The following is a 71,829-nucleotide window of genomic DNA, read 5'->3' on the forward strand; positions in this document are numbered from 1 at the left end:
TATTAAAAACACAGCAACAAAAGCCTAAGTGTCTTGTGTAGATTTTGTTTTTCAGGGAAAATATAAGATAAGGATAAAATTTAAGTAAGTCCTACTGAATTCAACAGCCAAAGACCATTATTCTCTAGTGGAACAAAAGATTTCACAGAAAAGGTTTTGTACATGAAGATATGACTGATCAAATTTCAAGGGTATAGTGTATTCATGAAAGTTTTTACAAACCATTCTTCATATTGTGTACACAAGTGATAATTAAATAGAGTTCTCTAGATACAGGGTCATAGAAAAATACTATCTGATCACATAGTACCGTAGCAGCAAAGAAAAAGGAGATGTAGCCTTTGGACTGGTGTTAGCTTTGGATTTGGGTGATCTGCCTGAAAAGTTCTTCTTTTTATCCAGTCACGTGGAGCTAAATCCACAAAAGGCTGAGGATTCAAGAATGTGATGCCATGCTCAGCATCCACGGCTCTTGGGCAATAGCTGCTTATTGTAAAATACATCACTGCTTGCTGCCAAACAGGACAGGCTGCCTTGCTGCCACCTAACGCACAGATAGATACCATCCTTGTTCTGCTCAAGCAGCTGTTTCATGTTGTGTTTAAGATGAGTGTAAGGTCTATTTTACATTTCTATGAGACACAGGTGCAAGTCAGTGCAGCTGCCAGTGGAAGGCAGCACCTTATCCCTGGGATAATTCCAACACTGCAGTCAAAGAGAGTCAAAGAGTTTTGACTGCACGGTGAGAAGATCCAGCCACCACAACACTCAATGCAAAGCCTGTTAGGCTGCTGGTAAAGGTCTGCATTGACTTAATGGCCATTGGCCTTTCACTGAGTAGAGGTGTAATACAGGGAATGAAACTGGGGTGTCAGTTACACCCTTTCTCGTTCCCTCTGGGAAATACCTAAAGAAAAATGTTGCAGGACCTTTGGTATCCAAATGGATACTGCACTGTGTGTCCCAGCACTTTACAAGAAACCAGATTTGTTTCTGTTCTAGTCTTCTCCTACAACAAAGAGGATGGACATGGCAGAGCATAGAACAAAATTTAAAAACCTAGTGTGATTTCACATCTGGCACCCACTTATGCAACCCACAAGTAATATCCCGTTCCGCCCATGAGAACAGGTTTAAACTTCACTTGTGCCATTCGCTTCCTTCTTTAGTCCTTCTTGTTCCTCTCTCAAAGGTTCCAGCTCAGGCCCATCCTGTGTGGTTTCTTTGATCCAGTTATTTCTACCTTCATTTTCTGTCCTTACAGATTTAGGATCCTCTTCTTTTGCCTTTCTTTCCTTTTCCTCTTTGGCAAGCATACGATAATTATAATAATTCATGATGAACAGGAAGGTTCCTGCCAGGACCATCACAACTCCACATTTAATGAACATATATTTATAGTCCCCAAAGGTATCGATAAGAGTTCCTGTAAAAGATATATTAAAAAAAAAAAAAAAGAAGCTTAGAGATGAAGGTAAGAATATTGTGTTTTCAGATCCTAAATAAAAAAGGACACCCTTGTGGCTTTAGGATAAATGAAGACATTCTCTGGACTTGTGATCTCTTCCACAAATAGTCTGATCCTGTGAATACTTCACACATGTTCCAGTGTATATCCTGTGGGTAGTCAACACTGAGATAGGTAATACCACCAATAATTTGTGCAGTTAAGTAGAAGGGGACAGAGAACCTACACTGCAAAGTGTGGACTTTTCAGGCACACCTATTTTTCTCATGCAGAAACTAAGTCCCCTGATCAAAGTCTGCAGGCAGTCACTCTGGTGATCACCTACAAGGACGTCCATTTGAGTTGATTGCCATCAGCCTCACAGCAAAAGCAGCAGCTTTTGGGATGACCTTTGTGAGATGGCACCTGGCCACTCAGTCTTGTCTCAGACTCCTGAAAAGGACCCTCCAATTTATTCCACCATGGGTCATTCACCAGCATTAGAGAGGACCCAGCTTTTGGTCACAGCTGCCCTTTCTGCATTTATACTTGTGATGTAAAGATGAAAGGGCGCTGTGTGGAACTGGAAAACATTAGTTCCAGGGAATGCAAAGATGATGCTGTCAATGTCAGATAATTTCAATGCCAAGACAAATGTGACAGGTTCCTCTCAAAGGTTAATGCCTCTACCATGGAGTTATAGAGTAATTGAAGGGAGACGGCTTAATTGAAATGTCAGTGTTCTCCATTATGTCAAAATGTAATGCAAATCTTACTGGGATTATGATCCTGAGCATTAATTCCATTTACTGGTGCTACACAGACCATTCTTAACATCCCAAATCCTAATTAAGGTAAGACCCACTCCTAACCTGGCCTTCACAATACAGCTAGCCCTCCTTGAAACTGGCCCATCATTCATTAGCACTCCGATTTCTTGGAATATTTTCTCCTCCTTAAAAAGAAGGACCTTTAATTGCTTCCTGACTGACTCCTACTGTTGAAAAGCTGATGATTAATTATCCCACTGCATTACACTAACAAAGGATTTCATGGCCACCAAATAGATTTCTTGATCACAAAACTAATAATTTTTAACTGGTTTTGGCCACGATTCTTCCTGAATCATTCCTAGATGTCTTGGAACACCATTGTCAATGCACTGTGGTTTTCATGTTGCTGGTGAAACATCAACCAAATGCTAATTGCAACAATCTTTCCTCTTCTGCTAATCAGGATGACCTAGAGGTCTCCTAAATGGGTTTCAATGAGAGTTTTAATGAGCAGAGTATTGGAAAATTCAACAGTAGGATCGTCTTGCCTCTTTTCCTTTGAGAATAAGATAAAGTCATAAAACACACTGGGAACAATTTACTTAGTTCATTAAAGCAGAACCCTGCAGTAGGTTATTAAAATGCCAAAGAGCCAATAAATTTGCTGCTTATTAAAATGGTGGGGAAAAACCTACGAAACTAATATTACTGATTATTGCGGAGAACAGTTTTAGCCTCATTAGCAGTCTCTGGTCATTAACCTAATCTTTCACACAGAAAATGGTATAATTCAGAAAACAGTAATTTTTAAATTGTGTTTTCTTTTGTTTGTCATTAATTAAATGAATCAGTAATACAGTGAGAGGATACAGCTGCTTCTGTCACACTGGATGAGCTACATGGCAATATGAAGAATTAAATGGCTCTGCAAAGTGTGTCATACAGAGTATCAGCCACATCTCAGTTTTGAATCTAGGAAATAGATCTAAAGTGACTTCTTTCTGTTCATTCTTTAACTGTATTATGATACTGTCACATCAAAAGAATTAGCAGAGTTTAAATTTTACACATCCAAATATAGAGAACACACACAAACTAATTCAACCTTTTTGCATACTTAAAGGTGACCAGTTTCCAAACCAGTTATTCAAACTTGCACAAAGATGAAATGTTAATTGCAGGACAGGGCATCGTATATATATGACGGTATCTATACACTGAGTGGATGTCACCTATAATGTCATTTATTTCATAGCCAACTCAGATTTGATAAGGGCTTTACTTAGGCCAAATGCCAGATTCAAATACCATTCAAATTCAAAACCCATGTGTTCCAGCCATAGTGTGTTCCTTTTAGAAAAAGGAACATGCTATAGAGGGAAAGAAGCAGAGGCTGTTAAAATCACAGGAGATCACTGCTCCCACTTCAGATGACTGTAAGTCCTGCTGGAGGTTCAATATTGTCAGCATGGACCTTTGAGGGTCTCTGCCTTTTGATATTTTAAGCCATGCCATCCAAAGTAAACCTTTTTAATTATTATTTTTTGAACAGCCTTATCGATTAATCTGATAGATTTAAGGCTGTGACGATGTGACTAAACTGTGATTATATGATGGCTAAAATCCATAAGAGGAAGCACTCAAAGCCTTACAAGACAAATAGCAAGGTTTAGGTTTGATTCAACATAGAATTGTTGTGTTTTACTGTGCTTAAATGTGGACTTCAGCCTTTTGCAACAGGAGAAGTCTCCAGGAGGAGATATCTGAAGTGCAAGGTTCTTGGTGTTGCAGGAAGTCTCTTTGTGCAAGTTCAGTTTAAGTGGTTGAAGGGATCAGGAACTAAAAGATCACTTCCAAATTGTTGACTTCAACTGGAGGACTACAGAGGAAGGAGTAAGGAGGAGGTGTTAGAGGAGATACCTAGGACTTGCCTTCCCTGTCCAATTACTAGTGGAAAAACAAGGGGTGGGAAGCAGAGAAATAACTTCTTATAAACTGTGCTTGCAAGAGCCTAAATATAAGCGACAACCCAGTGGAAGCAGAAGAAGAAAATGCACTCACCTCCAATAGGTGGCCCCAGCAATATCGTGCAGCACTCCGCGATGGTGACTAGGCCAACAGCGCTTGTGAACCGGGCAGCTCCCACGAGGTCCATGAGTGTTTCAAAGAGCATGGCACAAACCATGCCGAAAGCCAAGCCGAAAAAGATGGAGTAGACCACGAGCCCCGTGTAGCTGGAAGCCAGTGGGCACAGAAGGTGGCAGGTGCCATTGAAAGCAATGGAGAAGCTGAAAAAGTATTGAATCCGTGGCCTTACCCATTTGCTGTTTGCAATGATGCCAGTGGTAGGTCGTGCAACTATATCCACGATAGCAAGGATTGAAAGGAGGAAAGCAGCTGAATATTCATCAATGCCGATGTGTTTTGCATAGGGTGCCAGAAAAATAATGGGGGCAAAAAACCCCAGGAACATGAGCACATTTCCGATCAGGTAAATCAAAAACCCTCTGTGCTTAAAGAGGGAAAAATCAAGGTACTGATTGATTTTTTCACAACAGTCCCTTTCTCCTTCCTCTTCTGTTTTGTTCTTCATGGGCAGGTTTACGGGACTACTCATTTCCATGGCATCTTCAGTGACCTTTTGTTTCAGAGCATCCTTCCCTTCCTCAGGCACCTGAGTTTTGATTGATGCTGTGCCTGGCCCGATGGGTCTGAAGAGAGCTCCTGCCACACAGCAGTTCAATAAAATTGCCCCAAGGATTAAAAAGCTGCCCCTCCAGCCATAATTGTCAAAAAGGAGCTGGTTGAGAGGAGCCAAGGTGCAAAGCATCACAGGGCTCCCTGCCATAGCGAGGCCATTCGCAATGGGTCTTCTCTTCAAAAAGTATTTCCCTATCATTATCACTGATGGCTGGAGGTTGAGAGCAAGGCCCAATCCTGGAACAGAGAACAATAGTTGAGACACAAAGGAAAGATACAAGACCCATTTATCCTCAGCTCATTGTTTAAGGCAAATTCATGAACAATTGGTCCACTGGTGGCTCTTCAACATGATAGTCTAGGTACAAATTTTGTTCAAGATATCCCTAAGCTAGCATGTGGGTAACCAGATCCCAGGAAGACACTTGCAGTCAGAGAACACTCCTTCCCCTTGCACGGCAAATCTCTTGGGTGGCAAACCTAGAGAGTTTGCTTCAGAATAAATTGAAAATATAACTCTCAATGAGTTGGTTTTGTCCAAACACAGCAGAGTTGCTGGAGGACAGGATGGATCTATTAAAAAACAAAGGACAGCTCCCAGTTTGAGGAAGGTCGTTGGGGCTTGGTCAGTGCTAACCACCAAAGCACATCCTTCTCAGGTGCATCTGGAGCTGGCACCCCCTTCCATAGGTGGTGGGCACCCAATGGTGCTGCTGGGCACAGAAAATAACATCACCCTTCTCAGCCGCTACTAATTTGGTGCTGTGAGCAATTTGAGTCTGATGCAAAAGAGGAAGAGGTCTGCAAGTACACAGCAGAACAGTGACTGAGGATGCTAATTAACCAGGGCCCTAGAGTGTTTTTTTTAATTAAAATTTATTTTTATTGCACTTAGATATATAAATGGCATTACAAATTTGCATTGCTAATTCAGTTAGCCAGCTTCTCTTACACAGATGAAATCTGAAGGCAAATGCTATCATGGTCTCAACTTGCTGTGGTTCTGTTTGAGAGCACCAGTATGTAACAATCTCTTCAAACTTTTCTATGATGTACAGTATTTCCTTCAAAAGTTAAATTTTCAGAACTCCACCAAAATGACATTTAAAAATCATGCCGCATATTTTCCACCCTATCATCCAGGAAAGAATGAGCCACATTAGAACAAAGCAGAAATGTAATCCTTGAAGTGATTATATCAGAGAACATGAATCCTGAAAATAGGGTCATGCAGATTTTTCTTGTTCATTAGTCTATATAATTAGTTTGTTTAACTGTGCAGTACATAATTAGGCATATTGCTTTACAGAAGAGAATTTAGAAAGGTCAAGGTCCTCAAAATTAATTAAGGAACACTATCATTAGTCGCTGATAGAGCAGAATCCAAGTGATGCAGCAGAATTCAGCTGATGTTGGATAGCTTCGGTTTGAATGGTTTTATAAAATGATGATTTTCGCCAACTCTAAGATTCTTTAAAAATAAATACTTGGAAGTTTGCAGCATTAAAAATAAATCGAAATGGCAACAGATTAAAATTAACCTTGATATAAAACAGTCTCAGCATATGTTTTCTAAATAGTCCATATATTTGGTAGGGCACGTCTTTGGGAAGTACAGCCTGCTCATAGTGCATAAGGGGGCAAATTCGCCCCCATGAAAGGGCTGACCTGAGGACTATAGAAGCAAAACACAGCCTTGGTTAGAGAACACCCTTGATGGTGCTCAGATATAGGAATGCAGCTTCTTTCACTTGGGAAGACGCAACACAGTGGATTAGTTTACTTCATCTCCCTACTTCCTAGGCTTCAAATAGGTAAGGGCAGAAATTGAACCATCATTTCCACAGAATCATTTTTGGTATGTACTTAGCACATATCGTGCAGAGAAGGGAAATCAGACGCCAGCTACTCGCTTAAACAATGATCTACTCCATTTTTTTATTATGTGAACATTAATTTGCCAGTCAGACAAATCTAATTTAATATTACCTCATGCTCTTCTCATTAATTAAATTTGGAGAGTTTCGAACTGACTGACTGGAATTTCAATTTACTTTAAGCTTTAGGCTGACTTTATTTGGAAATATTTATATCCATTTTATTCGAGTTTTCAGAAACTGCAGCAGCTTTTCCATAGCTCAAATCATTACTCAAATAACCACATTTTCTCCCCAGGGATATGACAGAGAGGCCTATTGGTGGTGGTGCATGAACAGAAGCAAGCCCATGCCAGAAGGAGCATCCTTCCCCAAATTAAATATGTCTCACTCATATTAGAAGGAAATAAGTGGTGCTACAGGAGTAAGCTGTGTAGCTATTGATCTTGTTCTTAACTTATTAGCAAGGGAAGATTCTACCAGGTATTTCAATGCTCAATATTTACAGCTAAGGCAAAACCTCTAGTCACATTAGTCAACATTCTTCACCCTAGATCTCATTTTATTTCATGGCAGTCTAACTAGTACAGATCGAACTAAACTCTGACCAGTTGTTATTGCCTTGTATTTAGCTTTGAATTTTGCTGCTTCTATCTCAGACTTGAAGAAGGGATCACATGCCTAAACACCTATTTAATGCATCCAGGCTGGCATCTATCCAGGTCGACAGCTTGCAAACCCCATTTCTTTTTCTAAGCGCTATAGGGAAACACATGAGGAAGAGAACATGGGTTTTACAGTGCATGCAAAGTGCCTCGTGCAGCCCACGGCTCTGTGCCATCAAGGACAGAGCTGCTTCAAAGCAGCACAGCCTGGTCCCTGCTCTGCATGCAAATGGAAGAAGACATAATCAAGGAAGCAATTGAGATTGCTGTGTCTAATCCCTCCGCTGTAAACAGATACTTCCTGCTCTGCCCCTCTGAAGAGATTGCTATTAATATGCCAAAGGCATAGGACTGTGGCAGAGACCTTCTAGTACCTACTATCTTGTTTATATCTCCATCCCTGTGAATTACACAAACAATGTCTTTTACATAAGCCTATTTTCTTTTCAGGCTAGTAGGAAGGAAGCTAGAAAGAGTGTGATGTTTACAGGTTGCTTTCCAGTCATTGCAAATCACCTTTACAGAAGTGTCTCTCCATTGATGCTGTCTCAGCTGCATGATGAGCAGGCAGCTTCATAATTGCCCTTGAACGCTTCCATGTTAGGCCTGACCAGCAAAAGCACTTCAAGCGCAATTAGAGGCATCAAGCATGTTAGCACGATTACAAGCATCTTCCCTTCTCTGTCGAATTAATATGCCTTCCCCAGCACACACACTGTGCCTGGAAATGATGGGTTATTAGCTAAGACCTCATCCATACAGCTGCCCTCATTCAGCAAGCAGGAGGAAAAGATGTACGCAAGAATATATGTGCTTTGCTCTAAGGAAATATCACAGCATTAAAGACAATGAGAATTTGGGGCTGGTTGCCCCTGTATCCTTTTGCTGGCACAAGGGTTACATGTGTGCATCAAGCATAGCTCATGCTATCAGTTCTCTGGGGTGAGCAATGGACCAGATTTGTAAAGATATTAGGGAAACAAAAAAGAGCAGGGTCTTCATAAATCCTAGGCCCATTGGGATTAGGCACAAAATTCCCTCCTAGCACATTTTAGACAAGTATCTTTGAAGATAGGAGTTGGTGCTTTCCTACAGCACTGTTTCTTGCCTGAGCCCTTTCACTCACCAAAATGCATATATTTTTAGCAAAGGATTTATGGTTTCCATGTGCTAATCCAGCATTAGTCAACTTGCTTGAGGACATTTGTTTAGCACAGAATGAGGCAAGCTCATGCATCGATAAATATTGAATTTATTCGTGGGAGACATTGGTTGTTTTTATTTCTCATCGCTTTGTTTCTGGAATCTCTTTCAAGGAATCTGCAAGATCTATTCATTCAGTAATAACAGAGTTTCATCTAACTACAGTGACTCTCCTTAGAAAGAGTAAGCTTTAAGAGAGGGAATCCTACATAGGGATTTATTCTCTACTGCATGGATTTAATAAAGCAATATTGGTGTAGGAGAACAGGGTGACAAACTTTCTGTCCCAATGTACTTTGTTAGTGGCTGGTTTTATTGATTTTAAATATTGAGCTCATGCTTTTCATGTTCAGAAAGCAGCAGCACTTCATGCAGCTGGAGAGAGATAGGGAACACTCATTAAGACATATGCCTTGCAACCTCAAAAGCCAATTTTGAACTCATTTTCAGGCAGATGTCCTCACTGCACTGGAAGAAACACTGGCTGTACCTTAGCCAAAATAATCAAATAAAAATGCTCACAATTAAGAATCTATACTCAGGTGGGGAACTCCAATCCATCTACCTTTAAAAAGCAATAACCCAGCACCTGCAGGCCTTCAAGATGCTGGACTGAGCCTATGCCTTCTCCTGTTTAAGTTTCCAATATGGAAATTCATATTTTCATACAGACAATTCAAATTGTAACTTCAATAAGGAAATACAGCCTTATTTTTTTCTTAATAGGGAGAATATTGCATCTTTTCAATCAACTCCAGTAGTTATTATTTTCAGATAACCCCACAAGTAGGCAAAGGACAAGCAAACTAAAGCAAACATTTGAACTCTCACTTCATATATCTCACAGAGGGAAGACAGAACACAGTAACATGGGAACACAGGTGCTTTCCTCATAGTCACACTTAGATCTCGAAGGGCTTGCCATGCCCAAGGCAGAGCACAGTCAACCTGCATTCACTTCAGCAGGAGCTGAGGGCACTGATGGCCATGCTCACCATTGCCTCCAGCCAAGAGCACCCATCTGCAAAGAGCAGATCCGCTGCTAAGATCCCGCATGCGATGTTCAGCCAGGACCACAGCGCTTAGGAGGGGATGTGCTCTTTGCTTAAGTCCGTCTGCTGCACTTAGCAAGCGAGGGTCCTTGTCCCACCAGCTTTTTAATCTCATTTAGCATTGTGTTTGGCTGCAGTGCCCAAGTGTGAACACCCCAAGCCATCAGATGTGAACCTCAAGTGCAGGCGGAAAGGAGATGCTTTCTTCTTACCTGTAATGAAGCCCACACAGATGTAGAGCTGCATGATACTGGTGCAAAAGGCGGCTGAGACCATCCCAGTGCCACACAGCAGGCCTCCAAACATAACCACAGGTCGGCTGCCATAGCGGTTTACTAGAATACTGCTAATGGGACCTGGGGAAAGAGCACAGAATGGTCCTTGAGGTAAGTTCTTCTGACAGAAGGGCATGTTTTACACAAAGCAGGTAAAAATCTGCAATATCAGTGCCCCTGAGATGCTGCTGACAGATTCTAGTGTGACTTCAGGAAGAAAATGGAAAAAGAGAGAGATGATCTGCACTGTGTGGAGATGGCAGCATGTCCATGCCACACTGTGTCACTGTTGGTGACAGCTCCTGCCCCCAGGACTTTCAAGTGTCATCAGAGAAGGCAAACAGCAATAACAAATCAGGTGAACACATGAACCCAACATAGGAGCTTCTTGATTTATTATGATGCTAAACCATACACACAAAGCAGTGGTTCATATTACGAGGCTGATATCATGAGTACTGTTGCATTTTTAATGCCTCTATTTAATGCATTTCCAATAGTGCTGACCAGGACTGAAGCTTCAGCAGAACAGTTGTTAATTAAATCTTAATAGCAGTCTATGTAGGTAGAAACAGTTTGGGGTGATGGATTACCTGGACCTCAAAAGAACCACTTTGGTCTTGCATTTATGTAAAGAGGTGGTTCTTGCTCAAAGGAAAGCCAACTCTGAGGGTAGATGAGGCTGAGATGTCAGAACTAGAGAATGCAAACAGAGCAGGAAAGAGTGGTCCAGAAATCGAGCAATGAGAAGTAAGGAAAAGCTTCTGTATTACTCAGAAACCCTGAAGGAAAATGCTGCAACAAAATGCTGGAAATGAGGCAGGGGGATACAGGCAGCATTTAGTATCTTATCTTACATGACTATTTGTGGTGCTACTCAGCACACAGCAATGGTGTTTCGGAGCCCAGTGTGCCTGCTTGCCTTCATTCCTGCCCTTATAAACAGCCCACACTGTTCACATACATATTACTGGAAACAGGCATTTTAAGCTTACAGGCATCTCTGAAGAGTTTGACTGTGGGATCTACCTCACTGCAGAGCCAGTTAGTAGGATATTTACTTTTGCTTAATCTTAGCCAGAAATAGTGCCAGAGCTCTGCCCAGACCCTGCAAACCACAGCGCACAGGAGCAAGACCCCAAAACCCCAATGTTCCCTCAGCATTTGAACAAGTCCTCAGCTGTTCTAACATGCAAGAATAAAAACCAGTAGGTGTGGCTAGCTTAATCTAGCAAATTGACATGTAAAATACTCTCCACTAGATATCTGAGGTCAAAACACTCCTAAATGAAATCCACACAAGCACGGTCTTAACAGCATCCCTGTAACTGCATGATCTGAGCTGGTCCCATTGAATACACCATTCAGTTAACATTTCTGTGAGTGTATAATTCCATGGAGAGCTTTTTCTCCTCACCCAGTGACTGGATTCACATGCATGCATCCTTTTGCCGCACAGAGCGCTACAGAACTCAGTAAGTTCTGGGGAAAGAGATACATACATCAGATCAGCACAGCAAGAAAGAGACCCCTTTTCTCATTGAGCTTTCCCTGGTCGGAGCTTGGACTTGCACGATGCTTGAGCTGGTCTCAGAGTGTCCTGTAATTCAATAGACCAAGGCAGCGTTCCTCAGAAAGGCGCCAACATATTCATCTGCAGCCTAAGGGCACACAACTCTTCCATTTTTCAATTTTCCGCGTGTCCACATTTCTCCAGAATCAAGCTAATTACTCAACTCAGAAAATGTGGTTTCAATTACCTTTTTCCACTGGAAGAGAGCTTTCACATTAGCCCTAAAAACACAGGATGTCCCACCATGGAGCAGAGCAAGATTCTTGCTAAGGCCCCTCTTCTACTCTGATGCAGGACAGCTCCCAGGGAGAGACGCCCCTGCTAGAAGTCAAACAAAATATTCACATATGTCCCACTCTTGCAGCATTCACCTTGGGAGAAGGAAAATATGGATCCACAGTGCTCTTCCTCCAGTCCATACGTTCTTGTATAGGTTTCACCCATCAGTAAGGATGGGTTTGTACCATGACAGCAGATGATGAACTGGAAGGGGCTGAGGGTGGGACACACTCTGCTCTGCTTCCCAGCTATGGGGACAACCTGGGATAGAGGCTGGAGTAGATGAAAGCAAAAGTTTGTATCCAACCACTGGCTATACAAATGAGGGTGCCACTGTGGCACCCTCCATGAACATGCAGTGTGCTCAAATACATCCCAACTTCCCAGCAATGACTTCTTAAGCCAGAAGACTGCAATAGCTCCCTGTTCTTCCCTTGTGTGATCTCTCAGCAATACCTACAGCAGGTCTGCCTGACCTTTAGCAAACAGCCTTCATCTGCTGTAACCAGCATTACCAGTTTTACAGGGGGATAATCAACCTCACTTGTTGGCCAGTCTGGGTGGAAGAGCTGTGGCCTCAAAGGAGTTATCTGCCTGGGCTGGGCTGAGCTCAGGGGAAACTGATGAACTTCAGAAGCAGCATGAACCTTTCTCCTTCACAGCCTGAAACCTTACATCCAGACCCTGTGGGACTGCTTTGCATAGAACACAGGATCACAGCACACTCTTGTGAGTGACAGCATTTGATCTTCCTTATCAGCCTCACCCACTTAGGACTGAGGGCTGGAGACCTCCAAGATGCTGAGTGCAGCCAGTTAGAGGGGAAAACAGTAGCAGAGCATTGGGACTAAGCCTTTCTAGCCACTGGAGAGTCCACAGCAAAGGCCATGATGAGCACTCAACCTGCAATGAAAGCATCATTTAGACTATGCTTTAGGAGACACCAGAGAATCCAACCCAAGGTCTCAAACAGTTGGGAAACCAAACTTCCCTGTGCTGCTGCTCATAGACCAAAGGTTTTGTAACAGTCCTGAGCAGACCTTTCGAACGCACTGAAGCAAATGCAAATCCACATCCCCAAAATCACTTCCACTTAAGTCATTTGGTCCTACAGAAAACCATAGGCTTTAATGGAACAGCCTTTCAAAAGCTGTCCCATCTCTCAGCAGAAACCAAGTGTGTGCAGTATGTCATATAGCTGCTTGTGCACACTTCAGCACGCAAACCCTGCCAGTTTGGGCAGGCACACGAAGCACAGGTGCACCTTCACCCTGCCCAGATGTCTTCAGTGATCAGCATCGCACCCAACAGATCTAAATGCACCTCTCCTGCCCTGCTCTGCCACATGCCACCCACAGCACATCTCTTACAGGGGGCTGATTAACCATCAAACATTAGATAACTTCAACAGCAGCATTGTGGGGAGCTTTGTAAAACATCAAATAGCTCGTCAGGGCAGAGGAATTAAGGAGAGAGAACAACAAAGCCAGCATCGCAGTTGTGGGAAATAGGAAACACAATTACTGCTTTGCTTGCAGCTATTGCACAAATTAAAAGCATGACAGCCCCTGGAAACACGGTGGAATTGAAAAGCAGGACCTGTCATTTAGCAGTTATTCAGACAGCATGAAAAGAATAAAGATGCTGTGTATTACCACACAGAAACCATTTATGGTAACAGGGTGTGCAGCTTAGATCCCAAAGCACCTTTACATGGTAATACCTGCCTGGTCAAATGTGCAGAAACCACAGGCTCCCTGTCCTGGCGCCCAAACTAAATCATTCTTCCTTCCTGCGAGCCAAAAGCAGGAGAAGCCAACAGGAGCTGGGGTGACTTTTGCCTCTTAATTTACAGAGTCAGGTGAGGACAGGGCAAGCTCTCGGAAAGCCGCTATTTACCTGGCTTGATTTTGCAGAAGCAGCCACGTGAGTACCTGAAAAGTCACAGCAAGGAGCAAAAGCCTTCTCATCCCCAGTGTATGGCTTCCATGGGACCAGGGCTAGAGTCACCCAGCCAGCGCTGTCCCCACAACCCCACCACCATAGCAGCACTGCACCCCAACATGTTTCAAGAACAAGGCTGCCCACACGGTGCTTTGCTGCAGGAAGGGATGGCATTTCCAACCTCTCAGCCTTGGCAAACAAGGCAGCCCCTTCCACAACCCAGGAAGTGGCTTCTTCCCTCCTGACCAACTTCCAGCCATCATTTATCATCTATCACAAGCAGAGATGCTGAGCCTCATCTTGCTCCTGGCTTCACTCAGAGCTGCGCCCATGGCTCTGCACCTCCTCTGGCTCACAGGGCACTGCTGGAGGGGGACACAGTCTCCAGTGGGGCTATCACCATCCCCACTGGCAAGGAAAGCCTTGCTTTACACCCCAAGCCCTTGCAGAGCAGGGTGCACACGAAAGGGGCTCTGCCTACAGTAAAACTCTGCAGTCAAGAGAGCAACAGTTTACAGCAAATATCCCCGAAAGATGCAGCTGAGATCATGACACTCCTGGAAGACTGATGCAATGTAAAGCACTATCCTCAGCCCATATAAATCATGCTGGTTTAGTGCCTGTCCTGTGTAAAGCCTCTCTTTTCTCATACCTGTGGCAGATTTCCATTTGTTGTTAGCTGATACATGAAAGGCTGTGTCAAAGAAGCTGATCTTGGTGGCAAGCAAAACACAGCAGCTCGCCGGTGGGAAACACAGCAAGCCCTACCTCATTTATTAGCTTGTCCAATTACTTCTCACCTTGAGTTTTGTGTTTGTAGAAGTGAAAAGGACCCTGAAGAGGAGTTTGTAAAACCATAAAGAAAATGCAAAATTCTCTGGTCTCTCCTCTCGTCTCCTCCACAAAGCCAGGCCATTTGTTATTTATTCTTTTCAAGCTGCTGATCCTCCAAAGAGGATCATAATGCAGAGTTGGCATTTAACAAGAAATATCAATCCAGACTGGCTTAAACTCTTGCAAGTACAACAGTGCTCAAAAAATAGAGACCTGAATTGCTTTTCTGTTTTCCTCAACGAGCCTTATGAATCTTTTATGAGCTGCAAAACTTCCAGTGTCGGTGCAAAACACCAATGTATTTTTAACAAGGACTAGAGCATTCTTCTCTCCCATATCTCTGACAACATACATATACCTATCATCTCCTTTATTTGTAAAGTTTGGTTTGTCACTTTTTTTTTAACTTAACCTAATACTAACAGAGTTTTCTCCCTTTTCGGTGGAACTTGAATGAATTTCTGCTGAAATATCTCTGTGCAGGGCTCTCAGAGCAGCAGCCAAGAGCTGAGACCATGAAGGACTCATCTTGTAACCCAGGGGCCTCCATGCAACATGGGGTTTTTACCAGGTTTCACACAGACTGACCTCCTGACAGCGTAAAGTGGCACAGAGCTACTGCAAATGTCATATCTGCTGGTAAGATGATGGCCATGCAGATGACCATGCAGATGACAAAAGAGCAACACTGCATTGACCCCAGTGCTGGCACTGGGATGTTGCCCCATTGCTGGGGCTGCAACACAGCTTTTCCCACTTTTCCACAGTGACAAGCGGCTCTGAAGAGTTGTTCCTGCACAGGGACACTGGTCAACACCAAAAGAACTGCGCAGATATAGTTGATATTTTTCAACTGGTATTGATATACTAAGGAATAGCACAATATACTAAGGAACACCGCACGGCATGACTGGCATTGGCTATGTGGAGTCACTGGGGACGTAAGAAGGAGCAGAGACTACTCAGCTGGGAGGAAAGGGGGTAAATCATTTATACTAATAAAACAAAGTCTATTATTACACTAGTAGTAAAACAATGACAGGAGCAGGCCTGCAATTTCCTCAGTAATAATCTCATTCCCTTGGTGGAATAACAACGCTGCCTTTGGCCTCGTAATTTATCCACCAGGGTACCAGCCCATTGTAACAAAGCAACCTCCTCATTACCCCACAAATGAAAGCAAGTGCCTCCATGTTATTAACACACTGCCAGAATCCACCAAGCTCCCGAGGCAGAAGGGATCAGCATCAGCAACCAGCACTGGTAACGGTGCACAGCCTGAGAAAACAGTTGTAAAGGCATAGAGAAGGGATGAGAGGGTTAAAACCTGCAGCTTTTTAGTCTTCTTCCTCGCTAGAAGACCAAGGGTCCAGGACCTGGATGGTTCATGCACTTAAGTGTTTGTCACCAGGGCTTGGAGAATGGCTGCTCACCATAGTTCCACAGTAACAGCTTACTGCATGTGCCTACTCCAGATCACTGGAGAAGAATTGGTGGTACCTAGTAATAATACAGTGTATTATTAGTCCCAGCTGCTTGGTTCAGGTGGTTTTCTTTGCACCTGCAATGGCTGATGAGCCACACAATGGGTGCTTCCTGAGGCAGGGCGCCATGAACAAGCTGGAAGACAAGCAGCAGCAAGCAAACACCCCAGGACACTGCCATGGTATCAAATACCCCTCTGCCAGACCCCAAAGGGCAGCTTCCAAAGACCTGTCCACCCTAAAACCACCCTGATGCCTTCTGTTCGTATTACTTTGCACTGCAAATAATCATTTTTAAATAGGGAGGCTGAAGTCCAGCACATGCAATAGCAGCTCCACCAGCTAACCAGTTGCCAGAAGATGCCTCTTTCTTCCTTGTAGGTGAGGAAAATTGTCTGTACGTTAAAGGGACAATGGGGGCAGTTTCCGCACAACCCCTGTGAGATTCATAAGCCAAGCATGGGAGACACTCCTGGACACATTGGTCATCAAACCGGTCAGTCCAGGCACTGCGGTGCTGGGTCTCAGCACCATATCCAGCTCAGAAGGCAGTGGGTGTAATGATCTGCTGCAGAAACCAAGCTGCAAGAGCCTTCCCTTACCTGCACCCTCCAGAAAGGGCCCTGATCTCCCATCAGAAACATGCATTTGCCACAGCAGCATCCTCATGTTAAAAAGAAGGAAAAGGCAGAGGAGGCCCAAGCTTCCTCCCTGATCCAGCAACCCCATCTGATCAGTGCCTCGGCATTTCAATTTCCACATCACACAGCTGGCTCGCACTGCTCCTGCAGCACACGGAGGAGACACAGGCCAACAGCTCCAAACCTGGGGCTTGAGCCAAGGTCCTTTGTGTCACTTCATATTTAGGCAATTAAATAACGGCTCCCATAAGAGGATGGCATTGCAGGCACTGATCACACAGCAGCCTGTGCTCAGTGGTTTCCCGAGGCTGCTGGTTTGGATCTCCCCACACAGCAGATTAGAGCCACTGACCTGCAAAAGATCAGGGCTTCGTGGTTCTTGAATTGCTTTCCATGGTTTCTTTAGCTAACCTTTTGCTTTGGCAGGACCACAGGGTTCTATCCCTGCTGGCGTTTGAAGCTCGGCTGCAGAACACGAGTTTCCTATGTGGCTGAAATACCTATTCCCCAAGATCAGCAGACCTTTGTTACCGGTCTTAACACAATTGCTCTACAAGCAAATTGGCCACACCACACTCTCCAAAGGGTTTTGTCTGCCTCCTGGAAGCCCTGCATATTTGTCCAACAGACCAATTACACTGGAGAGCCAGCCAGGAGCAGAAAAACTGCAATCATAGAATGGTTTGGATTGGAAAGGACCTTAAGATCATCTAGTTCCAAGCCCCCTGCCATGGGACATTTCCCACTAGACCAGGTTGTTGGCATCAAAGCTCTCACACACTCCTTCACGCCACAGCACACAAAACACATGCTACACTGACCAGGGCAAGAAGCTTTCACATGTCTGAACTTCACTGGGGCGAGTGGATTATAACTTACACCGGGGCTTAACACCTGCCTGCCAGGTTTTAACAGCCCCCCAACCAAAACTCTGCACTTCCTTTTTGCTAGTTCTTATTAATCTTGGGCTTTATTAAGTCTACCACATCTCCATTACTGCTGCCTGGTGACCTTGCTAGCTCCAGTGAAGGGCGAAATGATAAAGCTTTGTGACCAAGTCCACGAACAGAGAAATATTTCACCTGAAGCTATAGTGCTATTATAGCTCTTAAGTAGAACAGGGCTATTTAAAAAAATAAAAAATATAAGCACATATGTGATGACCTTGCAGGGCTTGAGCGTTCTCCAAGAGTCAGGAAAAGTATATGAATTCACAGCATCATCCATTACAGAAACCAAATCATTCCTCATCCAGCTTTCTTAACAAAATCCATGATCGTAATGGTGCTGCTACCCCAGGGATTGCCCCAATATGGGAAGATGCCTTGTTTCAATGACACGGGGAAGCTGATTGACTCTTGGTGGGACTCCAAGAGGTGGTGATGCTAAGCAAAAGGATGAATTCCCACACTAAGCAGCTGAGCCATGGGAATGCAGAGAGCACCTATCAGCTTGGGCCACAGTGGCAGGATGCTGGATATCCACTGCAGATAACCAGAGGTATTCCTTTTGTTTCAGCCCACACATAATATTCAGGTGGAAAAGCACATGCCTAGGGAAATACTGAAGAAAGCCCTACTTGAGAAATGTTGTTGAACCAATCCTGTAAGCACAAAACTAGAGCAAGCCAACACAATACATCACTGCAAATACCATCCGTCCTCCCCTTCCTCCTCTCTCCTCTCTCATACCCCTTACTCAGCACTAAGGGCTCATGTCATTTCAGACACCCACAGTATCTGAGGCATCCCATGGGATGGTCAGACACAACACAGGAACTGGATTTCCTGGAAAGATCAGTGAGCAGCTGGATGCGCACCACAGATCCACACTGCATGTGCGCCAACTGAGCATCTCCAAATGCAAACCGTGTCCAGGTACCAACCCTTTTGTTTCTCTGCTGAGCCTATACTATAGAAAAGGATGGGAAGCCCATAGTGCAACCACCCAGACATAATGCACAGGGATAACCCCTTTGCTTTTTAGGAGTGAAGCCACTCGTGGGAGCTCACAGTCCTGAGGTTCTTCACTCGAAAAAGCCCCAGCACATGCTTTAGCAGCTCATTTCTCAGCAACAGGGGATGAGAACAGCAGCAACAGCATGTGAACACGTGTCAAGGTTTAACCCCACCTGATAAACTGAGCCCCAGCTGAATCCCACAGAGCTGTTTACTCACTGCTCTGCAGTGGGATGCAAGAGGGAACCAGAAGAGCGAAAGTGGGAAAACTCGTACAGAAAGGCAGTTGAATGGGTAAAGCAAAAGCTGTGCACACAAACACAGCAAAGCAAGGAACTTATTTACCACTTCCCATCAGCAGGCAGATGTTCAGGCATCCCCAGGACAGCAGGGCTCCATCACATGTAACAGTGACTTGGGAAGACAAATGCCATCACTCTGAAAGTTCCAACCCCTTCCTTCTCCCCCCAGCTCTATATACTGAGCATGATGCCCTATGGTATGGGATATCCCTTGGATTAGTTGGGTCAGCTGCTCCAGCTGTGTCCCCTTCCCAGCTCCTTGCACATCCCCAGCCTCCTCACTGATGGTGTGAGGAGCAGAAAAGTCCTTGACTGTATGAGTGTTATTCAGCAATCACAAAAACATTCTGAATTACCAACACTGTTTCCAGCACAAATCCAAACCATCGCCCCATACCAGATACAATGAAGAAAATTAACCCTACCCCAGCCAAAGCCAGCACAGTATCTGCAAACTGACTTGTGCCTTGCAGAGATTATTTCTTAAATCAGACAACGGCTCCATAGGCTGCTCCACACAGGTAACCTGTTCTCACACCAGCAGCTCTCTTCCCCGCAGTGAGGGGGATACCCTCTCTGTTTGGAAAGCCACACACAGAAAATCCACTGCAAAATGCTGGGCAATGCACAACAACATGATTTTGCCCTAATCTGTCACCAAGCTTCTAGCAGGTAAAGCCTCCACCTATCAGAGCACATCCTGTCCTGGTGCTTGTGGCCCATCAGGCAATGTCTGGGCCAAAACCGGCTTGCAGAGAGCTCACAGTCCTTGAGGTCTGGGCTGGACTCTGCTATCCACTTGCTGCTTGCTCTTTAAAACACCCCACATCTCCCTTCCCGTGCCTCAGTTTCCCCTTTTAGCACTGATATTTCACAACCATTTGCAAGCACTTGGGATGGGTGAGGTCTTCTGGAGGCAGAGAAGGTTGTGATGGAGTTTGGACCAGACCATAGGAGAACATCGGCAGTTTTGATTAAGTGAAAAACCTCAGAATCAAACTCATTATTAATATAGCTTTATGCCGCTGTATGTTGTAAGGTGCTTTCTAAACCTGTCACTGCAATTTATCATGCAGCAGTGTAATAAAACACAGCTATAAAATTTTGGATTAAATGCTCAAGGTCAATGGTCGACTTTCAACTTCCCAGCCTCTTCCTTGCTGCTTTAGCAGATGCCCTATTAAGCAGTTACAAGCTCTGGGAGTAAGTTTCTTTGGAGGAAAGATGCTCAGTTGTGGAGCATCTCCAGAATTAGATCTTCAGCCATTTCATCCAATTACAAACCAATAAATAATAAATAACAAAAGTAATAAACACTGACTGGCTTCAGGATAAGGCTTTTGCTTCAGAAACACTCATTTTTCTTTGTGCTTGCAAAAGGTAACTCTCTGCTCCTGTCTTTGAAAAACAGACAGAAGGTGATTGCCTAATTTTAATACAAATTTGGATGGATAAAAACAGCTCCTTGGAGATATTGGGGGGAGTATTTCAGCAGCGTAGAGTGAGACTGAGACAAGGACTCCACCGCACTACATGCTGAATAAAAACAAAGAATGGTCCTGATGAAACTTAGCTTTTTATGTAAAGGGGCAACAGAAGCAGCACGTATTTACATCTAAAGTGTACACAAACATGCACAAGGCTCAGCTGCATAGCAATTGCAACAGAAAAAGTGAGATTCTTCGAAATAGGGGGGACAAAAAGGTTACATGTCTCCTGTTCCAGCCCCAGCTATTCAAGCTCAGCAGCTGAAATGGTTGTGTCAGGAGCTAATCTCTGTGTTCCACTCAGGTGACTCCTGTTGTTTCGTTACAGTGATGAAAGGAGCATCCTGGGCACACACTCACTATTAAAAACCCCTGAAAAGGAAGATACTGTTCTAGATATTAAATTATTTTCTCTATTCCGACACACGTGCCAGGAAGCTCATTGCTCAAGCTCTAACAGTTGGCCACAATAAAAGACATTACTTCTTCCCACGATCCTTACCTCTCTTAAAGCCTTAGAAGAGGCCATAACAGTTACGAGAACATTGCTGCTATTAAATTAGTGGCATCAATATTCCTTCTTTTTAGAAGGTTTGGCTGTTTCCTCCAATACTGAATAGGGCAATTGCATTACTAGCAAATTAATATTGTTTATCATTTCTTTCCTGGGATCTCAGCTGCCTCCTGCTTTTCCCTGGTAACGATTATCTCCAGGGACTCATCTGTGGCCTAGCTTGAAATGTGTCACCCTTAACAATGGGAGAAGGGCAGCTCAGTTTGGCCCAAGTCAGGAGGTGTGAAGGCCAAAGGTTTTTGTTTTTGCAATTATATTAGTTGAGGCTGTCTTCCTCAACAAAACTCATCCCTGCACATGAGACGAGACCTTGGGAACATTGGTGTTGGCATAGCAAAGTCCAAGGAGGCAGTTTGCAAAAGAAAACCCCACCAAGGGCATGCAGCAGCCCCGTGATGCCCATATGTTGGTGCGCCCTTGTCACCCCCAAAGCCTGATACCTGGGAGCTGAGGTGCAGCTGAAAGCACCTTTAGGGAGGGATGATGCCATCTTCCCTTGTTTCTTACAGACAGATCCTGGTTCCTTTTCTTTCCATCCAGTGAAGACTCTGCTCTGTAATACTTTTTTCATTTAGTGTAAGGAACAAGCTCTTAGCTCTTAGTTCACACCAAAAAGAAGTAGAAACATTGCAAAACAGAAACCCTTCTTTATCAGATTGAAAGGGTTTCACCCTGCAGGATTTGGTCACAGAAAAGCAATGTTCCCTTGTGCTCCTCACTCACACACCTTCCAGCTTGCTCTCTGCAATGGGAAGCAGGGAATTGCTGAACGTGAACACTGGCGAGAACTACAAGCACCCGATCATAAAGTCCAAGCTATCCATTTTACTGCACACTAATCTGTTTTACTACTTGTGTTATAGTGACAGAATTGTTTTCTGCAACCTAGTTCAGATTAAGAAACTGGGGGATAAGACACATTAAAACTTCTGCAATATATATTGCCAGAGCCTCAGCTGGTATAAAACAGCTTCCTGGGGGAATTAAGCAAAAAGTGAAGGGCAGAAACAGTCTCGGCTGCTGGTTTTCAGTTTGAGTCTGAAAAACTGGAGCTGCTCTGGTGCTACAAGCCAAAGCCTCAGGTGGTCACTGTAAATCTGCATCCCTGCTGTCAAAGTCAAAAGAGCTGCTCCAGGGGAGACTTGGGATGGTTCATGCGAGTGTTTTCAGAACACACGCATTTGCATTATTTATGAAACACAAACATAAGCTCTGTTACACTGCAGCAGCACAGCCTAACAGCAAGTCCCCACACCAACAGCATGTCAAGGAAACCAGGGACTGTTTTCCTAAGGGTGTTTGCAAACAAAAACTGAGAGCATCAGGCCCTGCGCACCCTGCAGGCACAGCTGCCCTGAGCTCTCGGGGATGGAGGGGACCGGCTGGCTGGGTCAGTCCTCGTAGGGGACATCCTGTGCTCTGATACCAGCCTCCCTGTCCCGAGTCCTGGCTCCAAGAGCCACAGCACAGCCCAGAGACATGGCTGAACGCTGGTGAGGAGTCAGGAACACTACAGCCTTTCCCTGAAGCCAACCGAGCAAACAGCAGAACCTGTGCATGCTTCAGGAAAGCTTTTGGTCTACATGGTCACCTTCCAAATCACTGCCATTCACTGCTGATGGAGCAGGGGGATGGAGTAGAGGTGAGGCAAGGTTGGGGCTTTCCTTTCGAGACTATGATGCCCATACCTGACACCAGCAAGTGCACCATTCATCCCCTCCAGCCCTTCAGCACGCTAGCCTGATGCCTCATGTAGAAGATGCTCAACACCCCCAACATGGTTCTTACATGACTGTAGACTGCACACCCCTGCATCTCCATACAGTGGCAGTTCTGCCTCATTGCTGATATGGGAAAGGAATGGGCAAGCCATGGCAATAATTACCTGGTTTAACAACTCCACTAGTTACACAGGACTATGTCAAACTCTTGCTTTGGCATATTTAAAACTACTTTCTTTTTTTTTTTTCTTTGGAAAGATCAGCAAAAATCCAGTGTTAAACCATTCTCTAGATTTTCAGCAAAGTAAATCAAGCTTTGCATGGGCATCTGAACAGCTCTAACAGGCACCGCAGTGGAGCGAGACTTGGGCAGCTCACAGGAACCAACGCTCTGTTCATTTAATGAGAATTTCCAAATCACTGAAGTCATTCATAACTCAAACCCGCTCCGGTGCTAAATGCTCAGTCAATCAAATGAGATGTGCTAAATACACTCCTGGGCACGTGTGTTCCATTTGCTCCATGTTCTGCAAACTCCCAACGTGGGCCTGTCTGCAGCCACTGAGTGACGGCGTCTCAGCCCGGATCGCTGCAGAGAGGGATGATCAAACAAGCATAAATCTTATCGGAGAGCAGAGCAGAGGACAGGAGAACTATTAAATGGACATAACTCTGAGCAACTGCAGGGCAAGTGGGAAGGTACAAAGGTACAATCGCCTGAATTAAGTCTAACAATGCTCAGTTGTGTAATCCCCCATATTACCATGTAATAGCATAAGGGATAGTAAGGTTAAAGGTCCTTGCAAAAAGGCAGAAAATGCTCAGCTGACTGGGATAGAAGTCTATTACAATGTCCCAGGTACAGAGCCATGGCACTGGTTTGAAAACTGGGAGAGAAAGAGAAGAAAGTGGGTTGGAAAGTCTACAGATCGGAGAAGGCAGAGGTGACCAGAGCAGCATTTCACCTGCTCCAGTGATGTCCTAACTTTAGTACCAGACCACAAAATCTACAGCAGCGTCCACTCATTTGCATACTTTTGGCACCAAATATTAGTCATCTTTTTGACTTTCAAACCATGCAGCTTCCTAGACATTCATGTAGACATCTGGACACGCCAAAGGCATGGGCTGCCTGCTTTTCCTTTTTTCCTACCTGGCTGCTTCAGAGACATTCCACATAATTTACTCCAGCCCTTTAAAACAGCATTTAAGCATAACCTAAATGACAAGTATTCCTTTTGCCTGCCTCCCCACAGCAGTGTTTCACTCCCCCACCACAACCCACTTGCTCCTGTTCAGCCTATTCAGAGCCCAACTCTTTCCTTTTCACTGCAGACTATATATCAATCGATATTGCTGGAGCTGAGGTAAAAGTGCTTTTCTCTGCATTTAATAACAAGCCCCTGTGGAAATCTATCTCAAAGACACAGCACTCCCCAGGGCTCGGGCTCAGCATCCCATCAGGGAGGCCAAAGGGGTGGCTTGGGACAATGGCACTGGCTTAAGCTGCTTGGGTTTTGCCCTCAAAGTGCTCCATTTGTGGGTTCTCAAGTAGGAACTCAGCCCTTGCGGAGTACTCTCTGTGGGATCAAGCCTTTGCAGTGGGTTATAATAGAGTGGATTACTATAGGCTCTGATTCAAGCATCTCTTTACAAACCTTTACAAAGCATCTTTACTTTCATTACCAGCTGGGCTCTCCAGAAATGACTACAATGCATTATTAAGGAAACAAAACAAAACAAAAAAAAAAAAATCCTTTTTTTTTAAGAAACAGCCTATTTTCAGAATTTCTTGAATAGGCAGGATAAATATTGACAAAGTTTCCTGCAATTACAGAGCATGGTTCCCATCTACCTCCTATCGCAGACTCAATCAAAGGCAGCCCAAGTTTTTCACTGAGCCATGAAAGCGATATCAGAATCATTTTAAGAAGAGCAGAGCTCTATGCATTGGTTTGCAACTGATAAGAATGATGGACGCGGGCGACTTCATTGCTGTAATTATAAGCTGCCACAATAAGCGAGCAGCTACTTCATTTATTGCTCCACTCCACACTCGCCTTTGGCTGAAACCCAGACCCAGCTATTTCACACCAGCCTGTTCTCAGGGTGCTTTCACTGATGCCCATGGAAAGCTTTTGTAGGTAATCCTTTAATTTCTGGGCAGAGGACCTCAGCTGCTACCGTCAGCAACACACCAGGGCCAGGCCTCTGGTGCGCAGAGGCTTTATAAAAGCTTCCATGCCTGTATTAGTGAAATAAGCAGTATTTTGAAAAGCAGCAAAGGTGCTGCAACCCCAGCTGGAAATAAAGGGGATGTCAGCACCAAACTGGTCACAGACCACATTTTCCAAGGCATTTAGAATCCTCCAATGGCCCAAAAGGCACCCAGAGAGATCAACAGATGCCTGAACCCAGTGACAAATACGGAGGGCACTGGACATGTTTGAAAACCCCAACCAACACCTATTTACCTCTGAAAAACTTCCCTCAGCCACTTTAGGCTCCACATATGACTTGTTTCCCTAAATGACATTGGAAACACGATCAGAAAATGAACCTGCTGATAGTGCCCATGCAGAGGGACTCTGCTGCTGTCCCTCTGTGCTGTCCCAGAGTTTCTGGCTTATTTCTACTCTTCCAACACACTGCGCCACAGCGGCTGGTGCAGGTTTACTCACCGGCACCGTATGTCGTGGCCAACATGATGGAGGAGACCCACGCAACCTCGCTATAGGATGTGCCAAAGAAATCCTGGATTTCTTTGAAGAAGATGGCTATGCCTTTGGGGAAGGCGTATGCGAAGCCGATAGAAACGAAAGCGCCGAAGACCACCACCCAGCCCCAGCCACCGTCCGGCGGGCCAGGGGCTCGCCTCACGTTAGCAGGGGATGGCATAGCTCCTTGGGAAGCCTGAAACACAAGGTGCAAAGGTGGAGAGTCAGTCCTAGGGGTGCTGCTCCTCCAGGGCCCTAGTCTATTCTATGTAACTGGTATCTTCACGTTAAATGGGAAAACAGAATGGCAGGAATGGGGTGTGATGTTAGAAATAAGTAACCAGTTTGAAGATGCTATGCTGCCGCTTCACATCTTTAATGTGACTCACAGAATCACAGAATCAGCTAGGTTGGAAAGGACCTTTAAGATCATTAAGTCCAACCTTTACCGCAGGACTGCCAAGGCCACCACTAAACCATGTCACTAAGGACCTCATCTACATGGTTTTTGAACACTCCCAGGGATCGTGATTGCCTGTTCCAAAACCTGACCACTCTTTTGGTGAAGAAGTTTTTCCTAATATCCAGTTTAAACCTACCCTGGCACAGCTTGAGGCCATTATCTCTTGTCCTATCACTTGGGAGACAAAGCGAATATACCAGTTATATGGAATAGAGCCTCCTGCATCTGTACCGGGGATGGTGGGAGAGTGGGATGGTCCCAAACGTGCCTGGTGGAAGTGAATTAGAACCGGTGCACCACCCCACCCATGTGTGTGTGTCCCCCCAACCAAGACAGGCTGGGCTGCGGCCCCGGACACGCATGGACCCCTAACCCCAACGCGGGAGCACCCACCTGCGGAGCACAGCACGGACACGGAGCTCCCGCGGCCGCCGGGACAGGTTGGAATGGGACGGGGCGGGCAGGACGGGGCGGGGGAGCCGCCCGCACCGCCCCACACGGGACCAGCCCGCCCCGGCTCGCAAGGACGCATCCCGGCCCTCCGCCGGGTTCTACACGCCTTCCTGCTTGTCCCTTTCCCCCTTGTTTCTCCTCGCACCCCCAAACCGAGGGGCTCGGGAGGCAGCAGCAACTCCCAGCCACCCCGGGGGCTTAATTAATTAAATGGGAAGTAATTTCTTTCCCCCACCGTATTCCCACCAGCACCCCAGCTCCTTTCTCTTTACAAAGTCTGTGGTTGCTCTCCTGCGCCCGTGCCACCACACCACTGCAGACTCACCGTCATCCACCCGCTGGTTATGTTCACCCATTCCCCGTATATTCCAGGTTTTAGGTTGAAGTCTGTTTCGGGAAGCAGTAGCAATGTTTGCCCTTGCTGGAAAGTCACAGTTTCGCTGCCAGACATGCATCTTACTCAACCTCGCCTCCCCCTAGCTTAAGTAACAGCCCCCGGGTCTGGGAGGAACTCAGCCTTATGCCTTCCCAGCCCCAGTTTTGGGGAAATTCATGTGGAGCCACCAGGTGAGTGTCAGTGCCCTGTCACCTTCCACAAGAGACTTTCTTCCCTCTATGTGTAGCCATGAAGTCTGGGGTATGATCTGGGCAGATTTTACAGATCAGTTTGGCAAAATGCGTTTTTGCCTGCAAATAATCATGCTGCCTGCATTGCAAACACAGCAGTTTCTTTCCAGTCCCGCTGAGCAGAGCTGCCCTTTTCTCCTTGCCTTCTCTGCACGTTAAGGCTCAGACTGACTCTTCCCTAATCTCCTATAAAGCTGTATTCAGCCTTTTTTTTTCTTGCCAAATGCCCTACATGAGGCAATGCTGACAGGGGCAGTGGGATCCCTCTCCTGCTCTGTCCAAGATGAAGGTCCTCTGCGTGGGGATGCAGAGAGCCTTTCCCAGGCAGTCTGGGAAGAGCAAATCTCTGCTCATGAGGGTCTCTAAGGTTTGGCTGCTATCTCGTCTCACACCTTTCTGGGCCTGTACACAGCTCTTCCCTCCCCAGGGAATGGGGAGATGAAGCTTGCTGCTCCTGGCTGGCATTTCTTCTCTAATTTTGAATTAATAACATCATTTTAACAGCATTACCACTTTTGGTTCAGGTACAAATATGTCAATCTGTGTTGAAACAAGGAGCTCTGCTCCCCCCTATTTCCATCCTCCCTCCAACGCTCTGAAAGCAGACACTACATTAGTGTAAATCCTATTTTTTTACATACATAATTAAGCAATAATGAAGAGGGATGGGGAAAAAAATCACTGCCTTGCTCAGTAGTTTTCCTGGCACAGTCAACCTAGAGCTTTAAAGATACACTCACAACACGTCTGTAGGATGTTTTATTACTACTATTTCTTTCTTCCTATAAAACTGAGTAAACTTAAAATGACCAGAAAGCCTTTACTCTCAGGTGCAGGGTCTCCAGGATGACCTGGAGAGTTTTGTTTTCATGCATCCCAGACCCACTTTATGGACCATGAGGATACCTGCTTTTACTACATTGCCTCTGCAGTGTAGTCTCGCACACACAAAGGAGCAGGGTGTAGTGGTGGGCAGTCTGCCATCACAGGAGACAATTAAAGTCTCTCCAGCATGAAAGCCCTGCCTGCAGCTGAACAACGGGGTGGCCCTGGGGACAGGGCTGTTTTCCTCTATTTTCCTACAGAGAGACGAGGGTTTGGATTAATGGAGTTTTTCCTCATAAACAGGAATAAAGTTTGTTTCAGCAGCTGGTTTCTGTCCAAAACAATAACAGCTCAGATCAAATCTACATAAACACACCTGGGACTGAACTTGCGCACATCCTCAGCTGCAGTGTGGAAGGTGTGGAGGACAGATGGAAACACTCAGGAGCAGAGGGATGGAGCAGCAGGTACAACTCCAGCCATGACTTCAGTTGGAAGATGGGACTTTCCTTCTGACACTAAATTTGGTCTCATGTTAAAGCATGTCCCCTGCAGCAAACCCTGCTATGACACCTTCTGGGTAAATGTGCTCTCAGACTGGTGGCAAACTCAAAACTGGAGCAGGAAACCAGCTGCAGCAGGAGATATTGGGGGCAAATGATTTCTAAAGATGTCTAAAACCGATTACTGTTTGCCCTCATGTTGCTACGCTGAAGAGATGCTCACATGCAAATCACAGCAGCCTGAGAGCAGAGGGTGGGTCTGACAGCAGAAACCCTGGGCTCACTAGGTCAAAAAGGACTAAGTAGCAATGTGGGGAGGCTTGGGCTCATCTCACAGTAGCTGCCTATGCGAGTGCTCCCCCTCCACTTGGGGAGCACAGGCTCCCCCAGGGCTGGGCTCTGCTCACCCATGTGCAGGCAGCAGACGCTTCCTGGAGGGCAGGGTTTTAATTTGCTGGCAAGCAGCAACAAAATTGATTAAAATTGCAAAATACCTTTTCCAAATGACTCACTCCCCTATCGCAGTGCTCCATGTAAATAAGTGACTGCTATTGTGGAGTATTCCCAGCGCTCCACTACAGAGCTGTTGAAAGAAGAGGGACAGAGTGGGAGGAGGGGCCAGGAGCAAGGCAGAATACAAAACTCTTCCTCTCCCCAAAAGGGCTCATTTTCCAAGCCTTTTCATAGAATCCTTCCTTCCCATAGAATCACAGAATTCTGTAATTCTATGAAAAGGGCCTATTTCCCCAACTTTGCAAAGCTTTCCGTGACATTTCCTATAGATATTTTAAGTCATGATTCTTAAATCAAATGAACCAACATCCTTCATTATTGAAGCCTAAGGTTCAACGAACAGTGTTTAAAACCCTAGAATGGTTTGGGTTGGAAGGGACCTTAAAGCTCAATCAGTTCCAACCACCTGCCATGGGCAGGGACACCTTCCACTAGAGCAGGTTGCTCTTGAACACTCCTTGAACACTGCCAGGGATGGGGCAGCCACAGCTTCTCTGGGCAGCCTGTGCCAGCGCCTCAGCACCCTCACAGGGAAGAATATAAGGTCACAAAAAACAATTACAAGTGTTGACAACTTGAGTGCTTTTTATTTTCCTGGGAAAGAGAAAGGAAAGGAATGGGCTCACATGAGAATGGAAAGCATTTCTATTTATTCTCAGTGCACCACTTTGGTATTTGGAAAGAATTTTGTTCAAAGCCTTTACGCAAGGCATTTTATTACAGCCAAAGGTAGGAGCTACAACTCTATAACCCCGACAGTGTTTTTCCTTCATTGAGTCTTTGAAAGTCAATTAAAGGCTTTAGAGATTTCTTCCATGTTAAATAAATAAATCCATACCTAGCTCTGCTGCATGAAAACAGCATCTGATAAATGAGCACCTAAAGAGGTAACTCTGTGCTTCTTTAAAGGGCCTTTGACCCTCACTTCCATGGCACATCTGCATTTCTCAAAACTCTTCCATTGTCCTTTTCCATTTGCCCATAAATTGCATCAGCAGTGAAACCCAATCCATAACCACAGTTAAAATAGAGCTTCTGAATTAATGAATGAGATTATAAGCAGCAATTGTCCACAAAACCAAAGGGCTGAATGCTGTGGCCTAGGATGCAATGCCGTTACTTTCCTCAGTGCAATCTCTTTTAGGAGACAGATATCCCAGTCCTCTGAAAATAGGACATATTTATGTTCCTAATAATATTCTTAACTTTTTCCAAGGGATCAATTCATACTAATGTAGATTATTACCTGGAAAAAGGCTTCAATTCAGCAAAACTCTTGGCTCTGGACCCCAACCAGATGCAATCACAAAACACAAGCCTGGGGACAGATCAATAGTTCCCCCCCTAGTAAGCACAGAATTACCCTCATACCTGTGCATTCTCCTCACCACTGAATGTAACCAGGCTGATACAACACATTCCTCAGCATTTAGCCACAAGACGTCCAGCATTCAGGGATTTACCACTAATATTTTCATGCTTGAGGTTTTAATTAAAGGGAACCTCACTCTGCTTGGCAGCTCTTGGAGCCCTGAGCAGCGGGAAGGATGCGGGCAGCACCATCGGTGCGATGAGGTACCTACACATGCCCCAAATGGGGCATGTGTGTCAAGCATCATCCACCTGCATCCCTTTACATCCCTATGGCTATTTCGGGGGCAACTTTAATTTCCATGCAGCCTCTTTGCCACTATGTGAGATGCTCTGCTGTGGGCAGAGCCACCAGCCCCATGTGTCCCTGGCACCATGTTGGTGCTGGCATGGCTCAGAACCACCGAGGGTGCTGGCAGAGCCTCGTGGCTCTGCGTTCCACTGAGTAATGTTTTACAAGAGGGTCAAGGAGAGGTCAAAACAGAAAGTTATGAAATGTCCAGCTTGCTTTTTGCTAAACCCCAGTATTAATAGCACAGAGGCCAGGCAGAGGGATTCATACAACACAAAATAATCTCTCCAGAGCCAGCAAACCTCTCAGATGGCTCCAGCCCTGCATCCACACCACCAAACCAACCAGGTGCATGAAGCATCACTGCTGGATGTGCTGCTTTCCTGGAGGTGATAAAATAAACTGAGCAGTAACATCACTTCTGCTGGTTTTCCCCTGTTGCAGGAGTTTAATCAGCAGCCCAAACCAAAACATTTCTGTTAGCAAAGAGATGGCTACAATTAATCTAAATCTAATAACTAGAACGCTTTCACTGGGGAATTAAAACAAATTATTCCTTTGCTATTGCATCTTCATCTCATTTACATTTTAATCCCAGTAGGATCTTCCTCTCTTATATTTGGAAAATGACTGCATAGAAAGGGAAAAACAACATGGTTGAAGTACTCGAAGGTGCATCCAGAATTCAGCTATTAACTTTTATGGCAGAAGTCTGGCTACACCAAGCCCAATATGGTTGAAAATTAAGACAAATACTGTGGTTTGTTCCAAACGCAGCTGAATGCAGAGCCTGGTGGCATTTCAGCCTGTGCACACAAACACAGGCAAACAAAAGGTTGGGGCATAAGGTTGTGTTGAAGGTGTAATTACACATTAGCCAGAGCAAAGCAGGGCGCTCTTTCATTTGTACCTAAAGGAAAGGGGACTCTACTGGAGAACACTGTGTGCAGAGGGAAACCTCTGCCTTCCCACCCCCTGGTTCTCCACTCCCAGGCTCAAGCCTTGTTTTCCTTGCTGTGAGGTTTTATTGCAGGATAACGGGCTCATACCTTTTCACTCAAGGTAAATATGTAGTGAATGAAGGCGCTTTTGTTGTTGTCAAAGTAACATCAGTACTATATCCCATCTTATTGCAATTTGCCTTACCCCTTTGCCTGCTTGTTCTTATTTTGAAGTAAAAGCACACAAAAAATAACTAACTTACATTTCTGCCCTGTCAACAATGGGAAGTCCTGGTAAACACAAACCGTGTCTCACATGTACCACCCTGCAGATCCCCATCCTGTCACAGGGTAGCTGATCCCACCAAGGATACCTGGTTATATACCAGCAACAGAGACAGCAGCTTCCTCCATCCCAGAGGATCTTCTGCTACTTTCAGCCAACTCAGAGTCACTGCATAATCCCAGTTTTACCTCAAATAATTCTTTTCATGTGAACCTTTGCATCCCTTCACTTAGGAAGATGTGAAGTGATAGTAATGTACTAGAAAGGCAGCAACCACATACATAGTCTAACAGAGGAAGAGATGAGCTCATGCATCATGCGGTGTGGATAGCTGTGTGTAACATCACTCAAGGCTGATCAGCCCTCTGTGCCCTTAACACAGGGTGATGCAACACACAAAATTACTGTAGGTAAACCCAGACAGGCTCCTGTGCCTCCTTCTTCTGTATTGCTTTGCCCTTCTGGCTGACCATTGTCTAGCAGATCAAGCGCGATGCTTTAGTATTAACTTTCAAGGTCTTACATAGATTGTTCTTTAGGAGCTTGTTGAACTATTGACACTGTACATCCGTGTTACCCCACAAGATCAAAAAGAAGAGACTTTTGGTCCAAGTGTAGTATTTGCTCAGGCTTGCTGTAATCCTGGGTTTACAGACTGACCTTCCCAAGAGCCCCCTAAGTGCCACAGAAATGACTCCTCATAAGACAAGCTTCAAAGATGCACCTATTATCTAGGTCATGTTTATAGGGCACTCCATCACTTAACATTCCTGGAGACCTTTGTGAAACCAAGTGTTTACAGACACAGAATTCATTTCTAAAATCTCATCTGGTTCTCAGCCCCCCTTTCCTAAACGCCACGCTTGGGGCTGAAATTTGCCAGGCTCCTACTGCTCTAGATCAGCAGATCAAACACTGCATCTGAAAGGTGAAATCCTGGCACTACTGAAGGTGATAGCAAGGTGCTTGCTGACTTCAGACCAGCCAGAGTTTCATCCAGAAATGATACTCAATGTTTGTTGAAGCTTTTGGTTTTAATTAGTCTAGTGCAAAGAAACACATGCTGTCCCAAACGACTACTCATGTAGTTAGCTGTAGCATTTCTGAATATCATAATGCTAAAGTTGGGGTTTGAAGGTATAATTCTCCTCAAAGGGATCCATCCCTTGCATGCCCTCAGCCACTCTGAGCACGCTTTGCTGGTGCTTCCCTCCTCCCTCAAATACAGCATGCAGCTTCCCTGGATGCTACAGAATTGCTTTAGACTTATGCTGGTGTAGCTGAAAGGAAGATCAAACTGAGTATTCAATTACTTATGCACTCAAAAGATATTTATTCCCCGAGATGAAACTCCTGTATCTGTTACTGCCAGTCCCTCTTCTATTACTATTTGCATGCTGCTGCTTTCAGATCTATGGAGATGTCAACACTATTTACTGGAAACAAAAAGTGAAAGATAGGAACACGACAGGGAAATGTTTAGAATCATTAATTGTTTGCACAGAGGACGCAACTGATCTTCCTTAATTCTAGAAGAGTCTGTAATTGTTACACAGGGATTCTTCCCAAGACTTTTTTTATTGTCTCCAAGATCTATTTGTTTCATATTTTGGGATTTTTGTTTCTTTTTTTAAAACCAGATACCACAGTGAGTAAAAACTGAGGTGAACAGCAACTACCAGGCCACAGGACAGACCCCAGAGAGGAAAGGGGCTCTTGCAGCAATATACACGTGTTTGTGGAACACCAAGGAAGGAGGGACAGGACCCCCCTGCCAGCACTGAATTCTTAGCCCAAGGTCTATGTAAAGGTAAAAGCAATGCTGAAAACAAAGTCATCTTGCTTCACAGCATCTTGTATTTTCCTCCTTATGCTGACACCCTCCTGTTGTTACATGGAGTTACCTGGGAGTCAGGCACTGTAGTTTTAATGATAGCTCTGCAGCAATAAGACTTCATGAAGGTCCGTATTTAAAGATAAGAAATTCAATGAAGAAAACCATAGGTTTTATTCTGTAATGGCTTCTGCCCCTATCAAGATCACTGACAGCAGTTCCTTTTGCTGTACTCTCCCCTGTATCTTCATCAGGTGTTGAGAGCCCTAGCTCAGGGAATGCGGAAAATGAAAAGCCAGAAATCTCAACCAGTCAACTCGACATCTCTAGTGTTCAGTGCTGAGTTTCAGACATCCAATTTTCAGAGAACTCTGAAGAGCCACCCTGAGGAAATGAGAAATGAGCCCTCTGACAGCCCCCACAGCCTGAACCTGTCCTCAGTCTCTCACCCAGACTCTGTTAGCCCTTCTCAGTGCATGAAACCACCAGAGCCAAACAGCAGCCAGAGGATACGCATTCACTGTTTCAAGGGGAAATAGGTGATCAATAGAGCAGCTGATTTAATAACCCTGGAACTGAACCTTTCTGTCCATCTGCAGTGGACATGATAGCCCAAAGAACTCAACAAAGCCTCCTCGCTGCCCGACCAATCAACTCCAGCCAGATGCGAAAAGGCTCTTTCTGCAAGCAGGGAAGCAACCCATCCCTCACACTTCTCTGGTCACGTACATCCCAAACCCCACGCATGCCAGTCATCCCTGGTGGATTAGTGACACTGGTACCAGCCTGCTGGGAATAGACTGAGACCCATCCAGTCTCCCTTGACAAGAGCTGGATTCGAATCAGTAAACAAAAATCACTTGCTCCTGTGCCAGCTTTCCAAGGCATGCAGTCATCTTGGGAACTCCATGCTCAATAACACAAGGCATGAGCTGTCAAAGGAGTAGAGACACAGGTTGTCCACAGAGCCACAGACATTGCCTGCAGCACCGACAGAGCAATGTGTTTCACTGTCCTGCGTGCCAGGTGAAATTTTCTCCTTTCAACTTAATCCATCCATATTGGACGACAAAATGGCTCTTTTCTGCATTGCCATGTAAAACCAGTTCCTAAAGTACATGAGATGAGTTGCATGACTTCTGTACACAGGGTGCACCCTTTGTGTCTGTGGTGTGTGACCCAAGAAGCCTCCAAACTGCACTGTGAGGGGATAATGGGAGGATCCCTCCATCTACGACTTTGTTGTAATAGTCTTTCCCAAAGTGTGTGTCCATGACCTCATTTGAGGAAGAATACAGGTTTGGGTAGATGTGATTTGGTGCGGCTGCTCTTGTTTTCTCTAAGTGTTAATCCTTTTACCTTTCACCCTTGCAAAACAAGCTAAAACGATCTAAGAGCCAGCTAAGATCCCAGAAATAACCCCCAGCAACTGCACCTCACAAGCATCATGACCTAAAAGCAACACAGTCCTCTACTAACCATTAACAGCAAGATACACACCAGCTTCTCAGATCAAAGTGGCAGACTGATACCTGGCATCAGTATCTGAGGGAAACATCCCTCAAAATATCCACTTGATGATTTAATTATCATCACTGCTTGGAGGACAAGCAGTACCTTCCAACAACCTTTGCGCAACAGTGACTTTTGCAGCCAAGGTACAAATACCCAGTGAACCTTTAAACTTCAAGCAACTGGTGGACACATTTGTTCTTTCAGAAAGATTCAGCAGAAAAAAGTCTACAACATCATCCCTTCATAAATTATTTGCAGCAAAATTTTAGCAACAGAATTAGGGAAAAACATACTTCTATCCTATCTCAAGATTTACACGCATGTTCATCAAAGCTTTGGCTTCGAGTATCCAGCATCATGAATGCAAGTAACACATTTTTTGTTTCAAACAGAGAGCCAAGAGTAGGAACAGAACTAAAGACAGTACTAAATATGCTGAAATAACTGTCCAAGACTCAAATAATCCTACCATGGCCTCTCCCCACACATAGCAAGATTTCTGATGAAATAACAAGAATTGATGGCATCATATATGTTGTCAATAAAATACTCAACAGTAGTGGTTCTCTTGGTTTTGCCAATGTACATCATCAGAAAACAGAAAGCTAAACTTGCAGTTAGAGCTTTCCAAGAACTTCCTCAAAGAAATATATTGTCCCCTACCCATTCTGCATAGAGTTCCAACCCCCTCTTTTCCAAAGAAGAATACGGTCTTGTTTCACTTACCTCCTCCATAGGTGGTAGCACACATGATGGATGTTATCCAGGCAATCTGGCTGTAGGAGATGCTGTAAACAGCCTGGAGTTCTTTGAAGTAGATTGTGAAAGCTTTAGGAAAGGTATATGCGAACCCAACTGAGATGGAGGCTCCGAACACCACTGCCCATCCCCAGCCACCGTCAGGGGGTACATAGCCCAGGTCCGAGGGGACTGGAGGAGACATGGTCAATCCAGATTTCAAAGCAAAAACCACTTCCCAATGTCCTGTAGGGCAAAGGATACATGTGCATTACAGAACATGCATATCGTGTAATCAGGCATCATTTTAAAGCATAGTGAAATAATTTAGAGGTACAGAGGATCACCCACTCTTGAAGCCTTGACCTTTTGCTGGCTATTAGCAGTTTTCTTGTTCAATTCTAACACAACCAAAATCACCTTTCCCTCTCCAATAACCCTTCCACCAGTATTTTAAGTACACACCCTCAAAGTTCTCCCACAGCTTCCACGTCCAAGGACAGACCTCATTCACAACCAAAGTTAATGCCTCAGCTTTCTCTTCTGTCCAACGTCCAGCCGGCAGCTCAGTGTCTCACCAAGGAGTTGGCTTCTGGAGGTTGCTCCTGTCACAGTCCCCCCCCCAGAGAACCACATGATGCAGTTGTAGTGGTTTTAGGGTAAACGCTTCCTTATGTATTTTTCAGATGTGGGTGGAAAACCTTATGATTTCAGGTTATCCCTGCTTAAAAGAATAATTCCCATTACATGAACAGCAGAATGGCCCCGCAGCGTGTCCAGCTCTCCTGCTCTGCAGGGGGACAAGGCCTTCTTGGTTGCTTGCCTCCCTCAAGCCAACAAGCAAACTGCAAGCAACTGCTTGCAAAGCAGCTGAAGTTTGTTTCTACTTAGGGGCAGCAATTCCACTTGTGCCTGGCGCCTGCCAGGTTAGCAGATTATGCTCACGAGCAAAACAGATGAAAGAGGGCATTCACTCAGTTGCATTCTTCCCATTTTCTCTGGCCATTAAAATGAGGGTAAAAGGAAAAGAAGCACCTCTCAGGAGTTAATCCATAAGCCTCCTGTCAAGGTCAAGGCATTAAACCAGAAAGGAAGAGGTACCACAGCAAAGAGCACCAGGTAGGTGCGCCTGCATCTTTGTGGATAAAAGGTGATTTATTACGTTCATTTACTGCAAACTCAGAAGCAAGTGAAGCTGATAGGAGAGGGCATCATCAGAGCTAATGGGAAGGAGCAGGCACAGGTATCAGCTGGACACATTTTGCTGAACCACAGAGGCAATAGTCAGCTAGCTGGGGAGAGAGGGACCTTTGCTTATCTTGCAAAAAAAAAAAAAAAAAGAGGAGAAAAACCCCAGCACCTTAGGAAAAGCACAGTGTCATTTGCATCTGTTTGAAAGTCCATTGCCTCTCGAGAGATGTAGTTTGGAATCAAACTCTTAAGTAGGAGGACACTAATGGAACCATATATAAGAAAGAATATTATTTTAAGCTGGTGATGTGCTTATAGATATACTCCTGAATTCATGCTTTCTTTCATCTGCTTTTACAGCTGTTGCTCCTAGGGCTTCCTGGCAAATGCACACGTAAGAACTAGAACTACTCAACTTTTAACATACAGGAAAAACCCTATGGCCCCAAACCCCTGTCCAAAGCAGATGAGCAAACCCCAATTGTCCTTGAGAAAACATTAGTCCAAAAAGCTACTATTTAATAAATCCAGTCTTTCAGAACTCTAATTTCTACCTGGATAAAATCCAGGGTGGTAAGTTGCTGGGTTTTCTAAGATTTCATTGCTATATCAAGAGAAGGCCAACTAAGAAGTCTTTTACCACAGCAAAATAATAAATAATAACGAAAATGTCCTGTTACACGATGAGGGATGCTATGTTACAATTTCAGCAGCAAAACTGATGGCACTTGCAAAGTTTCTCCTGTTCTGATATTAAGTAATAAAATAGCCTGATAGAAATTCATGGAACATTATTTTTCCATTACTGGCATTCAGAATATATGGAACAAGTTATTCTGGTGCAGAATCTATCATCCCTCATCATCTAAGTTTTTCCATGGTAAAAAGTAATTGTCTTTTAGAATTATATTAACTATTCTTTGTTACCATAGGTGGGATTTTGAAAGGAAACCCAAATTAAAGAGTAATAGTGGTGATGTTGGAATGACTGTCCATTGACAAGCTGTTTAAGAGCTTTTATTACTTATCATATTTGCATTTCATTGCACTGTTTCTTTCATTTATGCTTATTCTACCCAATTTAAGCCACTCAAATATTAGACAATACCAAGCTCCCAAAAACATCGACATATCCTACTGCTTTTGAAATTAGCCAAAGTAAAATTGATTAAGGGGTGAGCATTGTGAGGACACATTCCCTTATTTAACATTATGTTCGGTATTCACAGTCTACCAAAGTTTAGGATATGCAAAAATTCACAGGCACCTCAAATTCACATCTTTTTTGGCAGTCCCTTAAAAAGGTGGAGCCTGAACTTTCAATATATTTTCAGGGATTAACCAGAAAGGTTATTTTTTTTATTACCACCGATTCATTCCTCTTGTAAAACCGTGACTAATTGCGCACCACCTTTAAAAGCCTCACACAACGAATATATTTGTTCACTGAATCTCATTTTCTGTTTAATGGGAGATTTATTGAGAAGACATTAGCATAAAATCAGATTACGGTATCATCTTCCTTGTCCAGCCTTGCTATAGCAAGGCAAATTCTTACATAATACAGAAAACCAAAGAGAGGAACTGAAGATAGATGAAAACGTAGTGTACACTAGGCAATAAAAATCATATAAGCTGACTTTTACTTCCCTGACTGTAAAACAAGTCTTCCAGAGGCTGGCTTGGAGGAACTGAACTTTAGCGACTATTTTAAGAGTTTAATAGCCTGAGCAATAAACAGACAGTAATGGGACACATTGACATTCTCCCCCCATTTCTCCTGTGGTAACCCCCATGGTTTGTGGGGACAGCAGTACTAAGGAGGGCACAGGACCATCCTCTCATGGGACATTACCCCTTTCCATTACCACCCTCTTAGCCATGTCTTCGTCACCTTAAAGTGGCAAAGCATTCATCTTCCTCGCCAGCCCTCATCTTCTACAGGTTTGTTCTTAATTTCCATGTGGCATCGCAGCAGCTCCTTCTCTAATATCCACTTCAAAGAAAAGTTTTGCATTTTGATTTTCCTTTTTAATAACTGTTCTCTAAACTGTTTGACGTCCTCCTGGAAGCCCTTGTTTTCTTATATCAATGCCCACTTACCTTCAGGGCCACGTTTGTGTTTTTCATCAATATTGTTCAGGCCCTGCTACACCACTGAAATAAAATTACAGACCTATAATTTTCCAGGTCTTATTTAAATGAATGGAGGCATTACACTTCTTTTGTTGTTCTCCAGTTGCATTGTGCGTGGAATTTCATTTGCCAGCTCTTTGAGATGACCCCATCTCACCCCATCCTTGATAGCTTCTCTTTACCCAGAAAGCACTGAAACCTCCACCTCTTAGATCACCTTTTACTGGAGCAGAGGAAAATCATGAGAAAATTGCCTTCGTATAGACATGGTCTAACTCAAATTCACTGGTAGGTTCTTTCCTTTTACTTCTATTTCCTTTTTTCTGAAGTTATACATGTTTGGGCTTCCCATTTCTCCATCCACCATTCCCTATAGGCTTCCTGCCTTATTCCTCTTACTTTTTTAGACCTACTTATTCATTGATCACATCTAGATACTCATTATCCACTATTTTTTCCTCCTGTTTAGGAAACTGGCTAAGGCTACTATCTTCAATATAAAGAAATTCCAGGTCTCTTGCACAATCAAGGCCCTTACATCTCAATCCTGCTGCTATTACCATCTTCTTTCCTTAATTTATTGAACTTTTTTCTTTTGGAACCAACACATACAATCACAGTCCTCCACTCTGTAATCAAATCAATTGGGAACTACTCTTAGACTACACAATTACGTTCTACATTTGTTTTATTTGGTTGGGTGGGTTTTTTTGTTGTTAAATGACAGCACCATGACAAATCAAACCGAAGTCTAAAGCAGCTTCACCTGTTAGTACCAGGACTCCCTGGTACCAGGTTTCCCTCAACCCAAGCAAGCCACTGCACACCACACATACAAACTCACTGACCGCCGTTCAGTGGGACGCTCTCTCTTCGGCAGAGGTGGGTACCACTGGGACTCCTCTCCCCGTGGCTCTCTGGTTTCTGGCTCCCCTGGCAGTGACCTGCTCAGCTTTTAAAGCCATCTGCTGAACTCTTCCCCCACCCCAGATGCAGCAGAGATCAAAGGTTGATATCAGAGGCTGTATCCTCAGATACAAGACCTTGCTGTAACTTGCAACGCCCTCTGCCACCCTACCCCTTAAGATATATTGAAGGCAACTACACCCCACATTAACATTCCAGGAACAGAGATGGCCATTTGCCCACCAGAGACAATATGAGTGCCAGCTCCCCGTTTGCAGCGCTCAGAGTGCTGGCATCTCTGAGATCTTAGTTGATATTTATAAATTATTTGTCAGATATCCCTTCTCCTTCCTCCCTCTCTTCCCTGTACATATTAACTTATTCTTTCTTCACATTTCTGCGGGCTCTGCTCCCATTCTACTCCAGGAGAATTTGCATGCAGAGATCCCCTATCTTTGCCTATCCTGCTGTAGGAATTTTAACCTTCTGCCTGAAATTCCCTTCATGACCTAAAATCCTACATCAGACTTATTTTGATCACTCAAAAACAAAGGAAGGGATTCACAGGCCACGTCAACACTTATCAAGGGGTAAATTTCAGCCAGGAGCAAGGGGAGGGGTGTATGCAAAGTTCCTGAATTTCTTGCCTGTAACCAAGCAGTTGACTTGGACAAGCAAGTGAGCAACATCCACAATGTGAGTCCATGCTTTGCAGAGGTTTAATATAACCCAATTTCAGTAGGAATGTTTCCACAAGACTTACATTGCAAATCCCCATTTGGGGGATTTAAAACATTCCCCTGGCGTGTTTATAATCCACACGTTGCAACGCACTACTTAAGCACAAGAAAAAACAGGAATCGAGCTGACTGTAGGCGCGCCAGGGTAATGTTCTCATCCAATCTAATACAAAACTCAGCAGAAAGGTAAATAACACAGAGAAAAATGATTTATCCAAGCTAACTTTGCAAGTCAGCGTTTACCATAACTCACGTTTCCTTGTAGCCACGTGCAGTCATCCATGCTGTTTTGTATTGCTCCAACGCAAATACCCTCCTTGCAAGGACACAACAAATGCTTAAACCCATGCACCAGCTCACAGTTTACACTAACAAGAAAGGCTGCTACCAGCACTATCACTGCCAGCTCAGATGTTCTTCTCACAAACACAGAACATACAACACACTCCTCAAATTTAAAAGGATTTTCTACCAGCCAATACTAACAGCATGCTAAAAAGTCTCCAAGTGTCAAAAGACAGCAAGATAGATTCTTGGGAGAAATCCATTGAGGGCTATTAAATACAGAGATGCCACCTCTGGCATTACAGGTTGCAAACTGCTGGAGGCTGGGGAGTATTGACAGCCAGCTCCGTTCTTGTCTCCCCAGATATCCACCATTAATTCACTGTCAGGGAGAGAATACCAATTGAACACACCTTGGTCTGATTGATCTTATGGTCCAGCCCTCTTTACCTCACTGGTCATGGCTTCTACAAGCTATTCTTTCTAAAAGCATTTTACAGCCAGAAACGTTACGAGCGTATCCAGTGTTTTCTGTCTTCTGAAAGGAATAAATCAGTTATAGGTGCTATGAGAATTCATTACCGATTGTTCGAGATGCCTGTGGTCCTCTGTGCTGCCCCACTGGAGGTCATCAGAAGCTGCCTATTGATGAGGTTGCAATCACGCCAGACCTAGGGTTCACAGGAGTCGTTTCTTTCAACACTATACCTTTAGGAACAATGTTATTGTGAAAACTTGATGGCATTGCAAAAGGTGAAATCCCTTTTAGAATTCAGTAGTTTCTGCACTGCTGGTCTTCTAAAAATGTGCTTTCCCCTTTGCTCGCAGACACTCTGTGTTCCCTGGGCTCTGAGACATTTTAGACATTTCGGTACTTTACCAAACCAAAACATGAATTTGCCTTTGTTAAATTATGTTGTCCCTCCTTCCACCTCTGCATTCATAGCAATTGCCTTAATTATAAAAGCTTTCTGCTGATGATTATAGGGCTGTGGCCATTTGTATGCACTTTAGACGCAATAGCAATTCAAACGATTGAGGCTGCTTTTCAAAATCACTTTGGAATACCTTGGAAAATCACCTCCATCAGTGGTTGAGATGAAAAAAAGCAGCAGAAACTCTCCTTTACTATTCCATTGACCTACGAAAAATTGAAATTTGAAGGACTAATCAGATGGCTCTTTCTTTTTAATACTTGCTCTCCATATACTAGTTTTGATGTAAAATGTGGTACATCTTTCATTTCTTTTAAGAAAAAACAAAATGCAAATTTGAGAGTAAATACAGTTTAAGCACTTCACTTACTGGCTGTGAAAGAAGGTTAATTTGATATTCACCCAATAGTCTTGCCCCTGAACTTTTCAGAACGATTGAAGAAATCTGTTACTGAAGGAATACGAACAGAATCAAACTGGAAGGGTATAAAGCAATTCAAAACGTATCTGCAGGTATTTATCTGCAGCTGGTGTATCACATACCATCTTGACACCAAAATAATAAATCTCATGAAATTTAGAATTGAGTTTGCAAATAATCAAAAGCTATCTATATATCATTAAAAAAGAGAATCAAAAGTTGGCACGAACCCAGCATACAGTTCACACATCTTCCAGTCGCACTGGATGTTGCCAGCTTTCTGCAACAGTAAGAGCTGCAGAACAGAGGTCACGTGCAGGTCTAAGGAGACACGAGAACACAGAGAGCATTCCTTAAAGTGGACTTATTTGGTACTTTTCTGGTTGATGTTTTACAGGTGTGTTATCATTGCTAGTACTCAGTGACACTTGAAGATCTAAATAAGCACATACTGTCTTTTAAGAGGTCAGACTCCACACTTTAAAGACGGTAACTGATGCCGTCAGGGCACAGCCTCCTGCCCCGTTAACCTGTTATGGTTGTGGGGCCAGGCTATGTCCTGGCCCAAAGCTGCAGAAAGCAGTAGGACTAGGAGAACCTGAGACTCACGTCTACAGAATTGCATGCAGCAATGGTCCTTCCCCACTGGGAAGGTCTCACCATCACTCAGGTACTATAAAGAGTAGGACACCATGCTTTATCTATTTCCCTTTTGTTCCTCTTCATGCAGGTCTATGTCTTCTTTACTCAAAACTTATGACACGCAGGAAACTGCCTAGCCCTTCATAAACTCAGTCAAACCCAGCCAACTGTTCTCCAAGTGGGAATTTTTAGCATGTTTTTCCATGAGGAAACACTGTATTTAGCGTTTTTTCCCATGTGCTCGATTACTCTCACTATCTGCTACCACACGCACCTCAACTTCTGAGACGCTGTCTGGTTTAAATTACATTTTGTGGAGGGCCAAAGCCTTCAAAGATGTGGAGCCTGTACAGGTTTTGTGTGCAATTAGTTGGGTAGAAGGGAAAGAGATTATAGGCTGGTTTGGGTTGGGAGGGACTTTAAAGCTCATCCAGTTCTTACCCCCTGCCACGGGCAGGGACACCTTCCACTGGACCAGGTTGCTCCAAGCCCCTGTGTCCAACCTGGCCTTGAACAGTGCCAGGGATGGGGCAGCCACAGCTTCTCTGGGCATCCTGTGCCACCTCCTGGAAGGGAAAACTGACAAACACAACCTTTGTTATGGTTCAGAAAACCCACTGCAGAGAGACACAGTAGAAATCAGTTAGTTTTGCTGCTCCTGAAATAACTTGTTAACATGTAGCTCAATCATACAAACTCAGCCAAAGTTAATAAATACCTGCCTCTGACAGTGGATATTTGCATTATCATTTGTGTAAAGTACAGAAATCAGAAGTGAGGCACATGGGACCTTAACCAGATGTTAAGGAAGGGGTGAGGTTCAAACTTTGAGGCAGAGAGGGGAGTACATGTTGCACAGAGATAAGGAGATAGCAACGCCTGGGCGGTTATTTCTCCACCTACTGACAGCACATTAGTGCCCAACTGTGAGATGTCCCCTGCACGCAGCATATGTGAGTGTGCTTCTTCATAGCTTTGGGGCTGTGAAGAACCAGGGCACAGATTAACGAAAGTAGAATGCCATGGAACAAACCTGGTGGATTATTTCATTTAAGTAATGCTACTTTGCTTTGGGGTGTGCACTTGTGTTCAACTCCTCCAGCAAATGCTTCCAAAATAACATGTCTTGCTTCCCAACGGATGTCTGAAAGGGAAGAACAAAATGGCCAGAAAATAATTCCACCCCCTCCCAGGACAGAAACAGTCTCCCCAGGTGCCCATATATTTCTCTCATTAATAAATACATCAGAATTCACTTTAGCATCCAAAGAAGGAAAATCCTCTTTGATGCTTAGAGGGTATAATCATGTGCAAAACTGCTCCCTTAGTTAGCCATGACCCTTCTCGTACCTGAATAGGTCAACTTGACCATGCAAAGTTCTCATCTGTTGCTGTGTATTATTTCATATTTATAATGCATGCCGAATGTTAGAAGGATTTCACAAGAGCTCCTCGGGAATTTGGAGCACTGGGGGGTCAATTCATTTATCGTATTTTTTTGCCATGAGAGCAAAAGAGAAATTAGAGAATCAAAGAACATGGTCGAACTACTCCTGTCCCAGTTTTGGCTCTGGTCCCTCTCCCTGGCCATTACAAACCAAGAGTGCCTTCCAGATGTCTTAGAAAGTTCAAGCCTACCTCCCCTGTGCTGGCTTCATCACTTCTTCTGCTAGGTCTTCAAGAGGACACATCCCTGGTTTTGACAGAGCAGTTGCAGATTTGGACAGGAAAGCAGGAAGACAAGCAGTGCCTTTGCTCTGCTGGCTGATTCCTCCTGAGAAGTCTTCCCAGCAACAGAAGGCTGCAAGCAGAAAAGATATCAAGACTCTCTAGTACATGCTGTTGTAGGTTGAAGCAAAGTAGCTCAGCTGTGAGGAACAATGCTGCAATGACACAAAATAAACCAGTGCTTACACAAAGAGGACAGGACCCATGGGTGCTGTAACTGCAGGCTGCCCTTCAGTCCAACTGGAGAGAGTGGACCATTCTGAAATGGTGAACAGAAGCACGGATCTGCTAGCACAAACTCACCCAAGGCTAGGATCATCACACAGCAGTCTCCATGCAGGTGGGTACTGCACGGCACAGCTCACGAGCAGTCTCCTGTGTAGCCAAGGCAGCCAAGCCAGCCTGACTTCCATGCCATGTCTGGCAGAGCTCATCTGAAGATACACAACCACCACCAGCCTGGCCTCCTGAATTTCTTCTGTTGTGACCAGACTACCAGGTGAACAGCCTTTAAATCACACCCAGCCAAGTTTACAGGCTGGGCATGAGGGGCTGAGGGGGTTAGAGAGTGGAAATAACACCTGCAAGAACTCAATAATAGGGGTACCTTCCCAAACAAGAGAACTTCATGTTTTCCTAGCCTGCAATGACTGAGCATCATTAGGCAGTCCCTGAAAGGGAACAAATGTTCTCAAATAAAAAGTATCATTTACAAGCAGATGTGCTAAGCACTGTCACTACATCAGAAGTCCCTTTTGCTTAAATTGCTAGGGGAGAAGAGGCTTCTTGTTCTCAGCTCTGCAGCAGACCTCTTCGCAACCAACATCACTGAGCTCTCTCCCTCCCTTTTACCACCTGGGAAGTATCTTCCCTACTAAGTAAGGACACTGGGAAACTCAGTATGAAGCATTTCAGGGTTTTCCAATGTGCAGCAGTATCAGACTGGAATGCCCTACTTGACATTCCTGCTGGGATGACAGCTCCAGGCAAAGGCAAGTAGGAAAGGAAAAGGAAAGATGATGTCACCTGCATGTAAGCAAATGAGACGTTAGACCTGAACAGCCACAAGGAGACAGCAAAGCAGAACAAAGCACCTTCCACCTCAAGCAACAGCATAGTACTGCCTTAAAAAAGGAAATTACATAGATACATTACACACAGGTAGAGAAACAACTGAATAAGCATCAGAAAGATGTCTCACTGGGTTAGCTTGCAGAAGTTTACTAAAAGGCATGCAGGAGATTTATCACAAAGCCAGTTAACTCCATTGTATTTCAACAATAGGTTTATTTTAAGAAACATAACATGACATTAAGTAAAAATGCAAAATTGTGCAATTATGGCAAAATGTTTAAAAATCCACACATTTGCCCTCATAGGACTACAGTACTTCTTACTAACATACCTGAGCACTGAATGTTGGATGCCATTTCTAAACAGCCTTACGAACAGGGAGCTCTTCGATTTCTTGTAGAACATACACACACTGCATGGTTGGTGCACCAGAACTGCTTTTAGTTAGTCTAAATTTTACTGATGGAATCGAGTGGAAATTACAAAATGTTTCCTTCTAAAGTAACTAAGAAATCTGGAAAAAGAGATTTACACTCACAAAGTCCTCACAACGCTAGAAATTCATTTAATAAAGGGAAAGAAATGAATGAAGAAAAAATACCAAGTGGGGGAAAATGTACAGATTACTGTTTAAATATTATCAGTACCTTTGGTGCAATTACTTTTTTTTCCTCTTGTGCTGTGCAAGTTTACTTAAGCCTGACTCTAAAGCAAAACTTTACCAGGAATCTGACTTTCAGCAAAACGTAGAAGCATTTAAGAATTGGCAAAATGTCACAGCTACATTACTGTCTCAACAAACTCCTCATGCAAAAGATTTAGTATATTCTACTCCCAGAGCAAGTTCCAGGATTTAACTTTTAAACACATGACAGACTTGGATCACACCCTCAGTTTGAATGGTTAAACAGAATGGAGATCTTCGTACTTTAGTGCAGATAAAACAAAATGAACAAACCTACTGTAGAATTAACCACAGCATATTGTACTTCTATACATCACATGACCAGTCGACTGCTAACTCAATTCTATTTCATAGTTTCAAGTAATATATTGAAATTTGTTCTACTAAATAAATATAGAAGATTGTCAAAAAGCAGCAAGAAGTCTTGTAAATATTCAACCAAGCTTAAAAAAAAACCCAAAACAACAAAAAACCAAAACCAACCAAAAAAACAAAAAAAAAGGGAAGAAAAAAAAAAAAGGTACATAACACTTTGCAAAGAAATGGTTTTACACACAAATGCAACACTGTTAGGGAGGGTGCTTCAGAAAGCTTGCAGCTAGAGGCCTACAACAGCGCAAAGAGAGCTAGCCAAGGACTAAGGGTAATTGTAAAACTGAAATCAGTTGTACTTTTAAAAAACACCAACACTCTTATTCTTGGCTATGGATACACAGAAAACAGTATCCGGAGGAAAACTAAACAAGAAACAACACACCTCAACACTGTTGGAAAATGCAGTCTTAGCAAGAATTGTCAATTCAGGCGCTCGCGTTCAAAAGCAGCGGTTTGGTGAGTCTCTGGAAGATGAGGTATGTAATGCAAAAGAGGCTTTTTCTTTATTTCTCCTTTTCATTTCACAGTTTTTGTGTTTGTTTTTGCCTTTTAAACACTTTGTGCAAGAATTAAGAAATAGAACCAGGTATGTATTGTCATAGGTTAGAGAGATTCCATTTGGGAACAGCAAGACCACATTGTAAACAAACACTATTGAAATCCTCGGCCATGCCAGGGGGGATAAACAACGAGCTAAATATTTAGCTCACCAAAAGACCAGCTGTGAAGCCAGATAGTGGTAAGCACTTACAGCCAGCGATGGCCACTGCTATTTCAAGTTAACTGGTTTCCTTAAGTCAATTGGAGAAAACAGGGAAGAGTAAGATAACACACAGCCCCGCAAAAATTAGAGCTGGAATGAATTAAACCTGGTGATACGAGTTTTAAGATTCATCTTTTCCCTTTTAAATCCAGTTTTCACTATGGAAGTAGAGGCTGAACTCTGAACTTCTTTACTACTTAAAAATAAACTAAATGTTAAATACATAGAGAAAAGTGTTGCAATATATTGGATTCCTATTCTGTATTTGCACCTAAGAGTATTTAAGCCACGGACACTTATTGTCAATTTTCCTTTAATACACCAGATTACGAAGACAGCTCAGTAGTGCAAGTTTTCACATTATAGATCAGAATGAAATAGGAATTATTTGAGGGCTTGACTGCGGGGAGAAAAGAACAACTTGTCAAGTTAAGCCACACTTTTCCAAACTACTGGAGCACATGCCAACTCTGCACATAGCACTGTACTTCAGTGGAGACAAAAGGAACACTCCACACAAAAAGAAAAGAAAAATAATCAATATTATTAAGGCCATATCCTGTCATCATTCTGTGCAAGAATACCACTGCAGTAAAAATGTTATGTTAAAAAAGACAATCTGATGACAGGACAGGGCCTGACGACAGACACACTTCATGGAAACTAACAGGCTGTCTTAAACAGTAGCATAAGGCCGGCCCATTTCAGACAAAGTATTAAAAACGTACTAGCACCATCAACTTTTGGGTTAAAGCCCTTTATGGGATGGAAAAAAGTTGTTAAGCAGTGTTAAAAAAAACTGGTTTTACAGCACTACATCTATGTGGCAGAAAATAGGTGTTGGGATTCCCCCCATCGTTAAGCTCAGAAATCCACAAACAAGAAGTGGTACAGTAACGTGAACAGGATCCGTCCGAGGCAAAGGTACTCTGTGCTCCAATTCTGACTTGAGGACTTAAGTTTTCCTCCCGAATTGTAGTGCACAAACAACATCACAAAACGTCTTTGCAGACTTCAAAAACAGTACGAAAAAAAAGGAGAGATCATTATGAATCAGGATCTATCATTCCTCTATGCACTTTCAATCTAAAATAAAAAAAACCCAAACAAAACCAACTTAGTGATATTGCCTCAAAATTTACCCGTATTTAAAAAAAAAAGGAGAGGAGGGAAAAAAAGAAAAGTCACTTCAAAACATCTTGGACATCCTTAGCTAGTAATGCTAGATTTTCTTTCACTGTAGTGCATAGTTATCCTGGCTCTTCCGCTTAATTTGCTCTTACCACAAAACCAACCCTCTAGTATGACATGATTAAGTGTTTACCAGAAAAAAAAAAATGCTGATAATTGCACTTTGTAACCTCCTTCTCATTTCCCAGGAAAGCATCAGTAAATATGAAACTGAACCAGTATTCCTTCCCCAGACTGCAACCTTTAAAGAGCACCCGTCCCCGTATACAACAAACGGTCTGTTTCAGCTTACAATAAATACTGACAGGATTTCTTTGTTTTCTTTTAAGACATGTTTTCTCTAGCATCAGATCACCACTGAAATCACTAAGGCCTGTGACTGAAAACAAACAAAATTTAAATAACTTTCTGAAGACACTGTGGATACAATTTAGCAACAACACATTCAAAATGCCGGCCCAAATCCCAGAGCCTGTCTGGAGTCTCATAGACTTTTTGCCATTGGTCAGTAACCTCATCATACTGGTAGAGCGAATTCTTCCTGCTGGTTCTGAAAACATGTTCTTCAACAGTGACTTGAGTAGCTCTGACAAACAGATGGAGTTTGTTTTTGAGGAGTACGAGTTTTATATATGGATTAATGGACTGATCACACGGGAAGTCTTTTTTTCGAGTCCACTTATTTTGTTCAATGTCATAGGCCTCTACGGTAAACATACGTTGATGGTTTCCACAGGTTCCAGCTATGTAGTAGATGGAGTCATTGTACACAGTTGCCAAGCCTTGGAGTCTAGGCACAGTCATTGGGGTCAAAAAGCCCCAGTAATCCTTCTGAGGATCATAGCAGAGAAAAAATTCCCCTGAAAAGAGAGGAAAAATAAAACATAACTTACGCTTCATTCCCAGAACAGCAATTCTGCAGCTACTAAGCTTTCAGATATGTTCTTCCACAGACACAGCCTACCAATTTTTAAGTGCCCTGATCCCAAAAACCCTAGCACCATGGCCTGCTTTTGTCCAGGAGCTTTACAAACACATTAACAGCATGAGTAAAAACTACTTCGAGTTTCTATTCCAGCTGAAGAAGAGGGAATGTGAAATGTATCAGACATACAGTGTTTTACATATTTACTACTTTACTACTTCTAAACCATGCTTAATAATTTGGGACAAATCCTTTCACGATTCAAGTCTTGAAATGTCTGAAGTATTTGTTTCATTCTTTAACATCTTCACAATGGGTCATCTACAGACCGTGGAGTCCCAGAATTCAGTGCCAGGAAGTCATTAAACCTGAGCAAATAATTGTGTCTTGCACCACACAGATTTTGAAACTACTTGTATCAAGCGGCTGGGTTACACATTTGGGTTGATTTGCTTAGAAGGATGCCAGGTGAATATTTGTATGAAGCTACTGATTCATCGTTAGTTTTGTGATGTGATTACAAAACACCTGTTCACTGCACAGAGAAGCATCTACAGGCTGCAGATAATGGAAGTTCAGATGACTGAAAGCTCATGCTCTGTGAATTTGATAAAGACCACCCTGTGTTTTGTAAAGCTTGGGGAAAGAAAGGCCTGATATTTGCCAAATACCAGCATAATTCAAATCATATATGATTTCACATGGCTGTTTTAAGAATTTTAACCAAGCTGCTGTGTAACCGAGCACCTCAGGTATAAACAAAGAATACAGCAATGATACAGTAAAATGAATGGGGGACAGCTTAAAAGCCAAGTCTTACAGATAATACATTTCTGATGATTAATTTTTGTTCCACGGTGTGATCTCCTATGACTGATGCTCGTGTTCCAATGGCATTTTAACACTCTCATCCATCCTTATTGACTACTTCAAACTTATGACCTTTCTCTAGAAAAATTATTGAAAGTTAACTTTTTTATACTACTTGAGTGTAACTCAATCAAGGTTTTATCTACCACACTCAAACAGAAGAGTTGCCTATTTCCCGTAACATAAATCTTTATAATTTGCTGCTTGCACAGTGAAGTACCTTGCAAGCATTGAGTTGTCATTTAAACCACTGAAGCATAGAATTAGTGCAGACAAAATCTGTAAACAAATTCTGTAGGTTATAAAATTGTTCACTTTTTAGCAGTTCTAATAAACATTTAAAGGACGAACAAATACTCTACCAAGTTAAATCACAGACTGGTTTGGGTTGGAAGGGACTTTAAAGCTCATCCAGTTCCAACCCCCTGCCATGGGCAGGGACACCTTCCACTAGAGCAGGTTGTTCCAAGCCCCGTCCAGCCTGGCCTTGAACACTGTCAGGGATGGGGCAGCCACAGCTTCTCTGGGCAACTTGTGCCAGAGCCTCAGCACCCTCACTGAAAAGCAGTTCTTCCTTGTATCTCATCTAAATGGCCACTCTTTCAGTTTAAACCGATTACCCCTCGTCTTATCACTATGTTAAGGATTACACTAAATATTCTTCAGCACTCCTTAACCATCTAAAGCAGATGTCTGACCCAACAGAAGAGACAGACTGAGGCAACTTGCTAGTGTAACAGAATTATTTAAAGCTACAACCAACAAAAGTCAAACCCGATACAGTAACAATAGAAGTCTCTGCGAATCATGTGGAAGCCCAACCTTACGGAGTGGCAGGGAAGCAAAGTCAAGAAATCCACTTGAGTTCTTCCAGTAAGCAACAATGACCTTACAGTATTCTCTATCCTATTTCTTTCTTCTGGTCCAGCTTTGTATGGAGAGCAACCCAAAGAGGGAGTTGATATGAATCTAAGACTCCAACTTCTGCAGGTGTTTTCAGGGGTGGCCCTTAGCAAAACGTAACCAAGACACCCTCTCTTCTTTCTCTCCACTTTTTGGGACTCTTACTACATAGACCAGTCTCAGCACTTTTATGTGTGGACTGCTATATGGCTCATCCATACAAACAAATAGGTGTTTTATAGAAGATATCCATAAATAAAGACTAAATTATTTGATCCATTCTGATAATGATCCTGTTTATTAATTTAATAATCAATATCTAATACACCAATAAATCTGATTATTTACTTGAAGAAAGGATGCAAAGGCACTATACAATTACTGACCAAAGAAACAGAACTAACTAGAAAGAGATAAATCATCTTTCTTAGTTACCAGGTTGACTTCAAATAGCAGGGTAGAGGATGCAATGAAGGCCTTCAGTGGTCACCAAGAATACAGACACCAGGAATTTTCACAGGTTTAGCTAAATAAAATGAAACCTCCTTTTTCAGAGGACAATATCTGTTCTTCAACATTAGTGCATTTCACCCAGACGAAGAACTTTCACAATAAAATTTAGTACTATAATATTAACTTAGAACACCACCAAAATTGCCATTTGTGCAGCAACTCAATACTACAATTTAGTGACACATTCCCAGGGCACAGGAACTCAAGCAGCCTCACTCTTCCTCGCCCACTGCTCTCCCTAGCTTTCCTTCCACTCTGTTGTCCCAGGTGCACTCTAAGCATCCAGGAAATTTGGGTTTTCCAAGGTGCTTAAAGGAGCGTAGTCAGATTGAACAATCCCCACTTCCAAGAAAACACCATGTAGTCAGTCAAACCACCTTACCCTGTAAAACATAGATGTTATCCTTATATTCCACAGCACTATGAAACTCCATTGCTACCGGCATTGGACAGACAGCTGTCCAACAGTTCTCTCGGCTGTCATAACACTCCACAGACTTGAGTGAGTTACGTCCATCTCCTTCATAAACACGACCACCTATTGCATACAGTTTACCACAGCAATGAACCAGTTTGCAGCCTATTCTGGCTCGCAACAAAGGAGCTTTCGGAATCCACCTATTGCCAGAGTGATCATACATCCAAAAATCACTCTCTGCTCTGTGGTCAATGGAGACCTCGCTGCTGCTCGGTCTGTAACCACCCGCAATATAAATATCGTTATCAGGAGATACAAGAATTCCAACCTCCCTCAAGTCATTTGGTGGCTTGCATAGTTTAAACACTCTCCCTGTGACCGAATCTAAACAAGGCACTGTTTGCTTCTTTCCTGAGTGTTTGTGGGCAGCATCAAAGCATATGATCATTTCAGAAGCGGTCATTCCAAGCCGTTGTGTATAGCCATTGGCACTATGTTGTCCCTTTTGTACACAGCTTTTGGCCATAGCCTGTGCAAACACGGGAGGGATTTTCTCTAAAAATGTCTCTTCCAACAGAGGCATACGGATGCATTTGGCAAATATTTCTGGAAGGTGCACTTCTCTCTTATTTTGTTCATGCTCAAACCACCTTATAATGCTGTCATAAACATGTTCTTCTTTGTCTACATTTAAGTCATCACTGTCGAGTATACTTATGAGTTGGTCTTTTCTCAAGTGAAGAAATTCTTGCTCTTTGGTGACACTCAGAAACTTTTTACGAATGTAGTCTTGTGATCTGTCTTTGAGTTCCTGATGACCATAGTGATCAGCAAAGATAAACACCCCGATGGAGTTCTGTGGGTCCAAATGACTGATCATATATTTAGCACACTGGTCTTGTATGGAAGGGATCTGGAAGATACTAGCTGCAGTGAACAAAGCTTGAACGTTGGCCTCTGTCAGCATTACTCTGGAGGTATATGCATAGTTCAATACTAAATGCATTGACTCTGCTTCAACACCAACTATACGAACTTCTTTCTGGGTACTCTCTGTAAGGCCGCTAGTGAACATAGATCTACAAAAGAAAAACATTCAGCAGTTTATTTGTAATCACCTTCTAAGTACAGGTATGAGAAATGAAGTTATAGTGTACAGCTAATCCCAATCAGTTTGCCCTTGTATGAGCTCAAATACATTTATCACTGCTGTTACACTGTGCTGTTTGGGTACCTAAATTTAAGATCAGTTCTAGACTTACTGAAACGAAAGTGGCAAACTCGAATTTCGTGCTTAATTCTCTCACTAACCTTGTATTAAGATTCATTCAGTTTAAAAGCCAAGCTCTAGATATGCCCAAGTCTTTGCATTCAACTTTCAACATGTTATATCTCATGCATATTCCAGCACACTAGAATATATAACTTGGAAAGGAAACAAAGAGTTTAAATATGCTGTTCTTGTATCCAAGATACCCTCAAAACTGGAGGCAATTTTGTTTGGGGTATGTTTTTTTTGTTAAATCATGTAACATTTTCTCCAGTGAAACTCCCCTTTGATAAGCAGACACTGCTAATTCACTGATCTGAAGAGAACAATAACCTTTACTTACTAGGTGCACTGTATTATCAAGTTCCATGGAATATTAGTATAGGTGTGATTTTTAATTTTCATTTAATGAACTTCAATTATAATCCTGCTTTTGATCACTAGAACAATGGACTATTGTACCTGAAGTAAGGACTGATTGCAGCAAGAACATTCCTATGACAGGAGAATGTTTTCCCATGATCCACCTCCACTACGATATCTGTCAGTTGTCCTTCATCATACATGGTTTTAAGCTGTTGAAGAATACTACAAGCATGGAAGGGGTCCATTCCACTGCTGACTGGGTTTGAAGAAGGAATTCCGTTCACTGTTTGTGAAAACTTACTTGGTTCTACAAAGCAAAATTGAAACTGTTTAACTAACAAACAAGAAATCCAGCACCCCAACCCTCTCCCCCAAAGAAAAACCATGCAGGAGCAAAAATTAGTACACATTAATATTCCATACTTCCTCACTGTCACCATTCATTGACAGCAAGTCTAACATTTTCAAGAGTAAAGATATAAAGACACCTTATTTTTTTTTTCCTTTTCCCAATGTACATGTTGGTTACCATTAACCAATAAAATTGTATCTATTTACATTAAGAAAAAGCTCATATAAACAGTTCATCTTTATTCCGTATCACCGGGAAGAGGGGGAAATTAAGTCAAGAATCACAACGCTTCCTGACTTATAAAATGGGAAAAACAAAGAAAGGAGAAGAATAAAATAGGCTCCCAACCTACATCACCATTACACAAGTCTATATGTACAAGCTTAACTCTACACTGAAACAGGAACTGGCTCCTAACTTACACAAGCGATGGTTAAGAGCGTGGACTCATGAAGAAACAGTAAATATGTTGGGCAACAAACTTAAATTCACATCAGTTTGTATGGGCGGTTAAATGTTTTTCTTTACAAATAAAATACAACTGCCATTTCAAATCACTCGGCTATGAAGGAGCTCACATATCATCATGAAAACATAGGAAGTGGAGCATATGCTTCTAAGTAACATGTGATGTGCCTAATGAAGTAAAGCCCAAAGTGAAAATTGAGCAATACCTCAAGCCCGAAAAACTGTTTCGTAATAGCCACCAAATTTTTACGCAACAACAACAACAACAAAGGAGAGCTCAAAAGAAAAACATTAGGTGGCAAGAGCTGCAAATCAGGTAAAGCTGCTGACTGCAACAGAGAATGCTTCCAACAAATTTTGGGCAACACAAAGGGGCAATGAGGATAGCAAACAACAATGCTGCTGACGAATAGGAGATTTCGATTCTAACTCGTGGTGATAAACAGCAGTTACAGTTTCTCTTACTCAGAATTCAGACACAGCTTTGAGCAGCCACAATTAAATCAGTAGGAATCTGCTGTTGGGCACACATTTCCCATGGAGGCTTGTGGCCAAATATTGTCAGTGTCTTTTCAAAGTACTGTTAGGAAAAGCCTTCAAAACACTTTCTTCTCTGCCCCTTCTACTCCTCCCATATAATAGTAAATACTTAAGGTAAGATCTACAACAGGGGACTTGACTTTATCACACTAATTGAGCTCCGACATTCAAAACTCACCAACCATTAAGGAAGGGGAGAATTGGTACTTGTTTAGAAAGAGCGTTAATCACTAATGAGCAAATTCCAAGTAAATAACACTTTGCTAGATCTGTTCCAAGGCTTCCTACCTACCACAGCTTTGATGTGCAGAAAGCTTTGCTGTAGCTACTATTGCAGGAGAGTTTAATTTATTTTTCTAACAGTGAAAAAGACGCAAAACAGTTCTTTTCTGACCGTGCCAGTCACTCGGGCAATGAGCACATACAAGCAAGGCAGCTTCTAGTGCTAGAACAGGTACTCATACACATATTCTATTTAATCCTTGACACTATCCACATTTCAGCTTTCACCCCGCTAAACCTTCCCAGTCATTTTCATCACCTTCATTTTCCCCCTCCTTCCCCAAGCATCTTCATCCTCTGTCAACATCCCTCTCACTTGCACCTCAAAATTTTAACTGTTTCTCCCAGACATCACCCCAAAACACATTAATTTCCCAGACCCCCCCTCCCTTCTCCACTCCCCACACATCCACGTTCATAGAAGCCTTTCACCGCGCACAACCCCTCTCGGCAGAGCTCCCCTCACCCAGGCCACAAGCGTGGGGGTGCCCCTCGCAGGAAACCCTCCCTCCACCCTAACAAAGCACCGCTGCACCTCACGCGGTGCTGCTCTCCCCCACCAGCCCCCCCTCACACCCCTGCCCACATCCCCCCCACCCCAAACACCCTCCTCTGCCATCACCTTCCCCACATCGCAGGCCCCTCAGCCAAGCACCCCCGTCCCGCCGGGCCTCCACCTCTCACATTCCCCCCTCACCCCAGGGACCCCAAGCTCCGTTCTCCCCACGGACACCCCGCACGGACAGGCCCCGCCGCCCCTCCTCTTGTGCCCCCCCACCCGACCCCGGACACTCCTCACAACACAGCGCGCCCCCCCCCGCCCTCCCTCAGCAGCCACCCCTCCCCGGGTGCCCCATCCCACAGGCCGCTGTTCCCCTCCAGCCCGCTCCCCGCACACGGCTGGCCCGGCCGCACCGACCTCCTAACGCTGCCATTCTCGGGGCCCCGCTCCGGCAGCGGCAGAGAGGGGCGGCCCGAGAGGAAATGTCACCCGCGCCGCTTCCTCTCCGCGGCCCGCTTACTCCCGCGGAAGCCAACCCCACTCCTCGCACCGGCCAACCTGGAGCGCGCTGATTGGCCAGCGCCCCCGCTGCCTGACGGGAAATGTAGTGCATTCCCCCCCACCGGCGCCGCACCACCCCTCTGCATGCGGAGCATGCTGGGAGTTGTAGTTCCCCCTGGGCGGGCTGATTGGGTGTTGTAGTTTAAAGGAGGAGGCTGGGGGGGGGCGGGGAACGGGCTCTGCCCGTCGCGTAGCAACGCGCCTCAAGGCGGAGCGGCCATTTTGGGGCCCTCAGGCAGGGGAGTGCGGGGAGCCGTCAGCACCCTGCTATGAGTGTTCTCTTCTCCAGGGGCACCCAGCAGAAACGGCCTCTCCACATAAATAAACCCATCCCGATTCTTGCTATATCAGCCTCTCTTCCGCCTTAGACAAACGCTCCCAAACGGGAACAGAGGTGTCACCCTGAAGCTATGCGCCCAACTAGCCGGGCAAGGCAGCCACCAGGGTGCTGCTGGACAATGGGCAGAAAAGGGGAAGAAGAAAAAGCCTGCCATCATCCTAACACTGCAACGATGTGGTTGGGGCAGGGCAGTGCCTGCATGTAAGACCCAGAGCTGTGCAAGGCAGAATTGGCCTTTAATGAAAACCATAATGGACTGCTTAGTCTGAAAGCTCATCATGCCAGGAGTCTTTATTTTGCCAGTGTTCATAACACCCAGCCAGATCAGCCGACACACAGAGCAGCTGAACGGCTCCAGCACAGACAAGCAGCCATTCTGTTGGCGCTCACCTTTAATGTCACAAAGCACGTTTCTGTCTCCATCCCGGAGATCAAGTGGCTGATAGTCACCAGCTTTTCCAGTTCTCTGCAGCAACGAGCCACTGGTTTCATTCTTGGTGACTGAGTCATTAGCAGAAGTTTGCTGTGGAAGAGGTGGTTTTTTTCCTCCTCTTTGTGAAATGCAGTTAATGAAGGAAGAACGAACCATAATGGAAGCATGACAAAGTCCAGTATGTTTTTCTGGGTTTAATGACAATAGATTTAATACAACTTCACAGCTTTTAGCTGGGAAGTCCTGTTAAGAAAAAACAATGCAAACCAAACCAATTTCAATAATATTTGTAAAATACATTTCCCTTTAACTCTCAGAAGCAGTAACATGGGTCCATCACCGATGCTCTAAAGTGGATGGATTTAAAGGCAAGAACAGTCCCACTCGGTGTCATCCACCTGCTGCTGACGTGGCTTTGCTTTCACTTGCAAGGCATGGCTTTCCCTCAGTTTAGCAATTATCAGTGGTGTCCAGGCTGCTGTCGATACTAATGCCACACAGCACAGGGATGATAGAGACGCTGATGAAGGAGGTGTAAAAAGAAAATAGAACTTCACGTCTGCAAATCGATCCTGCAGTTTTTCCAATTTCCACATTCAGCAGTGGCACGGCCTGTGAAATTGTCCCTCGGAATATAAAACGGGGGGAAGGAGAATACCTCCACTCTTACCATGCAGCAAATGACACCGCCTGAGATAGCTCATTTCCTTTGCTGTGGACACTTGGGTCGGGCTGGATTAGCGTTCGAAATGCAGAAGCAAAACAGAGAATGTTTTTTAATATAGATACCGCATCGAAGCGATGCTTTGGAGTGAAAGCTTTTCTTGAAATAAAAACCTTTGTACGCTCCTTGGTGAAGCACATACACTGTGATACAAACAGGTTTAAATATTCTTTAAGAGGCATTGATATCAGCAATTTCTCTTAGTCTGAAGCCTTCTCAAGTGTAATACACCACCACCCCTCTCTTCTCTGGAAGCATTCACTGTTAGTCCCTAGCACTCAGGAGACTTAGCACAATGGAGCTCACCCATGGAAGTCCAAGGACGTGCTTTTTCTCCCCCTTCTGCCTATTATTTACTGGATTGCTGAGGTGCAAAAGGAGAAGCATGTGCCTGTGCAAGTTGCTCCGAAATCCGTGGCAGTCACCTAGCACATTAAAGCTAGGTGTTAGAAACGGCATTTTCATTACACACAAATATTAGAACCCTTCTTTCAGAAATTACAAGACGCTTAATGAGTTCCAGCTCCCTTTCCATCTGCTGCATCCTTTTCTTTCTCGCTGTCATTGTTTTGCCTGCAAAGCAATGCAGGCCCTCTGTTTGAGCATAGAACTACAAGTCAGAATATTGGGTTCTCAGCTTGGTGCTTGCACTAATTTACTTGCATGCTGTTGATCATATTATTTGATTTCATGGATTTTGGCTTCCCAGGAGACAGAGGGGAGCTGTGGATAGACATATCGATGTCAATTTCTTTATCAATATTCTAATTAGTTTGGGTAGGGTGGTTTTGTTGGTTTGTATTTTGGTTTGTTTGGGTTTTCTTTTGGCCTGCAATGCACTGAAACTGGTGATACCATTTTGAGATTTTGCAAGAATCCAAAATGTCCTGTTATCGAGGGACTGGGATGCTTTCACTTATGCTTTAACTTCACACCCAATTTATCATTCCTGCAGATACAGGAATTAAAAACATGCATCTGAAAACACTTGGTGGGGAAAGCGTATTTTTCTCATTTGATATTCCAAAGGTTCAAATGAAATAATCTCAACCAGGAGGGAATAGAGAGTCCATGTCTGTCATTTATGAGTGATTAGAAACATCACCCCCTTATGAACTCAGAACTGGCACTGCTTGTTCTGGGAATCTTGCCTTTGGAATAAAGAGTGTCTTTGTTACGGGCCCAAGAATGAAAAGAGAGGAAGAAAAGAGTTTCAGGAGAAGATGAACACAATACACACTTCTTCAGATATTTGAGAACTTAGATAAAAGAAAAAAGAAAGTTTGAACAAACAATGCAGTTATTGAAAATCATCAAATCCCAGACTGGCTTGGGTTGGAAGGGGCCTTAAAGCTCATCCAGTTCCACCCCCTGCCACGGGCAGGGACACCTTCCACTAGAGCAGGTTGCTCCAAGCCCCTGTGTCCAACCTGGCCTTGAACACTGCCAGGGATGGGGCAGCCACAGCTTCTCTGGGCACCCTGTGCCAGCGCCTCAGCACCCTCACAGGGAAGAGCTTCTTCCTAATATCTCATCTCAATCTCCCCTTTATCCATATAAAGCCATTGCCCCTTGTCCTGTCCCTACGGGCCCCTGTCAAAAGCCCCTCTCCAGCTTGCTTGTCAGCCCCTTTAGGCACTGGGAGCTGCTCTAAGGTCTCTCCAAAGCCTTCTCTTCTCCAGGCTGAACAAGCCCAACTCTCTCAGCCTATTGAGATGTTTTTCTTCTTCGTTACACCTACAGAACAAGTTAATTAGAGAACTCTGGTTCATCTACCTTCAACACAGAGACCAAGAAAGCCTCATATCTTTGGCAAATTATTGGTTTGGGTCATCTGGTAGGGAACTGCCCAAGCCACCCCCAGTGCTCCTGCTGTGCAACAGATAGTGCACAGAGCACTTGGAGGCGCCAGCTCTTGCTACACAGTGTTAGGTAAGACTTTTCATACTGCCTCCTGCCAGCAAAATGAAGATAATAAACGCAATTGGACCAAAATTTAAAGAAAAATAGGAATAGGGGGTTGTTCAAGCAGCTTTTTAGTCTTTCACAGCAACATTTTGAAAAGTCGCTTTTTTAATTAATTTCTTGAGTTAAAAAATAATAAAAAAAGCATTATTTTCCAGCAAAATTGTTTAACTGTAAGATTTAAGTAAAATACTGTTCAGCCTGGAGAAGAGAAGCTGCGTAGACCTCATAGCAACCTTCCAGTATCTGAAGGGAGCCTGCAGGGATGCCGGAGAGGGACTCTTCATTAGGGACTGTAGCAATAGGACAAGGGGGAATGGGTTTGAACTGAAACGAGGGAAGCTCAGGTTAGATAAAAGGAAGAAGTTCTTTACTGTGAGGGTGGTGAGGTGCTGGAACAGGCTGACCAAAGAAGTGGTAAATGCGCCATCCCTGCCAGTGTTCAAGGCCAGGTTGGACAGAGCCTTGGGCGACATGGTCTAGAGTGAGGTATCCCTGCCCATGGCAGGGGGTTGGAACTAGATGATCTTAAGGCCCTTTCCAACCCAAACCATTCTGTGATTCCAGTAGTAAATAATATTACTACTTGCTGTCTCCCAAATGTCTCAATGACTAATAGTTACAACTCATTATTTGTACGCTTTAAGTTGTACCATGAGTCTGTGAGAAGCAATACAGGTGACAACTGCACTCTGAAACCCCCTCATACTTTAATAGGAAAAACCTTGATATTCACTATGGCACAATCTAAGCTTGAAAAACAATCTTTTACCAGTTTGTCTTTAATGCATAAACCACTGCTCATTTTCTGCAGTTCTGTCACCAAGGGGCACATTAATTTAGTTGCACAATAATTTAATACATCGATATATCGATTGAAGCGGAGAGGTTTTTGTTTCGTGGTTCCCAGAAATCATGCATTTCTTGCAGGATCCTTAAAAGGACAGTTCTTGCTGCAGTTTAAGTAGAGGGAATTGCGGATCATTAGGGAAAGTTGCCCTTCAAAGCTGATTGATCCCGACATACTGAGCACAGTTGGCCTTACATCAGAAGAGAGGGAAAGCTGGCAGGGGGCAATTAATGGGGCAGATATCGGAGTGCCTTTTTGATTACCACATACTGTACAGTGGATTTGGCTTTGCTGAGACAGGCTGGTAGAAACAAGAACCCTGATGAGATATGGCTCTACTAATGTCAAGAAGTGCCACTTCATAGCAGCAGGAGCAACTTTATTGAAACCATCTGTTGTTTTGGAAGACACATGTGCGCACACACACGCGTACTTCCTCCTCCCGAAGTGTTTAACCTTTCTCTTAAGGCTGACTGGGATCGCACAGCTAATCCCTCCTTATCTCAGAATGACAAGCTCTAACCTTTCCAGCAAGTCCCAGCAGCTACTGGAAATGTGGGTGACCAGCATTGTTTAGGTGACGTGACAGCAATGTATTCTGGAGCAGCCACTTCAGAAGAAAATGCCCATTCATCCATCGCCAACATAAAGTTTCCCAAGAGCAGTCTGTGATTACTAGGAGCCTGATAGAGAAAGTTGGGTACCTGCATAGAGATGGGAAATCAGAACTCCACTGGATCTGCTCTACACAGGGGACACAAAGAGGAGATCCAGCAGGTTTCAGTGAAACCTCCCATTTCAGCAGGTAGAACCCAACAGCAAACTCAAAGGGAATGGTGCTGCTTGGGTTACAGCAGACTCAGTGTATGAGCTCTGTTCCAATTTGTCAAGTCTCTAATCATATTTTTATGATCATCCCTCCTTAACATGCCAGGACTTTTAAGCTTCTCACAGCTGTTACAGAGGGGTGCATCAGAGCCCCGCTGCCACCAGAAAATGTGGCTTCACCGGAGCATTCACTGAAACTGAATTAACTCTAGGTAATGTATTTATGTCAGTATTTCATGCACATCTGTGCATGTTTCTTATTCCTAAAAGCCATGTTTAAAAGCACCACTTGAAAAATAAGCAGCTTCTTCTTGCAGCTTTGGAGCAAACACTGTATATCAGACCTAGAGTTTCTGAAATCCCTCTCGTCAGTAAATATGACCCATATTCCCCAGGCTTCTGGTCCACTCTCTAAACCAACCCACATACAAAGCAGGAATACGCCCCATCCAGAGCAGGAGGAGGTGTGTTCCTGGCCTTGTCTCGGAACTGTACTTGAACAAGTAGTTTAAACTCATCTCCAAACCCTTCTAGCTACCTCCTCTCTACATCCAAAGGGCCCAGACCAGACCAACCCTTGCAGTGGTGGACAAGCTAACAATAGAGAAGAGCGATGACTTCTTACTGCTCCTTCTCTTCTGCATCCACTTTTGTTTCTACCTACATATGTGTATTAATAGAACTTTACAACTTGCATGTAAAAAACATAGGCAGACCTCCAGGTCACTGACAGCCTGGTCAGCTCTGACGATTAAGACCTGGGGCTTCAATGCAGTAATGTAGATGTAAAACCGATCCAGCCACTAGTCAGAATGGGATTCAACCATAGGAAAGGTGTAGGTACTTCCCAAAGAGTACAGATGGCTTGGGAAAGGGAAGAGAAAAAAATAAAGCACTTCTGCCTGGAACAAACCAAGGTTAAGAGCAAACTCATTTTCCTTCTTAACTGGGGGAGCTGGTATAGCTGCAACCACATTTGTTTCTTTTTAGGGAGAGTATCATAAACTGGAACCACTCAATACCATCCAATGGGCCATTCTGAAGTTATTGCTCAGAGCTGCTGGGTTTTTTAGTTCTTTCTCCAGTAACTTTTTGTGTATGTGTTTTAAAGAAGTTGAATACAGAAAAGACAATCCCTGGTGCTGCAACAGGAAGGAAAATATCTCTCCTCTTCAATCTTTCAGCCTGAAGAACTCTGGAAGCTTAACACGTTGGAGTTAGTTTCATAACTCAGAAGACTCATTGCTTAAAAAAAAAGCATCTCAGCAGACATCTGATTTTTAAGGGCTATTTTTGAGTCAATGGTATCTGACAACAAGATGGGGCAGTGGGGGATTATAGGCCTATTCACTGAATGTAGAACAGTAGCAATCGTAAACAAACTGAACATCCTTGGAAGGGTAATGGATAGTGTGAATATTTTTGTAAGTGTCCCTGTATTTGGTTTCTTGTATAGAGTGTGTCAGCTTTCATAAGGAAGTAAGTTTAATACATGGTACAAGGCTTTTTAAGTAGTGGGTTGTGATACAGATATCTCATTACCTGCCCTTGTTTACTTGACGCACCCAAATTCAACTGCATCATTTATCTTCTATGGCTTTTGGAATATTTCACTGTTTATGACAACTTCAGTTTACATATTTGTGGGTACTGGCAATTTTTATCTTCTGATTGTGGCTTTAGACCCTTATCTCATTGTGGTCAATAGCTTTATTGTTGAATGGAGAGACACTGAGCTGAGGTCTTCAGGGAATGCCTCGCCTGTTATCGACTGTAAAAGTGTATTTAATGGTTATGTGTTAAAAAGAATGAAAGGTTATTTCCTCTAAAATCCCTGCGCAGCAGAGTAAATCAGATAACTGGAAGTCAGACAATGGGTGGATTCCTAGAAGTTATTTGCAAATACTGTGTTAGAATGTACAGAAGGGAAGATGACTCATTCTGGAATCCAGAGCAGCAAGATGGACAAGGTTTCCTTCCATTTGACCCCCACCCTTCCCCAGATAAGGTCATTCAGGTATGTACTCACATATACACACACCAAGGATATACTACCAGGAGTAAAGATGCAGTGATGCCATCTACAATACAGACCAGACACCTAATTTAGGCTCCAAAAGATTCAGTGATTAAGCTGCTTTCGGGTCTCCATGCTAGTCAAGTTGTAGCTAGCTGGACTGTCTCTGCACATGCTGCCATTGCACCTCTGAAGCAGAGGAACCCTTCCAAACTGAATTTCTCCTCTAAAAGTCTGTCTTGATGATATATGGAAAATAATTGCCAGTTTAAAAGGCCATTTTGCATTCCTTTTTGAAAATCCTGACACAGCTTTAAAGCCTGGAACTGCGTTCCTCATAGAAGAGGCCTTGAACTCTCTCTGGGCAGACGACTTTCATATCCTCTTGGATGGAACACTTTCATATCCTCTAAGCTCACGCATTTCATGGTAATAAGCTGTGGGATTTAACTGTGCTGAGACAACATGCCTGCTCTTTAACCTGGAAGAAGAAAGAAAAGCTTTCCAAGCAAAAATAATTAAGATAAAACAGCTCATGTGATACTTGGAGCTAGCAGGACATTCACTTTTTGGCTGTCGGGTGGAAAGGGGAAGGGTTTCCAAGCAAGCAAGCCTACAAACATGACTGAACGAACGGCTGGGCCAGCTCCCTGGAAGTCCTCAGGCTTCAGCAGCTCATCCATCCCTCCCAAGACCTGGCTTGGGAAGGGCTCCTCCACCTGCTGGGAAGTGGCCCATCACTCCTGCTGCCCTGAACAAACTGGAAGCAAAGCTCATCAGCAACACAAGGAGCATGGGAATTGAAGGGCAGGGAAAATGAGTTCGGATGTTCATTCCTTTCTCACATTGATCATGCTTGCTTGTCATAGGCATGGAGAGCACTCGGAGCTCAGTTCTTTTATTAATCATAGCGATAGTATGAATGCTAAAAGGGAAGGTAATTTTAATGCCACTTCCTTCTTGCTGAGGCTGTTCTCATTTCTAGCATGCACTGTGCAGGCAGGATCTCAGGGCAGTCACTTTTACTCACCATTCTTTTTACATTTCAAATGAGGGAAAATTAAATTTTTCCTCTCTTTGCCAAAGAAAATAGCAAGTGCACTTTGGGGAACTGGTGAGACAATGAAGTACCATTTTTAGCAGCTAGCATATCCGCTCCTTTCAGCTAAAAGATTCAAATCTTTATAAATAAGGGTTTTATAAATTCAGTTCTGAATAAAGATTCATCTTTTTATCATTAAGAAAATTTAAACCCGCTTCTATCACAGTCAATATAAGTGTCCCCTCAAGGCAAAGGGAACGCTGGGAGAAAATCCACTATGAGCCAGTCACTCCTCAACAGAGCAGTGGAGATGAAACTTGGGGGTAGAACTTGATTATTTCGGTGACAGAAGTATCAACAGTTGGGAAAGCAGAAGCACGTTTTTGTTGAGGTTGGCTCCTCTCTGCTAATGATAATAGTTTTCTGTAGCTTCCTGAATTTATACACAGACTATTGAGCCTGGCATTACAGCTTTCCTGTCAGGAGTAATGAACCACAACATACACACATTGAACATAATACACATAATTTAGACGTGTGTAATACACTATGCATTATACATATTTTATCTCAAATATGTAGGCCTGGCATTCAGCTCAGAGGTAGACCTGCAATTAGGTGCAACACACATGCTGAAGTGTAGTAGGGCATCTGTTTCTTTTAATCTATTAAAACCCTTACCTTGCAGACAGAGGCGAGGCTTAGCTCCCTCCCTCATTGTTCTCCTCTATCTAAAGCTGAAATGTGGGATTAGTTCCACTCTCCAAATTCAATGCATAGCTAAGCTTACCTGATGTGACTTGAGGACAGCTACTCGGCAGGGAGGTTTGAAACCTAATAGTGGAACAGGAACAGAGAAACTAGAGAAACTCCCCAGCGACTACAGCGCACCAGTGTGTGAAAGCTGGAGCTGTCATTTCAACCACATGTCAGAGTGGGAGCTGTGGACTGGCTCTTGGCAAACACACACAATAGAACAAGCTGCAGTTCCAGAAGAAGAGGCTTGAACAGTATCAATAAGGGAAGGACAAGAAGCTCAGTGCCAGCATTTTGAAAATTAAACTGACTGGAAAGTTTGCATTGGAAAGTTTGCATTGAAAATTTTGGGATGTGACACAGCAGTCTCAAAATCCATTTTTTTTTCCCCAAGATCATTCCAATTTTGCTTCCTAAATGTTATGGCATAGAGAGAAAAAGAAAAGCAGCAGCAATGGCAAAAAGGAGATAATCCAACTCTAAGTGCCAGAGGAAGGAGTGTATGTCACACACCACAGTGCTCCTCAAACAGCTGTGGCCATGTACCAGCTTCTATCACCCCGTCCCTGCCAGACCTCACCTGGCATGTCAAAGGGAGATTCAGAGTCAAAGAAGGAGCATGGAAAAGAACAAACAGAAGTGCTGAGAGCAGAGATGCCTTGCAGAAATGGGGAATTTGTTTCCTTACAGCAGTGATCTCACCCCCAACCTCTCCTTCACCAGATATGTCCATAAAGCTCTTCACACACATCAACATTTCTCTGTTAAATCTGTCAGCATGAGAACCCAAACATCTTCCCTTCAGTGATACACTTTTGCCAACAGGACTTGGCTGCTGTTGCGTGCCAGTGATTATGGTTTACTCAGACACAAGGGGCTGGTGTGGATCCACAGACCGTCAAAGGAGCTGTGACACCAACTGAGTGACCTCTTGGTCAGAAGGAGCTCCCAGCCAAGGTGTCAGGCTGGTTTCAGCAGGCTGCCTCCTACTGTCATCCCATCAGCTAGTGGTATTGCAAACCCCTTGTCTTACCTCTGTTGTTCTCCTTTGCTGAGATATACAGCATGGGATAGCAAATTCAAATTTTCACCTTCAATTTAAGAAAAAACCCCTCAAAAAACCTCAAACACTACTTTGCATGACCCCAAGACAGAAGCAAAGAAAATACACCCCCAAACCTGCATTTGCCAAGGTTGGCATTCCCTTCTCACTTTGCTCTGAGCCAGACCTTTGGCTTTTACTTCCAGCCTGGTGATTTTGAGGCTGAACTGCTGAGCTGCAGCTGTGCAACTCAGCATCGCCTCAGAACCCTAGCAGAGCTTTGCTGGCTTACATCAGTGGAGCATCCTTACTTGAAGACAGAGCTCAGGAGAACACCAGCATGTAATGAATGCAGCCCAATTTCCAACCAACAATATTCATTTCAAGGCCAGGATCTTTCAAACCCCCTCCGCTGACACACATTACTTGCCAAACCTTCCCACACTTGTGGACTGGAACGATACCAGAAGAGTTGATTAGAGTTAGTAAATAACATGGGATGAAAACAAATTAGGTAGTAAAAGGACCCTTGAGAAATTAGGAAAAAAACTCTATAGCCTTTCAACTTATTCATGATTTACTAGGAAGTTGTATAATGTAGCAGGCCTAAGAGCTAGCTAAAATGCTTCTAAGGCCAAAATATCCCAATTTGAATAGCTAAGTTACATACTGAAAGCCTGGGGAAGTGTTTAAAGTAAGCTAAAAAGGAAACCAACACTCCCCCTTCCTCCTACCCCAAACCTTTGATTAAAAAAAGAAACAAAAATGCTAATCTTCTGTGGTTAAGCAGAAAGGCTTAAAAGAGCGGCTGACAAACAACATGAATTATTCAGGGACAAGGTTACTGCTATTCTACACACATCGCTCCAGAATGGGAGCACAAAGCCACACGAGCACAGTCATTTCTGTGTTACATTGGTAAATAGTTTCAAATAACCTCCATTAATTGTATCGGCATAATGTAACCTCTCTGGATCTTTAAGGATCCATAACAGACTGTCTAAAACTATAAAGCCTGATCTCAACCTAAATTGAGCAGGTTTTATGTATTATGTGACTGCAGTGGGGCAAGTACTGCATTATGTTGAAGAGGTCTGGTCAGAAGCAGCCCCATTTTTCAATCTGATACTGGGTAGGCATCCAGGAGGATTGAAGGTCAATAATTAGATGAACAATTTAGAGTTTCCATGTTCATAATCATCAGAATCTTCCCTAAAACCAGAAAAAACCTCATCTCCTTGTAGGTTGAAGCCTGAATAGGTCTATATATGTGCAAACCCCTTGTCTTAGAAATGGGTTTTATACACATCTATATATGTGCATAAACCATTTCTTTAGAAAGAAAAGGGAAGGAGGAACAAGCACACCTGTTTTAGAACTGAATGACCTGGATCTTAGACCACATAAGGAAACCTGTGCATTAAACTATGTCTGTTTGGAAGGAGACATTTGCAGCCTCCACAAGCCTACCCTTGTCCCAGCTCCCAAACTAGGTAGCTTGGGGTCTTGCTATGAATCATTGGGATGCCTTTGACTCCACTGTTCTTACTTTGCCACTCACCTGCAGGTCCCCTCCTGCTGTCCTGTAAACCCTTCGGCTTGCTGGGCAGTTTACTGCCCTGCAAAGCTCATGGAGAGAAAAGCTGTGGCCTGACTGAGGCAATCAGGCTAAGGGATTTATTAATAAGCTTTTCTACAGTGGCTGCACATAGCCCAGCATCTCTGAAGCACAATGTAGAAAGCAGAACAGCAGGTACTGCAACACATAAGACAGTCCTAAGACTTACCTTTGCAATCCCCAGAGTACTGCAATGCTTACAGCCCTGTTAAGGATTCCCTTAAGGCCAGAAAGCCCCTTTATTGCCACTGATATCTACACAGCTGTGATAATAATCTCAAGGGAGACAACCTGGTGCTGGTCTTACATGGAAAATCACCTGATGCTGCAGCACATCAGGTTGATGAAGAAGCCAATGTAGCAGCAAACAGCAATGCTGTTAACTGCACAGCTGTATGCACTGATTTGTTTTCTGTCACTGGGTTTGGGAGGAGGTAGAAAGTAGGAAAACAGTCACAGAGAAGCTCAGTTACAAAAAAACAAAGGTAAAGCTCCCAATTAAACACATAGCAGTCAAGTTAAAATTATAGGTGACAATTACTGTAACTTGATTAGGCACAATAGCAAATTCACCTCTCTAAATCACTTTCACAACTCTCCTAGGAGGTCTGAAAGATGTAGTATATGAGGTTCATTTAATTTCTAATGTAGTAATTATCACTACTGAATAAAAAGAAAAAAATAGGAGTGACAGACCCAGGAAATAAAATTAGCACTTGAGGTTTTAATAAAATTTTTATGTGCAACCCCGTTGGTTAGAAATTGTTTAATCAATCTTATCTGGTTCACAGACTTTGTGCTGAGCTTTTGCTTCATGTTATTACAAGGCAATATGCTGCAGCCCCTTCTTAGCATCCCAAGCTGCAAAGCCTAAAGACTGTTGCTATCCAAAGCTGGTGCAAGCTCCTCTTTCAGTTGTGAACACCCACAGTTTTGTTCACATGGTTGTTTTCAGGTTATATAGCTGGATAGAAGTGCTGGCAACTCAGGAGAGGGGTCCAACCAGCTCTGCCTGGCTGCCACAATGGGCTCTCTGCTCTAGGTAGTAGCTTGTTTCTATGACAGAGGTATCTAAGTGAGCTTGATCAGGTTTTCAAGGTATTCATGTGTAGGAGACACTGCTAGTCCTTTCCAAAGGGGCTTCATGTTCCAGGCTTCAGTAGAACACTGAGCAATATCCATCTCAGCTTCTCCTGGGCCTCCAGGCTCATCCAGGCTGTGACGGGCACACAGGGAGCCCAGTCCAGTGGTTTGCTCAGGGACAGTGGAGGGAGAGAAAGAAACTAAGTTTGTGATCCACAGCTACTGACATTTCTGAGATTTTCCTGACTCCGGAGGAAGTGTTGCTTAGAATCTGAATGTTCCCAAGCTCCTGGGTACCAGTGGAGAGAAAGCTGAACCCAGATTTCCTGTCCTGCTACTTGCAGGGTCACTGCCTGTACAAATTAAGCTGAAATGGTTTGTTTCTGTTTGCAAACCAGGTGACTGTGAGTAGCAGGGAGGTAAAAATGTGATTATTCATATCTAAAAGAAAAAAGACAGCATATTCATATCTAAAAGAAAAAAGACAGGATTCCTGGATTGTTTCAGGATTTCTCTTATTTAACCTAAGAAGTCCATCTCCTCTGTTGAACAAAATTACTCTCACTGCCAGACTGCTTAAAATGCTCACTGCTTTAAAGTGTGCCAGTGTGAATTCCTTTGTGCCATTTTAAATGGGCTTTGGTACCCATTGGTACCAGTGAAGGAACGTGGCCAGTGCAGACAGGACAGTGTGAGCAGCACTCACCTGGCTTGCTCTCTTTTTGTTCATCAGAAAGCGGTCCTTCCCCTGCCAATGGGATTTAGCTCCATTGTTTTTGCTGGCATTGTCTGCCCAAACACACAGAACAATCCATCACCCAAGTTGGGTTTTTTCTTCTTCTGTTTGCAGTTTGTACACTAATAATTCCTGAGTGGCCTGGTAGCTACCAGGTAACTTGATAGCCCTCCGATCAATAACACAATCAATAAATATTTGGGCATCATCAGAAACAGAACCCATTATTGTGGCATTTCAGTACTTAAAAAGAGCCCATAAGAAGGATGTGGAGAGACTTTTATCAGGGCCTGTTGTGATAGGATGGGGGGTGATGGTTTTAAACTACAAGAGGGTGGTAAAATCCTGGCACAGGTTGCCCAGAGAAGCGGTGGATGCCCCATCCCTGGAGACACTCAAGGCCAGGCTGGATGTGGTTCTGGGCAACCTGATCTAGTTGAAGATGTCCCTGCTCATTGCAGGGAGAGTGGACGAGATGACCTTTGAAGGTCCCTTCCAACCCAAACTATTCTATGATTCGATGATTCGATGAATAAAGCACTACACCATGGTATTTTGAAATGAGAGAGTAAACTGCTCCCCAGACAATTAATGTAACTTTCTTCAAGTGATTTATTTCAAGAAAAAATAAAAGTGGCATAAGCAATATTTTGCCTAGCTGCATGTTTGTATGGTTCATAACATGTCCTGAAAGTCTTCTGAGATGCAGCCAGCCACATGGAGCCAGCTTTGCCTGACCTGCGAGGATCACTTTGCAGCCAGCTTCTCCTACAGGACACACACCCTGCACCACATCTCCCAACTGGCCCGCAGTGACTGAGGGGATTTCTGCCTCGACAGCACTGCACAGGGCCCCATGTTCCACTCCTGCAAAGGAAGTTCACAGGTGAATGCATCTCCAAAATCCCTCTTTTTGACCGTGACCTCATGGTCCAACTCTTGGACTCTGCCATGGCTTTAATGCTAACCCCACTGAGGACTTTGCAGTGGGGCAGTGGCTGGACTCGCACCATGGCACAGCAGGCAGGAGGCTCTGTGATGGTGCAGCCAGCACCGTCCAACATCTCCCAAAGCCTCTTGAGACTGAGGGTCAAAGATGTGGGATGCTACGAGTCCTGAGTGATCAACTGGGAGCCCCTCAGAAAACAGATGATCACTTTAACCAGGCACCCAAAAATCCCCGTGACCTTCACAAGTCCTAAACTTTGCCTTCACCTGTCAGTGCAGCACCAAAGCCATCAAAGCCATGACAAAATGATTAATTAAAGCCCAACTGGAGATAGGAGTTTTCTGTCTTGATATTTTAAGTTGGAGTCTGTGAGTTATTTTGACACACTAAACAACTGCAGTATATAGATCCTCGGTGCAATTATTTCTGACAGCCCATATGGATGCTGATTGAGCCTCAGCGAAGGAGAGAACAGAGGGAAGCTGTCCTCGAAATATCCGGATGCTGAGAAACACTCGTCCGCATCTTCGCTCGGAG

General features: G+C 43.8%; 2 protein-coding genes and 1 long non-coding RNA gene across 5 annotated transcripts; all 3 read right to left on the reverse strand.

Moving 5' to 3' along the window:
• Positions 1-952: 952 nt before the first annotated feature.
• Positions 953-38,938, reverse strand: LOC115614201 (monocarboxylate transporter 2-like). 2 transcript variants are annotated; one of them, XM_030500696.1, is made up of 5 exons: positions 36,333-38,938; positions 35,856-36,113; positions 9,930-10,073; positions 4,282-5,157; positions 953-1,426 (listed from the first exon to the last, which is right to left on the reverse strand). In XM_030500696.1, exons 2-5 carry the CDS (start codon positions 36,070-36,072, stop codon positions 1,134-1,136), a joined length of 1,530 nt encoding a protein of 509 aa, XP_030356556.1. In that variant the 5' UTR covers positions 36,073-36,113; positions 36,333-38,938; the 3' UTR covers positions 953-1,133. The 2 variants fall into 2 exon arrangements, with proteins under 2 accessions (XP_030356556.1, XP_030356557.1); XM_030500697.2 differs by lacking the exons at positions 35,856-36,113; positions 36,333-38,938 and adding an exon at positions 25,471-25,755 and having other exon boundaries at positions 1,134-1,426.
• Positions 11,953-22,547, reverse strand: LOC115614202. Its single transcript, XR_003993648.1, has 3 exons — positions 22,537-22,547; positions 13,935-13,943; positions 11,953-12,223 (listed from the first exon to the last, which is right to left on the reverse strand). It is a non-coding gene; the product is annotated as an uncharacterized LOC115614202 (long non-coding RNA).
• A 7,261-nt stretch (positions 38,939-46,199) lies between the features above and the next one.
• KBTBD8 (kelch repeat and BTB domain containing 8) lies at positions 46,200-56,920 on the reverse strand. Of its 2 annotated transcripts, none has more exons than XM_030500694.1 (4): positions 56,766-56,920; positions 54,301-54,511; positions 52,533-53,647; positions 46,200-49,799 (listed from the first exon to the last, which is right to left on the reverse strand). In XM_030500694.1, exons 1-4 carry the CDS (start codon positions 56,779-56,781, stop codon positions 49,336-49,338), a joined length of 1,806 nt encoding a protein of 601 aa, XP_030356554.1. In that variant the 5' UTR covers positions 56,782-56,920; the 3' UTR covers positions 46,200-49,335. The 2 variants fall into 2 exon arrangements, with proteins under 2 accessions (XP_030356554.1, XP_030356555.1); XM_030500695.1 differs by having other exon boundaries at positions 48,045-49,799; positions 54,301-54,460.
• Between the last annotated feature and the right edge of the window lie 14,909 nt (positions 56,921-71,829).

Source organism: Strigops habroptila, chromosome 11 (genome assembly GCF_004027225.2).
Source record: "Strigops habroptila isolate Jane chromosome 11, bStrHab1.2.pri, whole genome shotgun sequence".
NCBI lineage: Eukaryota > Metazoa > Chordata > Aves > Psittaciformes > Psittacidae > Strigops > Strigops habroptila.

Bases quoted from the DNA above. Each gene is read 5' to 3' on its own strand.
- LOC115614201 (XM_030500696.1), bottom strand. From the start codon at position 36,072: ATGTCTCCTCCAGTCCCCTCGGACCTGGGCTATGTACCCCCTGACGGT. The intron at 5,158-9,929 runs GTAAGAAGAAAG...TCTCTGTTCCAG, and splicing joins CTGTGTGGGCTTCATTACAG to GATTGGGCCTTGCTCTCAAC. The intron at 1,427-4,281 runs GTGAGTGCATTT...TATCTTTTACAG, and splicing joins GCTGGGGCCACCTATTGGAG to GAACTCTTATCGATACCTTT.
- KBTBD8 (XM_030500694.1), bottom strand. The intron at 53,648-54,300 runs GTACAATAGTCC...TTTCTTTTGTAG, and splicing joins GCAATCAGTCCTTACTTCAG to ATCTATGTTCACTAGCGGCC. The intron at 49,800-52,532 runs GTAAGGTGGTTT...CTCTCTTTTCAG, and splicing joins TAACATCTATGTTTTACAGG to GGGAATTTTTTCTCTGCTAT.